The 72,089-nt window shown below is 29.8% G+C and overlaps 3 protein-coding genes across 3 annotated transcripts; 2 read left to right on the top strand and 1 right to left on the bottom strand.

Annotated features, from left to right (window-relative positions):
- The first annotated feature begins 2,516 nt into the window (after positions 1-2,516).
- LOC107437763 (uncharacterized) lies at positions 2,517-15,342 on the top strand. The gene is made up of 7 exons (XM_043045164.2): positions 2,517-2,740; positions 4,149-4,320; positions 7,563-7,748; positions 9,472-9,716; positions 11,143-11,349; positions 12,680-12,872; positions 15,141-15,342. The coding sequence occupies exons 1-7, from the start codon at positions 2,575-2,577 to the stop codon at positions 15,340-15,342; spliced, it is 1,371 nt and encodes a 456-aa protein (XP_042901098.2). The 5' UTR covers positions 2,517-2,574.
- Positions 15,343-29,941: 14,599 nt separating this feature from the next.
- LOC107437762 (uncharacterized) lies at positions 29,942-53,195 on the top strand. The gene is made up of 7 exons (XM_016049860.3): positions 29,942-30,116; positions 31,458-31,629; positions 34,867-35,052; positions 36,734-36,978; positions 39,941-40,147; positions 41,456-41,648; positions 52,946-53,195. The coding sequence occupies exons 1-7, from the start codon at positions 29,951-29,953 to the stop codon at positions 53,145-53,147; spliced, it is 1,371 nt and encodes a 456-aa protein (XP_015905346.3). The 5' UTR covers positions 29,942-29,950; the 3' UTR covers positions 53,148-53,195.
- A 16,802-nt stretch (positions 53,196-69,997) lies between these two features.
- On the bottom strand, positions 69,998-71,455 carry LOC107437761 (uncharacterized). Its single transcript, XM_016049859.2, has one exon. The coding sequence runs from the start codon at positions 71,453-71,455 to the stop codon at positions 69,998-70,000; it is 1,458 nt and encodes a 485-aa protein (XP_015905345.2).
- Between the last annotated feature and the right edge of the window lie 634 nt (positions 71,456-72,089).

The raw sequence follows: 72,089 nt of genomic DNA on the forward strand, positions 1-72,089 counted from the left end.
TTATGGCTATTTAAACTATTTGAACACATCTTGTCAAATAAATATTGTTGCATATTGATGTTTAAATAAGTACTAGGAGGCTCCGCCCCCTGCTCGCTTACGTTTGCCAACCCCCGAGAATTGCTACGCAATCCTATGTCGTTCACGCCGTGAACCATGGCTCGCTGCGCTCAATGCACACAATGTTCTAGCACAAAGACATAGTATTTTATCATCAAAGACATAGTATTGTACTCATGTAGAAGAATTCTATCACTGTTCTTATTGGCTTTTATTAAAAGTTAATTAGCTATTTTGATTGTACATGGTGAAAAAATTAAAGCATTAGCTAAATGAAAAACATATTAGCAAAATAAATTATCAAATATTGCAGTCACTCACCTAAATTCAACTAAATGTGTATAATAAATTAGTTAATGCTAGAAATTCTGAAAGTTTTAGAAAAAAATTTTATTATTTAAAAATATAAACTTTAAACCCTAACTTTTCCTTGTGAGATAATAACCCTCAAAAAGTCTTTCATTTTCAAGAACACAAAAATTTGTTTTATCGCCAAATGAAATATTTTTTGGTGATCAGCATTATTGAAATCAATTTCTATATTAATTAACATTTGTGATAAAGTACATAACATTTTAGAACAAAATAAGGATGTTTTACATACAATAAATTAAAATGCATGGCTGTTAGCATTACCCGAGAAATACCACGTGGAGGTCGCCATGCTGCATTTCTAATCGGGGAGTTTTGATTTTGGCAGTTCCCCTTGCCTACTGCCAATAGAAGTTTCAATTAAATTTTTTCCAAAAAACATTTTTTTCTGCAAAGCTCTAAGAAATTAACACTAAGCATTTAGAATTTCTTTGAAAACACAATTATAGATTTGGCATCTTGGAGCAATTACTGAAAGGCTGTCAAATGACTTAACTCTTGACAGGCCAACATAAAGTTGTCCATGACTAAAAACTTGTTTAGTCAATACTAAACTGATTTTCTCAAAAGTCTGACCTTGTGACTTATTTATAGTCATGGAGAAGGCCAGCCTAATTAATTCCTAATTGAGTTTAAATTAAATATTATCATGTTTTTAGGGCATGAATCTGAATTGAACAACCTGATAATGCTCACTCTGGTTATTGTTTCCGTTTTTAAAAGCGCTATATGTTGAGCCACCTCATGTGACATTTGCCATGTGACATTTTTAGCAGCAATCATTGGTCGATTTTCTAACGTTGCCATTCGGGGAGTTGTAATGAGGCTTTTTTTGGTGCCGTGTAAGAGAAATATATATATAGATTGTATAAGTTAAATATGTTAAAGTTGAAATAGTACCCTTGGAGTACCCTACAAATCTTCTGTTTCCCTATTAATTCTATCAGTCCATGCGATGAGCAGCCACATTTTTCACTTTCGTTTGTCATAAAAAGTGGCCACAAATATTTTTAATAAAAGTATTTTTACTTAATTTTACTCAAAACTACAATGTTCTCAAGGTTAAATGTGCTCATTCCTTATAAAGTAGTAACTAAATTAAGTACTGTATTTTATTTTCTGTTTGCAGCTATATGCATGCGAAAATACATATTATGCTAAAAAAATAGTCTTTTTAAGCATTATGTTATTCATTTTCAGTATAAATAAGAGTTAATAAAACTTTTAATTTTTCTAGTATTGACTTTTTGAGAATTTTAAGTTTAATTTTAATTATCTTCGTATTCTCCCGCAATTTGTTTGTCTATGTTTTTATCGAAAATAAGTGACAAGTGCCGCTTGCGTTTAAATTTTTTTTGATAAAGAATATCGATTTGTTATAACCATCAAATTAAGCATCAAATAATTTCGCTAGGATATTTTCAGATAGCTATATTACTTGCTTGAACGATAATTTTTTTGAAATTTATACATTCTTCAAAAACAAAAATCTTAACATAAGTCAAACTTTCTCTACTAATTAACTATTATTGGACAGTCCCATTAAAATAAGCTCGCGAATGGTTTTATTAACGAGGGCGGTTCGATTAAAATCTAAAGCATTGATTGTATAGTCAAGGAAGTGAAACATCACATAAGCTGCTATGAAACCTACATTTGAAGAAAAAAAAAACATTAATAAATAAATAAAATATTTAATTGAAATCTCTATGTTTATATCATCATACAGCATTGACTTGTCATCTCCCTTGTATACATTGTATATGCTTCAATATTATTTTTTCCAACTTTTTTGAGTGAACAGTATCCTTAATATTCTTCATAAATTGGATTACTATTTTAACCAAATCATTCTTTTTTATTCGGTGTGTATTTTTTGTATTATTTAATTTATAATAAAGAAAACTAATATGAGCTTCGTAGCTTTAATTTGGTCAACTAACCATAATTAAAATAAAAAAATGAATAAAAATTTTTGTCATCTTAGAACTTTACTTAAGTTTTTTTTTTTTTTTTTTTTTTGAAGGATTATTTTTCTTTCATTATTTTTATATTTATTTATTTATAATGTATTTTTCAGTATTGTGCATCATTATTTCCAGCACAACTCTATCCTACAATTATTTCAGAAGGTAAGCAAACATGATAGACCCGGCTGCTGCTGCTTCAGCTACATCTACTGCTAACAGGGTGGAGAAGAAATTAGGAGAAAGAGAGGGCTACTCATTTTGGATCGGAACATTCTTTATTGTGAGCAATATGGCAGGCAGTGGAGTACTTGTTTTACCTAGAGCTTTAGCAGATACCGGTAACGCTTTTATATCGCTTTTCTTCCATCATTTCAAATCCTGTATAATCATCTCAAATCTTTTAAAATGTTACAATGAACAATATACAGTATGAATCAGTATAACAGTTATAAACTTAGAGGAGAGGTAGAATATGAAAAAAGAAACAGATGCGAATACAACATAAAAACAAAAATCGCATAACAACCTATGACCGGATATGTTATCCTATATCAGTAGAGGCACTTCCTTATTATGCAGTATGACAGTTATAATCTACTTAACAGTTATAATTTTGTTAACAGTTATAATCTAAACTTAGAAGGGAGGTAGGGCACATAAAAAAGAACAAAAGTTGAACATCAACCTATGACAGGAAATGTCATCACGCAGCGCTAGGGGCTCTTCCTTATAATATATAGGCCGTTTTTGCTCATTTTTACCCGCATTCGTCTAAATTGTTTAAATTTTTTTAAAAATTCTATTGATAAATGATAAATGTTAAATATTGTGTTCAAGAGTAGCTCTAAAAATTGCCGTTTTTATGTATTATTCAATTTTGTGAACTAATTGGCGAACTTAGCACTTTAGTTGCCAAGTCAATAAATTCGAAATATCTTGTAAATAAAAAAACAAAATCTGGACTTTTTAAAGAACGTTTTTTTTAAAGTAATTAATTAAAAAATTAAATTAAAATAATTTAGATTAAGAAAAAGTTCTCTCTCTTCAAATGTGATTGAATAGTCTGTTCATAATAGGGCAGCAAATTTAGCGGTGCACTATGACATTTTTGGTCTGGGGTGGCTATATGATTTTTAATCCTTATGATGTACCATACCTTCTTTACGTTTTCAACCTCTGAATTGATAACCTTATTGTATAAGATGTTTATTAATTACCAGCAATTTTTAGAATGTCAAAAATGAAGTAAAAACAAACATATGCACATAAGGAATCACAAACTATTATTCCAGAAATGGAAGAATAAAAATGATATCGTAATATGTTAATTAATAGAGAGGCAGGCAGGAGTAGAGAAAAATAGTTTGTTTGCCTGATGAAACTTCGAGGTATCTTAGAATGAAATATTAATTATTCCAGGTTTTCTCTGGTGAACAAACAGATCTTGTTGTTCTTAGTTCTGCCTGCTTAGCATTTTGTCAGATTTCGATACTGTTTTTGTTTTTTCCTAGCTTAAATATTAATTTGTGACCCCTAATGTATATACACATTTTTTTGACTTAAATTTTAACAAGATTGCTAAAAAAAATTATATTAAAAGCAATTATCAATAAACATCCTATAGATAATTTTTTTTCTTCAATTTCGTTTATTAAAAAAAATTCAAATCACTTTACATTGTTGTATTTACATATATTCGCCTACATATAAGGTAGATAATGCATACGTTTAAAAATCATTTTATAGGTTGGGGTGGAATAGTGTTTATAATATTGTGCTGCTCAGCTTCATTGTATGCTGGATTATGTTTAGCTCGTTGTTGGAACATTCTTGAAGAAAGATATGTCGAATTCAGAAATGTTAGACACAGGAAGCCATATCCAGCCATTGCTGAAAAAGCATATGGAGTACACATGAGGTAAATATACTCATAAGAAAAATAATAAAACTCTTTTCCTATAAATGTCAAAACTGTGAAAATTATGGTAAGAGAAATGTTTTATTAATTCCCGAATTGTGGCTCAAAAACCATTAATAAACGTATATTATTTTACTTCCTAACTTATTTTTAACTGATTTCAAACTGTCTAATTCCAGAATAATTTAATAAAATTATGAAAAACGAAATTATTATAAGTTTGTTTTTTATGTTTTGCTTGAAATAATATTATGAATACGGAAATTTCTTTGTTTCGTATTTTTGTAGGTATTAAGTGATTTATATAAAAATGCGAGTTCGAATTCCAAAGTAACCTTAGATGTACAGTATGTAAAATAAAAAAAGTCAACACCTTGAGTAACTTTTGACCTGATGATCAGATTTTTGCTGAAAACCTACTTTCTCGGAATAAAAATGATTTTTCTTGTCGGACGCGGATTCTTGATTGTCATAACATTGATGTCAACCACAATCTGAGAGATAAGGTCTCACTAGTTAAAATAGAAGAGCAGTCAAATGCTTGGATCCCTTAATTTTAATTTAACGTTTTACGTATTTCGTTGTAATCCGAGAGAATTCGAAGCAGATTTTTCTTGCAGGTTTTTCTGCACTTAATGATGAAACTCATTCAACAAAAGTTAATTTCATGTAAAAAATAATTTTTAATAATTATTTATTATTTGTTTTATTAAATTATTTGATAACGGTAAAAAATGTTTTGAATTGTTAGGTAAGCGAGGAGGCTCCCCTCACGAGCCAACAAGTTGCTTCTCATTCATCTCCATTTTTTTTGTTCTTAAAAATCGGTAAGAGAATGTTTATAAAATATATAATTATTATATTTTTTATGTAAGCACATTTTGTTAATATGTTAATCATAACGAAATAAGGGATATATGAATTGACACTTAGGAATGTGTGACACAATAAGAAGAAATAAATTCGAAGTAATTTTAAATGTTAACAATATATAATAACCTTATATCATACAGCAGATCGAGTTGGAAGCATTTTTCAATTTGTTTTCAGTCTTTAATTTTAAAATATATCATTTTTAACTATGTTTATCTGGTATCCTCTTATCTTTCACTTTCTTATTTTTTAAATCTTCATTCACTTTTTAGTGATATTTCGCATTGAATCAAGTGCGAGTTTATGAAACAAAGATCGCTATAAATATCACTTTTTTAAAAAAAAATGAATATGTAGTTGCAATTTGGAACAATAAAAGTGAAAGAAAAGTCCCGAAAAAAAGCTCACAATTGCAATAATTTTCCAATAAAATGGAATTTAAAACAAATTCTCGCTTTAAGTTCATAAATGAAAATAGCCCTTAAACACGTCAAATTTCAACTCTGTAACTGCATTTCTACTGACTGTAGAGCGGTTCACAAGTTATTATTATATTTAAAATTTAACATTTAATATTTTGCTGAAAAAACTTATTATCGAATTTAAATTTTTTTGTTCCATTGTTTTTCTCATACATTTTTAAGACGACTTCGTAATTTCAAATTTATACGTTTTATAGTTTCTGCACAACCAAACAAAATGTTACGATAATTTCAAAAAAAGTGAAAAAAATCAGAAAGAAAGCATTTAAAATTGCAATAACTTTAAAACAAATTAGAATTAAAAGAAAAAGATCGTGTTAAGTTCATAAACAAATATTGCAGCAAGTCAAATTATTTTAATTGCATTTCTGAGAACTGCAGACTGGGACTCTTTGTTTTTTTTGCTGAAAGTCTAACATTTAATAATTCTCGAAGTACTTATCGAGTGTTAATTTTTTATGCCATTGTACTTTCTGTATATTTTCCTATTTTCCTGCGACTTTGTGTTTTCAAGTACTTAAGTCTTACAGTTTTTGTGCAGCAAAACAAATTGTAACATTCAAAACAACTGGAGTGGGACTTACAATTTTTTGATATAGAGAGATTTTAAAGTATGTAATTTTAAATGAGGAACTATGAAATTTAATTGAAATTTTAAAAATTATTGACGGGAAAACAAATTTTTTTAACGTAAATTTTAAAATTCAATAAATTTTTTAAAATTTACCTAGTTCCTACAAATTTTATATTATTCTATTTCAAATTTAATACTTTAAAATGAGGCAAAGATTTGTATACCTTGCAATTCAAAAATTTTTACATCATCAAATAAAATAATAAAAATAATAGACAATTTTTTATTATGATTTATCTATGGACAAATGAATTTTATAATTGTGTAACAAAAACTGAGAATTCGCTTAAAAAATCATCTAGTTATACCGAAATACACAAGTCTTAAAATAAACGTTAAGCATTCGACATTCAACACTCCAAAAATTTGACCGCACTTCCACCGATTGATTCCAATTGGGACTATATTTCCTAGAATTGCGGTTAATCCGCGTATTTTGAGTGTCAATAATTCAAATCAGTCAACAGAAAAAAGTTTGTTTATTCAGAGAAAATATGTTTTTGACTCAGATTTTCGTTAACTAATGCACGCCCTAATTAATTATCATATTTCAGATGGTGCCTTTTAAGTCTTAAAGTTTAGAGTTATAGTACAAAAAAATCCGATCCACAAGGGGTAGACACGGTATAACTTTATGCTCTTTTTATTTATTCAAAGCTACCTGCTTTTCTATTTATTTTATAAAATGGGTTTATGAGACGTTCTTTGTAATAAACACACACAAGCTCGTATAGTTCTGTAAATAAATGTAATGCGAAAATAAGAATGTAAGCAGAATTTTTCTCTCAATTTCTCTTAAATAGAAATTCAGTTCAACTGAATAATTAATTTCTTACGTTCCAGAAGCTTACAATGCAGCTTTGTGTTGCAAACCCAAATAACTTCACGCAAACCGAACTTAAAGAGAAATTTGAAAAGAATCTATTCAGTTTAATGATAGTGAAACTGCTAGAAAAAATTGAAGTCATTTTGTATTTTTTTAGTATCTCTTTGCCACGGCTGGAAAATATTAAGAGTATTTTTTTTTTAAATTTTAAAACACATGGAACCCTTTAAAATAATATTCAGTTCGAAAATAATTTAAAAGAAGTTCCTTACAATGGTCATTTTCAAACAAAGCTCTTCTCGAAACTGGATGAATGAGGTTTGATTCGTAGAATTTTCATTCGTATTTCTAGTTGAAAAAGTCTAAATCATACTTTTTAGTTAAATGCATAGCTTTTATTCAACAAAATAAATGCTTTCTCTTCCAGGAACTTCTTGTCTGTTGTTTTGGAGATCAATTTTTTAGGTATTTCAATAGTGTATCTGTTACTTCCAGCCGAAATGATAGCCAAATTGATTCCATCATCATGGGGAATACCTTTCTGTTATTGGATTCTTATTTTAGCAGCCGTAATATGTCCCATGATGTGGTTTGGGACACCAAAAGATTTCTGGTATAATAATATCGTATAAGCCTTTCACACTTGTTTTCGACGTTAAATATTACTAAGCGTGATTACCATTAATAAAAATTAGTACTTATGTAATGTTTTGAATAATCGGTCCTTCATTCTTCATGAAAAAGTTAAAATTCCTCTCCTTTTTCGATATTAATAAAATACCGTTAAAAAGTATATAATATTGCTTTCGATCTACAGAATAAATTATAAAATACTTAAATTTATAATGTTCTTAAAACATCTCAGCAATTCTGCATTCTTTTATTCGAAGTGAGTAAAATTTTCTATGTTGCCATGCTCATATATTTAATGGTAAGCAATAAATCGCCAAACTTTCATTGGATGAGGTTAAAATAATTGTAATAATTGGTATTTATAGTATTCTGGTAATAGGTATCTAATATAATATTGGTAGCTAAAATAGGTGTTGAAATAATAGGTACTTAATATACTAATATTAGAAGCTTATAAAGGTATTGTAGTAATAGGTTTTTTTACCACAGCTTGAAATTAGTAAATACCAAAAAATATCAGTTCTATAGATCTAGCTCATTTTATATTTTATTTTATAACCGGTATTAAACAGCCTACCCAATTCTGAGTTTATAACTATCAATATTCAACTCCTTAGCTTTGTAGTATGTAAACCCAGCCCCAGAAGACAAGGGAATTCATGAACCAAGTATTAGGGCATACTGGATTTCGCGCAGAACATTTTACTGGAACTAACCCGCATTTGCGTAACATGGAAAAAATCATTCACGGTTTTCCTGATGGCAAGGAGATTTAAACCCAAGATCGGTCATACACTGAGGATATTTTATGTCAGCACTGCTGTGTACTAGTGCGAGTCGGGAAAAGAATTCGTGTCAACCAAATCTGGTTTGAATCTGGATCATCTCATTGGAAGACGAAAAGCTTTTTAAGATGAATCACCACCAATTCATATACGTCAAAAGTGTGAATAAGCAGGTTCTAGCCTATTCACACTTTTGACGTATATGAATGATAGCTCATGATGATCACATCGTGTCAAGCATTGAGACAAACCAGCTCTCGTGGAGAACTTTTTAATGGAAGTAGCCCGTGGTTGCGCTGTATGCAGGGAGAAACTATGAAAATCTTCCATGGTTAGCCTGACGGTAATGGGATTCTACCAATTGATCCGTTTGTTACTAAATATATTTTACGTAAGCACTGCGGTCAGTGCGAGACAAGAGCAAAATTCCTATCAACCTACCCCGCTGGGATACGAACCTGGATTACCTCATTGGGAGACGAACGCTCTATCCCCTGAACCAGTGCAGCTCAAGTTTCAATTTATTTACATTTTTGACGCATATGAATGATACTTAATATGACTTGGTGTAAATTTATAGGTGGATGATGGGAGTGAGAAGGCTGAGTTAAATGAAATTGTCGATTGCTTCCCAAAAGTCCCATCTCCTTAAAAAAAAAGTACTTGAATGGTAATGGTAGGAACAAAATATAACTTTGATATAAATCAGCAAGTGAAAAATGTAATCAACACAACAAAAAACAGAAAAAAATGCAATTTTTCAAATGCAAGTGTTAACAGCTACAAAATGACATTCATAAATCATGGTACTTCAAAACCGTATCGTATAATAATATCAGGTTAGACTATTTTCATTTTTTATGACAGATTAACTTTAGTTCCTTATGATATGTTTAGGAAAAAACTTTCTTTCTTTAGGATAGCTGCTGTTTTGGCCCTTGTCACTATCATCGGATCTATCATTATGCTGCTTGTAGCTATTGCAAAACATGCCTCATCGACTAGTTTGAAAGTAACCCACAAAAATCCTACTTTTCTATCTTTTTTTTTGTCTATGGGATCAATATTCTTCTCATTTGGTGGGGCAGCTAGTTTTCCGACTTTTCAAAATGATATGAAGAACAAAGATGCATTTCCGAGGGCTGTCATAACAGGCTTTACTAGTACGTATATACCATATTTTCATATTTACGTATATTCTTTCTTATTACGAAAATGGAGACGAGAGTAGAATTTTAAAATACAGGATTCTGCAAAATTATTAAATTTCGCTGATCTTAGTGGGTAAAGATGCTAAGTGACAGCCTTTAAGTGATTTTGGAATGGGAGAGGGTTCTAAGTCTTGTCGGCAATAACCTAAGAAAGCATCTCTTTTCCGGCATTTAAAAAGGCCCAGAGTTCAAACAATAAGACGTGAACAATTTGATTGGTTACGTTTTACCAATGCGAAACTTTTGAACAAAAAAGAAAAGCTAGGCATGATCTTTATTTTCTCAAGTATTTTAAAAGATATAAAAATAAATCATTGCATTTTGCAGTTAATTTGCATTAAGTCACTAAAAGGCTTTTTCTCTACTCACTCGAATTGCTATCAGCAATCAACTAATGCACACGATGCATTATTTAAGGCAAAATATAGAAGTTAAGCCAAGGTTGAACTGAATCAGTAACTTCACTGTTACGTATTAGATTGTCTCATTATATTCAAGTAGGCAGATTACGTATGTGCTAAATATACAGTAAAAACTACGCTCTTCACAAAATTAAAATATCAATTAGCATATGGTTTGTTTTTGACGGCAAGATAATTAAAAGTGCTTTTCAGTGTCAAAATTTTATATGCATTGTAACTTAAGCAATTGGTTATATTGGTAGTTTCCTCTAGATTAACTGTTCTTCTGTGTATCGGGCAGTGGATCAAAAGGTACCGGGTCACTCAAGAGTCATTAAATTATATCCATTTTATTTACTGTGGTGTATTCTCTCGGGTTTGCGCGACTTTCAATGTACGAGAGTCTTACAGGGAACTGAAAGTCGTCACCAAAAGCCTCACAAATACGGCGCAAGTAGCTGCGTTTTATTTCGAAGGCATATTAACAATATTTATTAGAAGGCATGTTTATTAGAAGGTAGATATAAAAATCAAATTATTAAATCAAAGCGATCTTAAATATAAACAATCAGAGTTCACCAATTTCAGTTGGCTGCGGCGAAATTATGAAACGTTGACCGGTCTGTGGCAATAAAAAGTTTGGGGACACCACTAGATCACTGGTGTTGAGGTGTTACAATACATTAAATTTAGTTGAGCAAGTCTGCGTATACAGGCCGTTACAATGAAGTTCAGTTTTGAATAAGCATCACCATATGTTTGAATAAGCATCATCATATAAGCATCATCAACTAATTCTTAACAAAATGATATGTTCAAGCTGATGTCAGCTTGAACATCTCATTTGGTTAAGAATTAGTTTGCAACTAATTTATTAAGAAATTTTCTCCTGTTTTATGATACAAAATTATTTATTATTTTGAAATTTTAAAGTAAAAAAATTAATTGTCAATATTTTTCTAAACACATTTTTTTAGTCGTTTTCTTGATGTACATTCCGATAACAATATTTGGCTATCATGTGTATGGGGATACTGTACATATGGATATTACAGATTCTACACCACCCTCTGTATACAGAACCATAGTATTATTTTTCATGTCCTTTCGTTCTCTCTTTGTTTTCTTAATGGTAATCAACGCTACAAGTCAAGAATTTGAAGACATCTTAAATGTTCCCGATAGTGAGTCAACGTATTTACTTCTCATGTTACATTTACGACTGAATTTTTGAAGTTTTGAAAAATTTTGGATTATATTAAACTAAAATGCCCTAGTCCCTACTCGCTGCGTTCATTAACCCATGAAAATTTTTGCAAATCTTTTCACATGGCTTCCTAAGCCGATTTAATTTCGCTTACTCATTGGATACTAGACGATTTTAATCTAAGTATAATGCAGTAGTTTAACTAGGTATTATGCTCATTTTGCGGTTTCTCTACTCAAAATTAAGTTCTAAAATGTTAATAAAGCTGCAAATGTTCTAAAATGCAAAATTACCTTATGTGACACAGATATCCTCTGAAATCTTTGCTTAACATTTATTTTATTCAATTTACATACCTACATTCGAATGCTACTTTGAATACACAACCTACATTAGAATACTACATTAAAATATTGATATACCTACGTTTGAATACTACTACATTGAAAATATATTTATGACGAATTATTTATAGAATTTCCAAATATTTAAAATTCTAAATTACAAGTCAAAACAGTTTGAAATCATTTATTTCAGAAATATTATAAATTTTAAAATCCATAAAAACCAATGAAAAAGATGAAAAAAAAGGAATAAAAAAAAACATATAAATAAAGTAGGTGAAAAAGGAAGTAGTATTCCAAGGTTGAGAGAAAAAAGTAGATTGCGATAAATAACATACTTCTCTATAAGTAATATATAGATTTTTTTTTATCCCGTTTAGCTTTATTCCTTGAAACACCGCTATCTCAATCTGCGTGAATTATTAAGCATCATCAAAACTAAAATATGTATCTAAAATAATAGGTAGCTTACGTAAATTAAGAAACACGATTCAAGTAAAAATACAGTACAATTTCTTTGCTTAAATGAAAAGTATATTTTTTACACTTCCTCTCGGCCCAGCTTATAGCTCAGTCTCTTACAGCTCTTCGTTGCTAACGTGAGAAAGGATATTATATTGTTTTTGTGGCCGCATACATACGCGATCATTATAGTTTTATAGAACAAAGGCTAAAGTTTACAGGAAATTAATAACCTATTCTTAAGATAGCACGTATAAGGTTAATTTATCTTCAGAAAACACATTAAAGCTTTTTCTTCCCCCGAAAACTTAGACAAGAAGTGTATATAACTTCGAAAATATGAACTTAGAACTTAACCTGCACCCTAATATTTTTGTATTAGTTTTTATTACTGTAAGAATTATTAGATTTGAATTTACTTACGAGATATTTGTCGATAATGTTATTCGCTAAAATCTAATTATAAACTTCATACATTTGAGTTTCCTTTTTTTTTTACAGAATTTGGTTGGCAAAGAGTTCTGGTAAGAGTCACAATACTCCTTTTTGTCCTATTCGTAGCCCTGTCTATTCCCCGCTTTGGTAAAATACTTAATTTAGTGGGTGCATCAGCTATCGTATTATGCTCCACAGTGCTTCCTTGTTTATTTTATTACAAATTGTGCTCAGATGTTCTTCCTACTTGGCCCGACAGGTAACAGCTTTTTAATGCTTAATAATAATTTTAAGGGTAAATGCTTGATTTTTACGGTCAATGTTAGTGGAATTTTGCAATGACCAGTATGAATGATTCATCAAAAGCTGCTCTTTTCAGTAAAGTAATGATGACTCGATATTATTCTGAACTTGATAATATTCTTTTTAAAATTATATATCATCATTCGGATTTTTAATACCTGAGCCAAAATCTTCTTTTAACGGGACCTAACTATAACAACTGTATGCTTATAGCAATAAAAGCTTAAATAATTGACAGTGAAAGCATGCATCACATACCCATCTGATTAGTTTTCTGAAACCTTAACATATCGATAATGTGTTGTTCGGATGGGCATTAATCCTTTAAAATATCATTTTGCCTTTAAAATGACCATTTTCCCTCTTGATCTAATTGTATATGTGCATTTATAAATATTGCGTATGTAAATTGTAATATATATGTGCTGTGCTTACATCGTTTTAAGCTTATTATTAATGCAAAATGATCGGAATCTACTCTGAATCGGAGGTCCAACCTCCACCCTAGAAAGTGGCTTGCTACAAATGTGCATCTGGTGTTGCCTGTGGTATCAAATCATTCTGAATTGAAAAAAGAGAGAAAAGAAAACTCGGGTAGTCCATATTCTCACAAACTTGTCGAATTGCCGCGTGGTAATCCCTTTTTAGAAGGTGATTGAAGGTGATAGATTGGGGGTGATTGAACCTCTTATAAAAATGTCCTAGTTCTTATAATGCGTTCTCCAATTTTGCTTTATCCAGGAGAGATCTCGTTGTTTTCTGATGAATTGTAAATGGGAAACTTTCAAAGGAATTGCAATTGTTCAGCTGAATTAAGATATTTTTCAGCTGAATTACATTAAGAACTTACATTAAGAAATTTGTAAGCTGAAGACTTTCTCCAGGTTTACTAATTTGTCTTTTCATCTTTAAACATTTTCTACGATTGAGAATGAGTTATTTTGTGAAACAGGAAGTCCTTAGGTAACAAATTTAGAATTGTTTGGTCATTCAGAAAGTCGTGGAGATGGAAAGAGGACATCTAGTGCTGTTTTTTTAAAGTTATCTAGCAGTTTGCTGATTTAGTACCTGTATTGTAATAATAGTTGGTTTAATATTAGTCGAAACAGTAAAAGTAACGAAGGGCACCGGTGGGTCTTGAGGGGAAGAATCATGAACATCCTCAATCCTCATGGATAATGGATAGCGATTGCCAGAGTTAGCAGCTCTCTTTTTGTTCTTTTTAGGCTTGCTAGCAGGTTCATTTTCTGAGCAAACAATCGATTGATTTTGATCAGATTTATGCTGATAGTTCCGTAAATTAGCATAATTGTGGATGAATCGATTAAACCACGAAAGGAAGATCATAAATTTTTTCATATTTACGAATATTCAAGTTCAAGCTCTAAAGTAGTTGGAATTAGGAGCAGATTCTGGCGATTCAGTGCCGTTGACCAACGTGCACTACTGTGAATACATTTAGCAATTTTTCCACTGCGACATCACTTGAGTTGAGGTATGATCAGAGTAATAAAATCATAATAAGCTTATCGAACGAAATCATTTCTTAAAACTTATTATTATTAATGAGGGAAACTTTCTCAGAACATCTGATTCCATAACGTGATTTATACAGAAAAGGTATTATCTCAAGTTTATTAATTGCTCTGAAGATGAGTGCTTTAGTTCTCAGAAATTGTTTTTGGTCTGCATATTAATAGTACCTTCGTTTCTCATCCTTTTCTCGAGCTTGTTAATCAAGCTTCACTTAACCCATCCTTTTCGTTACGCTCGTATCTGGTTAATTAGCTCACAATCACAAAAAAGATTTGTTAGGTGCAATTCCTTCATCCAAAATATTTTTTGAATTGTCAGTACTTTGATTTTTCACATGTTTAACATTTATAATATGTCAGTCTATTTATGCCGTTTCCTCCATAAGTTTTAAATTATCATTTTGTTTTTATTTTGAATCGAATTGGAAAAGAGTTTAACACGATCTTTTGAGGATTCTACATCATTAAATCAAAGCCTGCTTCACAATGTTAGGCATATCAAGCTTTGGTGATAGATAACTATATGGTCTGGTATTGCCGTTTCAATTATCAATATGTAATAAATTAAATTTTCTACTTATTATAAATACACATCGTAGAAAAAATTTAAATTCTACTTATTTTTACTAAACATCTAATTAAAAATAGTGAGTACTGTTTATTAGTAATGTTTGTCCTTATCCTCATAGATCGCTTCCCACTTATAAGAAAATAATTCTAATCATTATTGGTGCCAGTGGAATTCTAGGTGGTGCCATCGCTACATATTCCTCATTCCTAGACATTGTGAGACTCGAAGAGTTTCATCCACCGTGCTATTTAAATATGAAAGGTAACTCAACATCTCCTAACGCGTCTATTGATGCATTGAGTTTGGAACATTATTTCTAGAATGTTCGTAAAAATTTCCCACTGTATATTAAAAATTGGTTTTTATGCAATGTGAAAAGTGTTTATTTTACAGAGATCAACACTGACAAATATGTAACCTGATGTATTACGAAGTATAAAGTAATATTATTGCTACTAATTTATATCAGACACTATTTTTGCCCCAGATTTAACAAGCGAATTTTATGCTGGGTGTTACGAAATTTGATCAACAAAATACGAAGAGTGACGAAAGGCAACAAGAGAGTGAAAACTGACCATAGATCATAGGGTCGAAACCCGTATTGAGAATATGAAGGGGAAAAAAAATCCCTGCGGGTTTTGAAGTCAAGCTGTAAAACGACTACAAAAGATTCTAGAATTTTGCTAACCACAAAAAAAAAAATTATATTATTAATTATCACAAAAAATGTGCAAAGTAACACCCGCTGTACAAATTTTGCACCGTCTGCACAGTGAACACTCCATTTCACAGTCTACCAAGACGTAAAATTGATTCTCTGACACGCTCGAAGTTGCTGGGTCGTTTTTCATATCAACCGAAGGGTCGACGATCCGAGTCATAAGATCCTCAGGTATGTCCAAAGATGTCTTATAAACTAGTCAAGTACTCACAGATTTCCAATTTTTTTTTTTTATCTAGAGCCAGAAAATGAGTGTGTTTTTCTCCATTTTCATCCTTTTAACGTGGTTCGCAATCACACATTCCATGGGAATGTCCATGTTCTGTACCTATCCCATATTCTATACTTCACTGAATTGGTTGGTGGAATTTAGGAACACACTGTATTTTACTCGTGGAAATTATGGTTTTTACGAAATGCTGGATAATTACTATTGAAGGGCCACACACGTTTAACGATCTTACCATCAAACGATTCATCAAATAATTTCTGAAGTAAATATTTTTATTAAAAAGGAAAAAAGAATTTTCGCTATAATGCTGTATGCTTTTACTGTATAAAAATTATTATGATTTTCAGAAGCAAAAGGATAAATAAGTATAAGAAATTTTAAAAAAATGTAAAAACTGCGTTACTGTGTAACTAACAGCATTTTTAAATTAATATATAAAAATGCGATAACATTATATTTGAAAATTCAAATGTTGTTTTTGATGTTTCGTTACATCTAGAATAAAATTTAAATAAATTAGATCACACTTGATCTATTTAATTATGTACCAATTTTTTTTTCTTAAGGAAGAGCGAGATTTTAAAAGATAAAAATCTGAATGAAAATAGTTGTATTGTATTTTAACAAATTATAATTTGGCTCAGAAAATTGTATTTCACTCTAGTAAAATGCTTTCTGAAAGTTCGAAAACTTATCCCTTAGGAGAACGAGAATATTGTTCTAATACTCTTGCACGTCTGTAATATCACGAAGATAAAAAAAAGAGATTGTTTAATAAAAATGCATACTTTCATAGTACATTTCACACACTGATAATTTAACGTAGCTATACATTTGGAATTATATTAATAAAATTTCGTTTTTCAGCATTTATTAGGCTGAACTTAATGCTTTGTGAATTAGAAGTATGGAATCATGTGTGACTCTCAGTTTTAATATTCAAAAGGATGATAAAATTTCAATATTGCAAAAATTAAATTTTAATCGTGTTTTTAAAACTAAGAATAAAAAATAAAATGAAAAAATAAATAAAAAATTACATGCAGATCTTCTTTGAGATGTGAACCTAAAAAAATTCTAATAAAAGAAATGCTACTTATACCACGAAAATAAAAACCGATAGTTAATTTTATAAAACACATTTATTATTATTTGAAACTAATGAGTAAGAATTTTTTTTAAGTTACGTTTTGAAATATTTTATTTAATTTCGTTTCATGTTCGTAACTTAGAAAAAAAAAACATTTTTTGATAAAGGAAACAGCAGAAGTAAGAAAATAAACCAAAGGAAAAGTTTTTTATACTAATTTTCCTTTTAGAGAAAAAAAAAATTCACAAGTAAGCGAGCATATTGTTCTATTTTTTTTCTAAGAAAGATTTAATAACGAAACTCTCCTTTTAACTTCACTAAATGAGAACAAATAAAATTCTTGCTTACGTTTTGTGCTTGCCTCGCTTCTGTTGCGCAGCATAAGGAAATAGGAAATGCGGATTGTTTTCCTAATTTAAGCTTTGAAGCGCAAATTTTCGTTCCTCGAACTAAAACTTTTTCTTACCGTAGTTAAGAATTTTTTCTAATGCATTTCTTATGGCATCCGCAAAGGTAAAAAAGAATAATAAAAAAATTAAATTGTAATAATAGCAAAGGAACAAAAAGTGGAAAAGGAAAAAGTAGTTCAATTAAATTTATACAGTGAAGGAATTCATGAGAACCTCCCCCTATTATTTTGAAATTCTAACAATTGGGAGATTATTTACTGCAGGTTTAAAAGAGAATATATATTTTGATTGTTCAAAAAAGGAGTGCAGATAATGTAGAAATAAACAAATCGAAAATAAACATCGAAAATTATTTGCATCGAAAATAAATAAATTGGTTGATATTCGGCTGTTTAATTCCTGATGTATATGCGTTAAAAAAACAAAGTAACCTATAAAAATTTGACTTGAGTTGAATAGTATTAGTGAAAAATAGTACAGTGAAATATAATTTTAATTTATTAATTTAATTTTATTTTATGAACGGCGTTGAACAGCCTAATTCTGAGTTTACAACTATCTATATTCAACTCCGTAGTCTTATAATTTTGAATCCAACACAGAAGACTTCCGTGTTGTTCTTTGGGACAAACTAAGATTCGTGGAGTACTTTCTTATGAAACTGACCCACATTTGCGTTACATGGAGAGGGAAACCACGAAAACCTTTCACCTTTAGCCGGACGAGATATGGACTCAAACCCATGATTCGTCTACTCCCGATGATATTTTACGTCAGCACAGTGGTCGGTTTAAGTCGGGAGCAGAATTCATTTCCACCAGCCACCGCTAGGATTCAAACCAGGGTAACCTCATTGGATTTTTTAAATTTGAAATTAGTTTAATTTTATGAGAAAAATAATGTAATTTTTATCTGGTTTTTGTTTATGAAAACCTTTTGCGCTTTTGGATAAACAAGTTATTAAAAGAATTCTAGAAGGTAAAGATGGCAGGCATGCTGACCATATTACCACCATCATGTCGTTGACCTCGAGATTGTGCAACTTTAGTCTCCGTAACTCTTCTCGCCGACCAACAAGCTGTTATGGGAGATCTTTACTTTATTAGAAAAGCATTTTCAGCCATTTCTTGTTAGTATTAAAAGCAAGACAATTATTGTTGTGCTTACCAGTGAAAGTAATTTTTTTGTTAATCCTTTTCATGTTTCTTCTCTAAGAGGCAAGATCAACTTAATGAACTTGCTTCTACTATTGAAGTGAAATAGAATTTTTATTTGTGCTAGTGGGCTGCGCCCCTTGCTCGCAATCTTATATGGTTTGCTTCGCAAGCCAAGCTCGCTTCGCTAGCTACTAACTTAGGTACATTGCAAATGCGTAAAATTCTAATAACTCAAAACAATCATTCAAATCCATATAAGGACTTTTTAAAAAATTCACAACTTTGTTAAAAACATAAGAATAAATCTTTGAACTTTGACATACATAAGAAAAACTTGCAGATACTAAACATTAATTTGCAATAAATACTAAATACGAACAAATACTGAGAAAGATTAAGGGCTTTGTTAATAACAAAAAATAATTACTATTAAAGATTAAGAACTTCCTTGAACACAAAATTACAAATTTCTGGACTTGGAGCTATCACTGTTAGCCTGTCAAATGATCTAACCCTAGAGAGGCCAACATAAAGTTGCCCATGACTAAAAGCTGGTTTAGTCTATATAAATTCGTGAATAAAAGCGTTTTCGACAAAATATTAAAATAGAGATCTATCGACAAAGACTACTCACTTATGCCTAGCTTAAGACTATGAGATTGCCGCAGCTGAATTAAACAACCTGCTGATGCTCTCTCTGGTTATTCCAGTTTCCGTCTTTAAAAGGGCTATATTTTGAGCCACCTGAGCTAGATTTGGCATGTGACATTTTTAGAGGCAATCATTGGTCGATTTTCTAGCGTTGCCATTCGGGGAGTTGTAATGAGGCCTTTTTTGTCGCCGTGTAAGAGAAATATGTGAATAGATGTTTTTTTCTTTATTTTAAATTTTATCTGATTTCATTTTTTTTATTTTTGCTAATATTGTTCAAGTAAGTTTTTGATAATATTTTTTAATTTTAGTACTTAAACTTCAGAAAAAAATACTGAATTATTTAAGTCATAAAAAAGAAAGAGCGAATTGTTTAGATTTTAAAATTATTCTGTTTTGTTTCAGTCATGTAAGGAAATGTATTGACGTTCCATAAAGCGAAGAATATTCAGCTAGTCGACTGTAAATTAATTAGATTCCCGTCAATTCTAAAATATGATCTGCTAGGTTCGGAAATTCCTGGCACAAGAAAAACGAAGATAAATTCCAATTTTCAATTCTTCTTATGATTGAATGCCTTTTTTCCGCTTTATTTTACTCGCATTGGTTGTTTAATCTTCTCAGGAATTTAACACGAACTACATTCCGAAAAATCGAAAGATTGGTATTTTCTTGAGTTTCATATTTCAAGTGAAAAGAACAGCGCTTTCGAAAAATCTTCGCCTTCACCCATTGCAGCCTTTAGGCTATCACAATGCTCATACGCCGTATCTTATTTACTTTTGACTTACATCTTAAAAGATACCCTTCCCTAAGGTACGACAGAAATATAATACTTGTTGTTTGAAAGGCTGAATCCAAGCAAAATGCTGAAAAGATGGGGAAAAATGTATTGGACCAATGTTTTATTTAAGTCAAAGATATTACCGTTTGGGATGTATTGAAAAATGTTAACGACGGGAAAATAGTGGTTTACTTTCAAGCTTTTATGTTAGGTGTTTTGAGACTTCCGTTTGTAATAATATTGCCTGAAAGATTTTCTTATAGCTTTCTGCGAAAATATTTTAAAAGCTTGCCAATAAGTTTGAATCGCGATTTTTAATGGTGAGTGTTGATGGTGAATGGTGATTCTTTAATCAAAGGAAATACTTTGCCAGCCATACAAAAAATTTGATTTCAGTTTATTGGAACGTTAGGTTGCATTGATTTTTAGTTTGTTTTGATTTCAGATTTAAGGTTGTTTAGATTTAGGAACAATGTTTTGGTTTAAGTTTGTTTAGATTTAAGGTTGTTTTGATTTTAGGTTGTTTTGATTTTAGGCTGTTTTGATTTTAGGTTGCTTTGATTTTAGGTTGTTTTGATTTTGAGTTGCTACGATATAAGTTTGCTTTGATTTAAGGTTGTTTTGATTTGAGGTTTTTTGATTTCAGGTTATTTTGATTTATTTAGTACTGAGAAAAGAAGCATGTTCGAAACTACTATGGTTAAACTTACCGTGTTTCTGACTCCAAGGAAATACCGAAATACTCCATTATTTTTAGTGAAGCTCTTTGATAATGATGAGGGTCAAATTAACCATAAAATATAGTGTTATAATAAGTGGTAAAATTTGGTAATTGTGGCAAGATTTGTTAATTTTTAAATGATTCTTTAGAATATGTCATGAAAACCATTAATTCGGTTAAATTTACTTTTCACTGTTTTATTTTTTACTAAATGTGTGGCAATAAAAACAATATATTAGAAAATCAGAATTTCCAATAAACCACAACCACATGAGTGGAAAAATTACAAAATGAATGTTTTATGAATACCATATATTTAAGTTTTATTTCTAGATTTATAGTTTTTTTTTACCAGAAATGTTATTACCCTTCAGTACGGAAATTTTACCAGAATTTTTCACCTTGAAAGTTTTATTGATTTAAGGTTGTCAGTTATAAAGTTTAATGCTTGATGCAATGCTTTTTTGCCGTAGAAAAACTCGGCAATAACACATTCTTTATGAATTACATTGAAATCAAGATTTCGCTGTAAGTTTCCTAAATTTTAAACCATGATTTAGCGGTATAAAGAAAATTGAATAATTTATTTACTTATATTTAAGGAATTAATATTTTTAATGAAATATATCAAAATTGAGTTTTTTTTAAAGTTTCATATATTTAGCATAATCAACAATGTAGTCTAAAAACAATGTGTTAATTATTATACATATACGATTTTCCTTATTATTTCTTTACGTTTTTATGGGAAAATACAATAAGAAAATAGCAAAATAGGATATTATAAATGAAGTAATCACAATATATAATATTAAGTTCGATTATTTTATAGGAATTAATTTCTAGATTATGATTTGATTTATTAGTTCAAAGCCTGTAAGAAAAACTAATTTCAATTCCGGTAAGTTTAACTGAATATTGTCACAAGATTATACAAATTATCAGAGACATATAAGGGGTGACATTTGGAGAGAACATGCTCGTTTCATTATCTTCAGAAATTCATTCTCTTTTTTCTATAGTTTTTTCAGCTTCTGCTTCAGAAGTATTCTAAGTAAAGTGCGAAAAAGAACTGAGGCCGTCATAATGAAATATTTTTACTGTTGCCTTTATTCTCACAGCAATTAAATAATAACGTAATTGGAAATAGAAATACATTTGGGATAAATTTAGTTGTATTAACTTCGAAAACTGTTTACTATGCATTTTATATTTGGAACCTACGCAGAGAAATGTTTCGTTTTCGAATGAAAAAACGGAAAACCTGTCTAGGCCTAGAGTTGACAGAAATTGTATTTTAGTTTATTTTCTACAAAACAATGAAAAAACACTATTCTCAAAAAGAAAAAAAAACAGACAATTTGCAATGAATAAATTTAAAAAGCTCTATGAACTGTACTGAATTACAAAAAAAAAATAATTTGTAAAATAGAATTGGATAAAAAATTTTAAGTTGCTATAAAAACGAAGACCTTTTTACAATTGTTTTCAAACTTAGTTTTATTCTATTTCTAAAACTCTTCGATGTTATTCAAAAGACATATATTTTCACTTTTTTATGTATTTCTTTGAGAAATGCTAAAAATGTTTCTATGTATTTAAGAATCACGTAAAATCAATCCTATTTAATAAAAATGTTTGCCTGCATATTATATCTAAACTAAAATCTTTTAATATAGTAAAGAGAAAAAATATTCAATTAGAAGTAATGTTTTTCTTCATGCATGAATTCTTTTACATTCTCATAGCGAACAAATTCTAAATAAAACTTTCTTATTGAAATAACTAATAAACTTTTTCGTATTGTTTAAATTTATAATGTCGAATGCGACAATCTGAAATGTATCAACATAGCTCAAGATGTTTTATTGAATTATACTAATTACATTACTTTGAGTAACACTTTGTGCCAATTGTAATAACTTATATCAACAACATATCACACACATCTTATTAGGCTGTTTAAGAATCAAATAATTTATTGCATTAGTCGGCTAAAGAGTTCGATGATATATTTTTACTTAAACAAAAATGACACCTTTATTTATCAGCATTTAAAATAAAGAAATGTTGCGTCAATAAAATATTGATTAGCAATAATAATTGATCTTTGAAAGATTTTAGTAAAAGCGAGAATCCATAAACTTCAAATAAGCACATTTTGGTTTTGGGCAGTTTTTGTTTCTGATTCAGTTTGAATGATCGGTTGGAGTTGTAGGGTGAACTTAGTGTAAGTTTATTTTGTGTACTGGAGATTATTTCGTGACCAGTTAATCTTCCATGATGAAATTGATATCGACAAAGTCTTAAATTCTTTTTACGAAGTTACCCGAAAAAAGTATTTTTTCTGAAACAGTTTTGGTAATAGAATTCAATTTATCAATCGAATGTGGGCAGTTCGATGGCAGTTTTTATTTTTAGCTGTTTTATATGAGTTTCTGTTCTTAAGAATAATATGAACATTAACTTGACAATGTAGAAATGAATGAATGAGAAATTATCACTATTTTGATAATGGGTATATTAATAGCGTAAATTAATTTAGGAATAAAGAAATTATAGTTTTGATTAAAAGTATATTTCGTCCTTTTTTTAATTAAAGCAACTTTCCACTATTTTCTTGTAAAAGCATGTAAAAAAATTCAAAACACATGCTTATAAAAAAAGTAATTGAATATTTGGGTATACATGATAGTTGTCTTATTTTTACTTTTATTATTAATTAAAAGAACTACGATGTGAAACTAAGATGTGTTGAGGTTGCCTTTTTGTACTCTGAGGTTGCCTTTCTGTACTCTGTAGAGTGATCCGCATGCTATTTTAACTCCAAATTTAATAGCTAATTATTCTCGAAATAATTATCAAATGTTAATTTTTCATTCTATCCCCTTTTCACCCCTGTTAGAACACCCCTTTCACTTTTCAACACACTTTCGTAATTTTAAGTCTAATAGTTTCTGCGGGTAGCAAATCAAAATAAAATTTTAAGTTAATAAGCACCCAAAACAGAAGTGGCGCTTTCATTTTTTTTTTATATAGAGGGAAATTGCCTTCAAAAATTTTGTTAAAATGAGTGTTCAGCAGTTAATTCTGAGCCCTTTTATTCAGAATGAGGCAAATTTATTTAAATGGAAACTTAATAAATTATCATATTTGCAGTGCAAACTGTTTGCTGATGCATCAATCAATGATGTAAATTTACGCTTCTCAAATAAAAATTTATGAGTTTATTAGATGTGTCATTGTTAGATGCTCCGAGAAAAAAGTCTTCAAAATTTTATTACATAATCTGTTTTATTATCATAATCTGTTACTGTTATTCAAGTTGATTTAAAATTCAGCGAAAACAACGCTTGAAATCACAAATGGTATAATTGTTATTGAATACCTTTATTTTTACTAAATAAACGTTATGAAATAATTTTTTTATTAAATTGGCTTAAGAGATTATTTATCACTTAAAGAGGCCTTAACTTGTCGCATAAAATCATCCTTTATCTTATTGAGAAAGGTGTACCATTGTGACTCCGAAAAGCGCAGTGAGATATCTAAGCTGAGATCACTTTACTTACTTGTCCACTAGTAAAAATCATCAATGAACAATTAGTAACAGATCACAACCAATAGGAATATGTTTCTATTGGGATTTGTATATGAATCGTCCAATAGGAATAGTGCAAATGACAATTTATTGTTTTATTCCACTCAAAGATCTTTGGCTTGGACATCCTTTGAGGTTTTTAATAAAATTTTTGCCATTTGCGATTTCAAACTTAGTTTTTAATGAATTTTAAATTTATCACAAAAAATTACTCTCGCAGTTTTATATCTAGTTTATTTGGTAACGATATTACTGATTACTTTAAAATCTGCAGTATAAGTAAATTTCATTAGCTGTCATAAGTATTAAATGACTTAAGATAGTCCTTAGTTTCTCTATGTTAAATCGATTAAGTTGTATTTGCATTGAGAATTTAAATATTTGTGATACTTTGTGTATTTTTTAAAGCTTACTAGAAAATAAGAGGTAAACTCTATTTTGAAGTTCTTTATTCAATAAAAGTAAAATTATATTTGAGTTCCTTTCTTTTAAATACATGTATATGCAATGTAAATAAAATGATTCTTAAAATAATTTCTGAAATAATAATTTTTACTAAAAAATAAATTAAGAGTTTACGCTATAATGCTGCATGCGTTTACTGTATAAAAATTATGATATTCAAAGGTAAGTAAAAGAAATTAACAAAAGGAAAAAACTGTGCAAACTATAATGTCATAGATTTTACTGAACAACGCGTTCCTAATTATATATTAACACGGTATTCTTTTCATAGAATATGATTATGCAACTCAAGATTATGGTTATTTAAACTAATTGAACACATCCTGTCAAATAAATATTGTTGCATATTGATGTTTAAATAAGTATTGTATAAAATAAATACTGAATACATTAATAAATGAACATGATTAAGCAGACAAGTACAAGTACTGTATTAAGTACTGTATTTTATTTTCTGTTTGCAGTTATATGTATGCGAAAATACATGTTATACTAAAAAATAGTCTTTTTAAACATTATGTTATTCATTTTCAGTATAAATAAAAGTTAATAAATTTTTAATTTTTTTAGTATTGACTTTTTGAGAATTTTAAGTCAAATTTTAATTATCTTCGTATTTTCCCGCAATTTGTTTGTTTACGTTATTTATCGAAAATAAGCTGCTTGCATTTAAATTTCTTTGCTAAAGAATATCGACTTGTTTTAACCATCAAATTAAGCATCAACTAATTTTGCTAGGATATTTTCAGATAGCTATGTTAATTACTTTAACGATAATTTTTTGAAAATTTATATATTCTTCGAAAACAAAATACTTAACATAAGTCAAACTTTCTCTTCTAGTCAACTATTATTGGACAGTCCCATTAAAAATACGCGCCAGAATGGTTTTATTAACCAGGACTGTTCGATTAAAATCTAAAGTATTGATTGTATGGTCAAAGAAGTGAAACATCACATAAGCTGCTATGGAACCTATATTTGAACAAAAACATTAATAAATAAATAAAATATTTAACCGAAATCTCTATGTTCATCATCATACAGCATTGACTTGTCTCCTTCCTTGTATACATTGTATATGCTTCAATATTATTTTTTCCAACTTTTTTGAGTGAACAGTATCCTTAATATTCTTCATAAATTGGATTACCANGTAATCATCGACTTCAATGTATATTTTTTAGAATATTTCTCTTACACGGCGACAAAAAAAGCCTCATTACAACTCCCCGAACGGCAACGCTAGAAAATCGACCAGTGATTGCAGCTGAAAATGTCACATGCCAAATCTAGCTGAGGTGGCTCATTATATGCGCTTTTAAAAACGGAAACTGAAATAACCTTAAGCTAGGCAGAAGTGAGTAGTCTTTGTCAATAGATCTTTATTTTAATATTTTGTCTAAAGCGCTTTTTTATTCACGAATTTATATATTACGAATTTATTTGACGATTTTTGATTTATATCACGAATTTATTTGTTATATTATTGTAATAGGTTTAACGAATTACATGTCATTTATTTGAATTCAAATTAATTTTAATGGTTTAGTATTTACTAAAAAGTTGTAATTCTTTTTAAAAAAAAGTTGTTATATGGATTTGAATGATTGTTTTGAATTCCTAAAATTTTGTGAATTTGCAATGTACCTAAGTTAGTAGCGAGTGAAGTTAGCTTGGTTTGCGAAGCAAACCATATAAGAATGCGTAGCAATTTTCGGGGGTTGGCGAGCGTTAGCGAGCCGTGGGCGCAGCCAACTAGTTCTTTTTTACTCGGTGTGTATTTTTTGTATTATTTAATTTATAATAAAAAAAACTAATATGAGCTTCGTAACTTTAATTTCGTCAACTAACCACAATTAAATTTAAAAAATGAATAAAAATGCTTGCCATCTAAGAAATTTTGAAAGAAATTTTTTCTTTAAGCGACCAAATTGTTCCTTTGGAGAAATTATTTCTTAGGTGTCAGACTTTTGCTCATACTTCTTCATTCCTATTTTTTACGACATGATCGCAATTAAATAGCATAGAAAATACTTCTATAAACTTTAAAAAAAAAAGCTCTTTCAGTGCAAAAAACAGATTGCAGCAAAGTATCCAGAATCCGGCTTGTTAAAATACCCCAGAAAGTTCTTTTTCATTATCAAAAAAATAATAATAAATAAGTAAATAAAAATAAACGAAATCGGTTTTATTTAAATCAAAATTTATTATTTAAATTACGAATTTTAGATTTTTAATTTCTCTGTTTAAAATAAATATATAACATATAATAAATATATTAAATAAATATATCAATATTGTGAAAAATAAATATAATATAAAATTAAGTCTATCCATTACTGATTAATTATTTATCTCTAGTTTTCAACCTTTCCTTTTCTGAAACACTAATTTACTGATGAGTTTTTTCACCCCTTAGAGAAAAACACTGTATAATTTTTAAAAATTGTATAAACATACGAAAAACAAACTCTAAAAGGAAAATATCGAGCACTTGGCATAACACTTTTCTAATATTGCAGCTTGAATAATAAAATTATTTACAAAACTTATTTTGCAAAACGTACAAAACTTATTTACTTATTTTGGATTGAAAAGGTACTATTCTGTTTTGGAGAGCCGTGAAAAGTTCCCCAAACTATTATTAACACCAATGATGTTTAAGTAGTTTTCTTTATGGATGCTACTTATATTGTGGTAATAATTACTTAAAATAAAAAAGTAGGTACTTCAGTAAAACAATTTTCATAGACCACGAAATGGAATAGTACGAATGAAAATTTACATCCAAGGAAAAAAATTACTTGTGTACAAAATAACGTGAGTTTAAAAAATATATAATAACTTTTTCATTTAATTTTATTTGACAAAATTAATAATGATAAGAAATCCTATTTCGAATTTCTTTCTAATTGAATTTGTCTTATAAATTTTAGCATTATATAAAGTCATTTCACATTTGCCTTCTGAATCCTGTAAAAAAATTATGCTGGAGGGATATCATACATTTAAATATAAAACTAAAAATAAAGTAATAACTGCACTTTTCATTTCATTAATAATTAGTATGACGTAATATAAAATAGAAATGATTACACTGTGACTGGTTTCTTTATTTTTTTACTTAGATGTAGATCTTTAAGCCTTCGTATTATGATTGAAATGTATATTTCAATTAATTGAAAAAGCACCATTTTGAGCGATTGTAAGAATAATTGCAAACCGGCTAAATGATAAATTCTAAATTCCTATGCTATTTTTTTAAAAAATGTGTTACTTTTAATGCGGAAACATTACAGCTTTGATTAAAATTTTGTTATTAGATTAATTTAAGAATAAATATGTGGGGCCACTAACGATGACAAAAGAAATTTCATTTTTCTAAACATCTTTTGAGATTTCATCACATCGTCAGTCCATATCTCGATTTTTTTATTGTTAGAAGAATCTCACTTTTAAGTCATTTTTCCTATTTTCTGAAAAAACTTAAAATGTCGTCAATCGGGCATCCAATTATAAATTTTTAAAGGCAAAGATTATAATGAAAATAAGTTGAGATTCAAAACTAAGAAGCGTTAAGATTAACATTTATAATGAGTTAAAATTTTTAATGAGTTAAGATTCTAATCAAATTTTAAACGTGCAAGTTTGGAAAAAAAAGGAAAATGCAAATAAAACTAAGTTTTTGACATTAGTTTTGCACGTCAATGTATACAGTGTCATGCAAACTTTACTTTAAATTGATTTTTGTATGCGTATTGGTATGCATATACCGATAGTATTATACTTGTTTAATATAAGTACGTTTTACTAAGACCTTTTGGTATCATTACTCTTCCTTTGCCTGTTTTTCTCTTTATATTAAAAAATCATGAGGCCTGCAGACGCAGCTATTTCGGATGTTTAACTTAACGTTATATTTTGTTTTGGTTCTCAAAATCTCCAAAAGTTAGAAACTTGAAATTATAAAGGTGAGAGGGAATATAATTGAATAAAGAAAATTGACGTTAGATAAATAGTTCGAGAATTGTTAACTGTTAAACTTGTTGGGAACAGAAAACATTATACGGGCCGCTCTGCAGGTCGCAGAAACACAGTTAGAGTTGAAATTAGGTATGCTAAAATGGCCATATTTGTTTATACACTTTACTCACAGAGTGCTTTTCATTTCATCAAGCGTTCATTTTTCCCTAATAAAATGTTCTTACATAAAGCTACAACAATTGTATATTTTGAATATAAAATGATCAGTGATTTTGAGGAAAATATTGACGTTAAAGGAAAAATAAAATAAGGATGAGTTAAGTAGTTATTATGGGTGTGAGTGAATGGAACGAGCAGGGGGTGAAGTTTCCCAGCATTTTAAAAATCTATTTTTTATTAATGTTTTATCAATACCTTCTTACTCATCAACTATTTGTACATTTAGAAAAAAGAAAAAAAATATATAACTCCAAATTACTTTTGTTCTAAGGATCGAGTTTTCACAAATAAAATGTCAATCTTAATTAATATTATTAAGAGGTGATATTAAATGTATTAATCAGTTAGTGCTAACTATTAAGTCACAAAATAAAATGCCAATCTTAACGTTATAAAAAGGTGACCTTAAATATATTAATCAGTTTGTTGTTAAGTCACAAAATAAAATACCTTTTTTAATATTATAAAAAGGTGATCTTAAATATATTAATTATTTAGAGCTAACTATTAAGTCAGAAAATAGAATGCCAATCTTAATGTTATGAAAAGGTGACTTTGTAAATATATTAATTAGTTAGTGCTAACTAATCAGTTACAAAATAAAAGTTCAGAAAAATCTTCTTTTCTGAAACTTTATTTCTCAGGAACTATTCAACTGATTTCATTTAAGTTTTTCTTTTTTCTTTTGAAGGATAATTTTTCTTTCATTACTTTATATTTATTTATTTATAATTTATTTATTTATTTATAATTTATTTATTTATTTATAATTTATTTATTTATTTATAAGATTTATAATTTAATTTTATAATATTTATAATTTATTATTGTACATCATTATTTCCTACACAATTCTATCCCACAATTATTTCAGAAGGTAAGCAAACATGATAGACCCAGCTGCTGCTGCTTCAGTTACACCTACTGCTAACAGAGTGGAGAAGAAATTAGGAGAAAGAGAGGGCTACTCATTTTGGATCGGAACATTCTTTATTGTGAGCAATATGGCGGGCAGTGGAGTACTTGTTTTGCCTAGGGCTTTAGCAGATACCGGTAACGCTTTTATTTCGCTTTTCTTCCATCATCTCAAATCCTATTTTAAAATTCTGGCACTTTAAAGTGTTACAATGAACAATATACAGGAACAGTATACAAAATAACAATGAACAATATACAGTATAACAGTTATAAACTTAGAGGAGAGGTAGAATATAAAATAAAATAAAAATATGAATACATCATAAAAACAAAAATCGCTCAGCAACCTATAACCGGAAATGTCAACGTGCATCAGTAGAGGCGCTTCCTCATTATGCAGTATAACAGTTATAATCGAAACTTAGAAAGGAGGTAGGGCACATAAAAAAGACCAAAAGTTGAACAGCAACCTATGACAGGAAATGTCATCACGCATTGCTAGGGGTTCTTCCTTATAATATATAGGCAGTTCCTGCTCATTTTTACCCGCATTCGTCTAAATTGTTTAAATTTTTTGAAAAATTCTATTGATAAATGATAAATGTTAAATATTGTGTTCAAGAGTATCTCTAAAAATTGCCGTTTTTACGTATTACTCAATTTTGTGAACTAATTGGCGAACTTAGCACTTTAGTTGCCAAGTCAATAAATTCGAAATATCTTGTAAATAAAAAAACAAAATCTGGACCTTATAAAGAACGTTTTATGAAAGTAATTAATTAAAAAAAATTAAATTAAAATAATTTAGAATAAGAAAAAGTTCTCGCTTCAAATGTGATTGAATAGTCTGTTCATAATAGGGCAGCAAATCCAGCGGTGCACTATGACATTTTTGGTCTGGGGTGGCTATATGATTTTTAATCCTTATGATGTACCATACCTTCTTTCCGTTTTCAACCTCTGAATTGATAACCTTATTGTATAAGATGTTTATTAATTACCAGCAATTTTTAGAATGTCAAAAATGAAGTAAAAAAAACATATGCACATAAGGAATCACAAACTATTATTCCAGCAATGGAAGAATAAAAATAATATCGTAATATGTTAATTAATAGAGGCACAGGCAGGAGTAGAGAAAACTAGTTTGTTTGCCTGATGAAACTTCAAGGTATCTAAACTTAGAAGTAATAATCAACTATTAATTATTCCAGGTTTTCTCCTGTAAATAAACACATCTTGTCGCTTAAATATTAATTTGAGACCCCCAATGTATATACACACTTTTTTGACTTAAATTTTAACAAGGGTGCTAAAAAAAATTAGATTTAAAGTAGTTATTAATGATCATCCTGTAGATAATTTTTTTTTCTATTTCTTTTATTAAAAAAATCACATCACTTTACATTGTTCTATTTACATATATTCGCCTACATATAAGATAGATAATGTATATGTTTAACAATCATTTTATAGGTTGGGGTGGAATAGTGTTTATAATATTGTGTTGCTCAGCTTCATTATATGCTGGATTATGTATAGCTCGTTGCTGGAACATTCTTGAAGAAAGATATGTAGAATTCAGAAATGTTAGACACAGGAAGCCATATCCAGCCATTGCTGAAAAAGCATATGGAGTACACATGAGGTAAATATACTCATAAGAAAAATAATAAAACTGTTTTCCTATAAATGTCTTAACTGTTATAATTATGGTATAAGAAATGTTTTACTAATTCCCGAATCGCGGCTTCAAAACCCTTAATAAATGTATATTATTTTACTTCCTAATTCATTTGCAACTGATTTTAAACTGTCTAATTTCAGAATATTTTAATAAAATTATGAAGCATGAAATAATTATAAGCTTTGTTTTTTATGTTTTGCTTGAAATAATATTATGAATAAGTAAATTTCATTCTTTCATATTTCTGTAGGTATTAAGTGATTTATGTAAAAAAGCGAGTTCGAATTCCAAAGTAACCTTAGATGTACAGCATGTATTGGGAGTACAAATTAGTTTGGTTCGTTTTCAAAAGATGACTCTGGCCGTTATGAATGTTTCATAGTGACAGCTGGTTTCGGTGGATTTAGAGAGATTAGACATCTGTCAATAATATTCAGTTTATATCGCCGTGAGTTTCATACAAATATCCTGTTTTTTACTTTGTTGAATATGACATATTTTGAGGTAACTGAGCAGCATTTGCGGGAGGTTTTATGTTTTTGCTTTAATTGCCAGAAAAGTGCAGCTGTAGCACACCGAATGCTTGTAGAAGGTTATGGTGACACTGCTCCAACTGATAAATCATGTAGGCAATGGTTTTGACGTTTCAAGAATGGTGAATAGTGTTGTATACTATGAGCTGCTACAACCTGGCGATTCCATTACGAGTGATCGGTATAGGCTACATTTGATTCGTTTGAGCCGTTCATTACGAGAAAAATGGCAGGAATTCGAGCAAAGACATGACAAAGTTATTCTTCTGCATGATAACGGTCGGCTCATGTCACTAAAATTTTAAAAAATTATTTCGAAACGCTCAAGTGGGCTATTTTACCGTACCAGCCATTTACACCCGACATTGCTCCTTCTGATTACTGCATTTTTGACCATATAAAACGGAACGAGCTAATTTGTGCTTCCAATAAAATAAAAAAGTCAACACCTTGAGTTACTTTTTATCTGATGATCCGAGTTTCGTTAAAAGCTTACTTTCTCTGAATAAAAAAAGATTTTTCTTGTCGGGCGCGGATTCTTGATCGTCATTACATGGTTGTCAATAGTAATCTGGAAGATATGGTCTCACTAGTTTAAACAGAAGAGCAGTCAAATGCTTGGATCCCTTAATTTTAATATAACGTTTTGCGTATTTCGTTGTAACCCGAGTAAACTTGAAGCGAATCGAAGATTTTTTGCACTTAATGACGAAACTCGTTCATCAAAAGTTAATTTCATGTAAATATCAATTTTTAATAATTATTTATTATTTTTCATTAAATTATTTAATAATAGTAAAATTTTTTTTGAATTGTTAGGGAAACGAGGAGGCTCCCCTCATGAACCACCAAGCTGCTTCTCATTCATTTACATTTTTTTGTTCCTAAAAATCGGTAGGAGAAAGATCATTTTGTTTATAAAATATCTAATTATTATATTTTTTACATAAGCACATTTTGTTAATATGTTAATCATAACGAAATAAAGGATACATTATTTTGTTATGATTAACGTATTAACATTATGATTATGAATTATTTATGGACAAATGAATTTTATAATTGTGTACAAAAATCTTTCGATTCGCTTAAAAAATCATCAAGGTATACCAAAATACACAAGACTTAAAATAAACGTTAAACATTCGACATTCAACATTCCAAAAATTTGACCGCTCTTCCAGCGACACAATTGGGACTAATTTCCTTGAATTGCGGTTAATCCGCTTATTTTGAGTTCAAGAATCCAAATCGGTCGACAAAAATTTTTTTTTGTTTATTCTGAGAAAAAATGTTTTTGACTCAAATTTTCGTCAAACTAATGTACTAATGCACACACTAACTAATTCAGGTGGTGCCTTCTAAAGACCTGGTTTCTTAGACAGGTCGGTGTTACAAAACGTCAGCCTGAAGCTTGCTCTAAACCCTGATTGGTCAATTTGTGAGTTAGACAGCATATGCCATCGAACTCTCAGATTGAACAACGACTGACGCCCGAATCAACTGCAGTTGGATTACAACGTAGCGTTAAGGCCAGAAGCAATGGCGGACAACAGCCAACAGAACATTGAAATCTGTCAAGTTTTTGACTTTAATATTTAACATAGCTTCTTCTTCCTCTTCAATTAGCTCAGCTATAATGTGTTTTTTCATGGACAAAATCATTATTTGTTCTCTGAAGCAGTGGTCGACAATAATAAAATCAATATAAATCCAAAATAAATATTAATATTAATTAATAAATGATTTGTTTACATTATTAGCGCATGCGCAATGCGACATAATGTCTGCGTTGGACCGACTGCTCACGCTGAGCTAACAAAACAGTATTTGTTTGGCATCGGCGGTACGTCAACTTCCCGCTGACGCCCAGATAAGGCGCTTGTCCTAAGAAATCAGGCCTTGAGCTAAAAATCCAGTATTTTGTTCGCGTCAGGGTAACGTCAACTTAACGCTGACGCCCAGATAAGGCGCTCGTCCTGAGAAACCAGGCCTTAAGTCGTAGAGTTTGGAGTCTTAGTACAAGAAAATCCGATCCTCAAGGTGTTGGCGCACTGTACCTTTATGCTCTTTTTATTTATTGAGTGCTATCTGCTTTTCTATTTATTTTATAAAATGGATTTATGACCCGTTCTTTGTAATAAACACGCAAGTCCGTAAACTTCTTTAAATAAATGTAATGCGAATGTAAGAATGTAAGCAAAATTTTTCTCTCAATTTCTCTTAGATGGAAATTCAGTTCGATTGAAAAATTAATTCGTTACATTCCAGAAGCTTACAATGTAGCTTTGTATTTTAAACCCAAGTAACTTTACGCAAACCGAACTTAAATAGAAATTTGAAAAAAATCTATTCAGTTTATTAATAGTGAAACTCCTAGGAAAAATTGAAGTTATTATGTATTTTTTTAGTATCTCATTGCCATAGCTGGAAAATATTAAGAGTCTTTTTATTTAATTTTAAAAAACACATGTAACCCTTTAATAAAATAATATTTAGTTTAAGAAATAATTTAAAAAAACACGATGTTCATTTTTAAACATCTTTTCGAAACTGAACGAATGAGGTTTGATTCGCTGAATTTTACTGGTTGATGAAGTCTAAATCTTACTTTTTCCTTAAATGCATAGTTTTTATTCAACAAAATAAATGTTTTCTCTTCCAGGAACATCTTGTCTGTTGTCTTGCAGATCAACTTTTTAGGTATTTCAATAGTGTACCTGTTACTTCCAGCAGAAATGATAGCCAAATTGATTCCATCATCATGGGGAATACCTTTCTGTTATTGGATTCTTATTTTAGCAGCCGTAATATGTCCCATGATGTGGTTTGGGACACCAAAAGATTTCTGGTATAATAATATAGTATAAGCCTTCTCATACTTGTTTTCAACGTTAAATATTACTAAGTGTTATTACCATTAATAAAGTTATAACCTATGTAATGCTTCGAATAATCGGTCCTTGAAACTTCATACTTCATGAAAAAGTTGAAATTCCACTCCTTCTTCGATATTAATAAAATAACGTATAAAATGTTTTCGATCTACAGAGTAAATCAAAAAATATTTAAAGTTATGATGTTCTTTAAACACCTCAGCAATTCTGCATTTTTTTAAATTCGAAATGAGTAAATTTATCTATGTTGCTATGCTCATATATTTAATGGTAATCAATAAATCGCCAAACTTTTATTGAATGAGGTTAAAATAATTGTAATAATTGGTATTTATGGTACTCTGGTAATAGGTACCTTATATAATAATGGTAGCTAAAATAGGTGATGAAATAATATTTAATTTTATATACTAATATTGGGAGCTAATAAAAGTAATAGGTTCTTTACGACAGCTTGAAATTAGTAAATACCGAAAAATATTAATTCTGTAGTTCTAGCTTATTTTATATTTAAATTTATAAACGGTATTAAACAGCCTATCCAATTCTGAGTTTATAGCTATCAATATTCAACTCCTTAGCTTTGTAATTTTTAAACCCAGCACTGGAGACAAGGGTATTCATGAACCAAGTATTAGGGCATACTGGATTTCGCGCAGAACATTTTGCTGGAACTTCCCCCTCATTTTCGTGACATGGAAATAAATAATTCACGGTTTTCCTGATGGCAAGGAGATTCAAACCCAAGATCCGTCAAAGACTGAGGATATTTTGCATCAGCACTGTGTACCTGTGCGAGTCGGGAGAAGAATTCATGTCAACCAAATCTGGTTCGAATCTGGATCACCTGGAATCACCGAATCTGGATCATTGGAAGACGAACGCTTTTTCCGATGAATCACCACCAATTCATATACGTCAAAACTGCGAATAAGCAGGTTCAAGCTTTGGCTTATATGAATGGTACCTCATGATGATCACATCGAGTCAAGTATTGGGAAAAACTAGCCTTCGTGAAGAACTTTTTGATGGAAGTAGCCCGCGATAGCGCTGCATAGAGAGAGAAACCATGGAAATCTTCCATAGTTAGCCCGACGGCAATGGGATTCTAACTATTGATCCGTTTATCACTAAGGAAATTTTACATGAGTACTGTGATCAGTGCGAGTCCGGAGCAAAATTCGTATCACTCTATCCTCTGAACCGGGTGCAGCTCAAGTTCTAGCTTATTCACATTTTTGACGCATATGAATGATACTTCATCAGGACATGGCGTAAATTTGCAGTTGGATGATGGGAGTGAGATACTAGTTATGAGTTAAATGAAATTGTCGATTGCCTCCTAAAAGTCACAACTCCTTAAAAAATATAAGAAAGGTAATGGCAGGAATAAAATATAATTTTGATATAAATCAGCAAGTGAAAAATGTAATTAACACAACAAAAAGCAGGAAAAAAATGTAATTTTTCAAATGCAAATCTTAACAGCTACCAATGACATTCGTAAATCATAGTACTTTACCGTATCGTATAATATCAGATTAGACTTTATGTATTATTTTTATTTTCATTTTTTATTACAAATTAACTTTAGTTCCTTATAATATGTTTGGGAAAAAAACTTTCCTTCTTTAGGATAGCTGCTGTTTTGGCCCTTGTCACTATCATCGGATCTATCATTATGCTGCTTGTAGCTATTGCAAAACATGCCTCATCGATTAGTTTGAAAGTAACCCACAAAAATCCTACTTTTCTATCTTTTTTCTTGTCTATGGGATCAATATTCTTCTCATTTGGTGGGGCATCTAGTTTTCCGACTTTTCAAAATGATATGAAGAACAAAGATGCATTTCCGAGGGCTGTCATAACAGGCTTTGCTAGTACGTATATACCATATTTTCATACTTACGCATATTCTTTCTTATTACGAAATAGGACACGTAAGTAGAATTTTAAATTACAGGATTCTACAAAATTATTAAACTTCACAGATCTTAGTGGGTAAAGATGGTAAGTGACAGGCTTTAAGTGCTTTTGAAATGGGAGAGGCTTCTAAGTCTTGTCGGCAACAACATAAGAAAGCATATCCTTTCCAGCATTTAAAAAGGCCCAGAGTCCAAACAATAAGATGTGGACTGTTTGATTGGTTACGTTTTGCCAATGCGAAACTTTTGAACCAAAAAGAAAAGTTAGGCATAATCTCTATTTCTCAAGTATTTTTAAATATATAAAATAAATATTCGCATTTTCTAGTTAATTTGCATTATTCCCTAAAATATCTCTTAGGACTCCACACAATGCTTTAAATGTGATGGGGCATTATAAAACAGCATTCTTGATATATACGTTGAAATTTACGAATTTCTTATTCTCAATTGGTAATGCTATTGTCACGTAGAAAGAATGGAATTTATGCTAGCATGTAAAACATAATTATTAACAAACATCTAAAATTCAAAGAACATGGTAACTGCCATTTCCAATTGAAATGCATGAATTTATATGCAGTGTAAGGAAACGGAAATGACGTAAGGGAATATTCCACAGACTTCTAGAACATTCCATGAATAATAACTAAAATCAAAAAGTTTTAATATGCACATTTAAATACTAACGCTGTCCTGAAAATTTGAGAGAACTTGGAGAATCGAACTCAAGATTTCCGATTTGCCAAGTGCTTGTCTTCAGCCGCTAAGCCAAGACGACACGCTTTTTGTGGCTTTTATGAGAGAAGTGGAAATATATTAGTTTATCAGTATATCAGTTTTATATCAGTATATCAGTTTTATTGAAATACAAATTTCAAATTTTTATTTCAATAAGAAGAATTAAGAACAAAAAACAAGTGGATATATATTTGTAAAAATAATGACATTAAACGTCAGTCCGAACCTAAATATGTTTTTTAATTGGTTGTGCAGAATTTTTAGCTTCCTTAATAAACTATTATTGGAAAATACCCGTATTAGATTTTATTTATTAATTTGTGATCTATATTCCAGTAATTATAGCAAAAATAAGGGTGTTTCTTAGGAAAAATGAATACAATAAATGCTTTTTGACAAAAGCTTTGTTATGTTTATGTAAATAATTGCAGAAAACAAGTGCAGGCTTCCCTCTTTGTTTAGGGAAATTGAAGCAATATGAAGGAGGGAATTAAACTTATTCGAAACAGGCACGTGAAAAATTGTTTCCGATTCATATTTTTACACGAGACTATCAGATTGATAGTTTAAAAGTTACAAGGGTGTTACGTAGAAAAAGTACAAATTTGAACTGGTATCTCTTTATGAATCTAAATTTTTATCTAAGCAAGTGAGACATTGTTTCCAATGCATTTTATACGCTAAATTTAATGAGCTTAAACATGAGTTAATCAAACGAATAGTTCAAAAGTTGTGAGCACTTTTACGCACAAAAAGTACTAATTTTTTACACAGCTTATGTACAATTTTTGCGAGTTGTACGAGTTGACTGGACTAATAGTTTTGAAATAAGGGTTTTCTTAAAAAGAACTTCATTAAAAAATAGTATTTTTATACTAAAATCCTTTTTTACTCCTAAAATATTAGTCCGTTTCATGTTTGGTCTCGCACGATTGAGCGACAGAAATACAGATGAAATAATATCTCTATTTCCTGTATAGCAATGTTAGATGCGTAAATAAACACAAGTACAAAATTGTTCTTTTTGTAAACGAAACTATTATAACTTCTGAACTAATTATCTTACTAATTATCTAATCAATTTCTGTTTTTTACCATTCAACGCAGCATAAAAAACTTTATCGGAGAATAGAATTTACATGCTCAGAGAGTCCGAAGACAGCAATGCAAAGTTTGTACTTATAGACATGCCAAAAGAAATACTTTTTATGCATATAAATGTTTGTAACTTTTGAACTATTTGTTCCATTATCTTGTGCATTGTCTTATGCAATTCTGCTTACCAAAATACTTAGGAAAAATTCTTCATTCACTTAGATAGTAAATTCAGATGAGTAAACAGGTATACGTACAAAAGTTAAGCGCGTAAAACGTTAATTAGTCCGATCATCCGGAATCGGTTTCATTCAATTCAAAGGGGGGTGGGACATTGGAAAAAATCCTTCTCTTGCTCGTCAAGAACAATTTCAATTCTTATCCATAAACCACCCTTATTTCCCTTAAAAGAGGCGAAAGCGTACAAAAGAGAAAAGGGGAGTTTTCCCATATCATTAATAATAAAGTAACAATTCTTTTTAGAAAAAATAAAAAATCTTTTGTACTAGTTCTCCCGATGAAGAAGTCTAATTTTAGAGTAATCTTTTCTGTAAAATGTCTGGGAAACTAGCGGGCTGGTTCTTAAACTAAATATCATATATAAACTAAGCAAAGACAAAACAGAAGTATTGCCAATGCATGTGAAGACAGAAGTCCAACTTATGAGGGTGGACTAGATACTTACGTTTCAGCATTCCATCAAATCATCAGCAATCTAAAATATAAACAATCAACGTCCACCACCTCCAGTGGGCGGCGGCGAAATTATAAGACGTTGACCGGTGCGTGACGATAAAAAAGGTTGGGGACACCACTAGATCACTGGCGTTGAGGTGTTACAATACATTAAATTCAGTTGAGCAAGCCTGTATATACAGGCGGTTACAGTGAAGTTCAGTTTTGAATAAGCATCATCATATGATGTCAGCTTGAACATCTCATTTGGTAAGGAATTAGTTTGCAACTAATTTTTTAAGAATTTTTCTCCTGTTTTAGATTACAAAATTATTTATTATTTTGAAATTTTAAAGTAAAAAAAATTAGTTGTCAGTACTTTTCTAAATGCAAACACATTTTTTAGTCGTTTTCTTGATGTACCTTCCGGTAGCAGTATTTGGCTATCATGTGTATGGGGATACTGTACATATGGATATTACAGATTCTACACCACCCTCTGTATACAGAACCATAGTATTATTTTTCATGTCCTTTCGTTCTCTCTTTGTTTTCTTAATGGTAATCAACGCTACAAGTCAAGAATTTGAAGACATCTTAAATGTTCCCGACAGTGAGTCAATGTATTAACTTCTCATGTTAAATTTACGTTTGAATTTTTGAATTTTTTAAAAATTGGGGATTATATTAAACTACTCGCTGCGTTCATTAACCCCTGAAGTTTTTCGCAAATCTTTTCACATGGCTTCCTAAGCCGATTTAATTTCGCTTACTCATTGGATACTAGCCGATTTTAGTGTAAGTATAATGCAGTAGTTTATATATGTATTATGCTTATTTTGGGGTTTCTCTTTTAAAAATTAAGTTCTAAAAAGTTAATAAAGCTGTAACTGTTCTAAAATGCTAAATAAGCTTATGTGACACATATATCCTCTGAAATCTTCGCATAACACTTATTTTTTTTAAATTTACAGACCAACATTTGAATGCTACTTTGAATACGCAACCTGCATCAGAATACTACGTTGAAATATTGATATACCTACATTTAAATACTACTTTGGAAATATATTTATAACAAATAATTTATAGAATTTCCAAATCTTTAGAATTCTAAATTACGAGTCAAAACAGTTTGAAATCATTTATTCTGGAAATATTATAAATTTTAAAAGCTGTAAATACCAATGAAAAAGATTTAAAAAAGGAAAAAAAAAGAACATATAAATAAAGTAGGTGAAAATGGAAGTAGTATATTAAGGTTAAAAGAAAAAAATATATTACTATAAACAACATACTTCTCTATAAGTAGTATATCGATTTCTGTTGATCCAGCTAGCTTTATTCCTTGAAACACCGCTATCTCGATCTGCTTAAATTATTAAGCATCATCAAAACTAAAATATATATCTAAAATAACAATTAGCTTTCGTAAATTAAGAAACATGATTGAAGCAAAAATACACTACAATTTCTTTGCTTAAATGAAAAGTTTATTTTTAACATCTCCTCTCGGCCCAGCTTATACCTCAGTCTCTTACAACTCTTCTTTGCTAACTTGAGAAATGATATTTTATTATTTTTGTGGCCGCATACAGACGCAAGCATTAACGTTTTATATAATAAAGGCTAATGTTTACAGGAAATTAATAAATAACCTATTTTTAAGATAGCACGTATAAGGTCAATTTATCTTCAGAAAACACATTAAAGCTTTTTTCTTCCCCTAGAAAACTTTGAAAAGAAGTGTATGTAAGTTTGAAAATCTAGACTTAGAACTTAACCTAATATTTTTGTATTAGTTTTTTATTGCTGTAAGGATTTTTTGATTTGAATTTACTTACGAGATGTTTGTCGATAACGTTATTCGTTAAAATCTAATTATAAACTTTATACATTTAAGTTTAATTTTTTTTTACAGAATTTGGTTGGCAAAGAGTTCTGGTTAGAGTCACAATACTCCTTTTTGTCTTATTCGTAGCCCTGTCTATTCCCCGCTTTGGCAAAATACTTAACTTAGTGGGTGCGTCAACTATCACATTATGCTGCACAGTGTTTCCTTGCCTATTTTATTACAAATTGTGCTCAGATGTTCTTCCTACTTGGCCCGACAGGTAACAGCTTTTTAATGTTTAATAATACTTTTAAGGGGACACTTCACGATGGAAAACCCAAAAATCGACCAAATTATACTTTTTTCAATTTTTGTTTCAAAAAATAATACTTATATCTAGCTACAATTTAAAAGAAAAATTTTTCAATTTCATTCATTTTTTGCAAAGTTATAAGCATTTCAAGATTTGTAAACAAGGTTATGTAAACTGTCTGTTTTTATAGTTAAACTGTTTTTTCTCAATGTTGTTTTTTACGATAATATTCAAACTTCGAAAAGTTCCTTGCGCATGAGTTTTGAATAAATCTTTATTTTTTTCTCATATATATGATTGGTCTAATGTTCCGTAACCAATGTGATATAAATAAAAGCTGAATACTCACTGAATATTTTTTAAATTACTTTAAATTGTTATTTAAATTTCAATTTTTAAAAATTATATAAAGACTATGATATTTTGATTTTTTATTTGTTTAAAATTAAGTGCTAAGTTGTTCAAACATATCCAATTTTATTTATACTTATTCAAACTGTAATATAAATGAGTTTCATACAGCTACGATAAAAACTCATGCGCAGGAAACATTTTGAAATATTGGAACATTTAGTAATTTAACTTGCGGATAAATTATTAAAAAAATTATAACTTTTCAACAAATTAATATTTTTGCTTCAAATTTTGGGAATATCTTTCTAAATGCTTTATTCACAATCTATGAAATTTTCATTAAAATTGGTTGATATTTAAAAAAAATCATTTTGAACCTGAAGTGTCCCCTTAAGGGTAAATGCTTAATTTTTAAGGTCAATGCTAGTTAAATTTCGCAATGACCAGTCTGAATGATTCATCAAAAGCTGCTCTTTTCAGTAAAGTAATGATGACTCGATATTGTTCTGAACTTGATAATATTCTTTTTATAATTATATATCATCATTCACATTTTTAATACGTGAGCCAAAATCTTCATTTAACGGGACCTTACTATAACAACTGTAGGCTAATAGCAATAAAAGCTTAAATAATTAAGTATGCTTAAAGCATGCATCGCCTACCAATCTGATTATTTTTTTTTTTGAAACCTTAACATGTCGATAATGTGTTGCTCGAATGGACATTAATCATTTAAAATATCATTCTGCCTTTAAAATGATCGTAACATTTGCCCTTTTCCTCTTGATCTAATTGTATATGTGTATTTATAAATATTGTGTGGGTAAATTATAATATGTATATATATGCTGTACTTACATTGTTTAAGCTTTTAATGTAAAATGATCGAAATCTACTCTGAATCGAAGTTCCAACCTCCATCCTGGAAAGTTGGTTGTTACAAATATCATCTGGTGTTGCCTATGGAATCAAATTATTCTGAGCTGAAAAAAAGGAGAAAGGGAGAAGGAAAATAAAACTTGGGTATTCCTTATTCTCTCTATATATTAGTCCATATTCTGAGGGGAACTTCCTTAGAATATCTGATTCCATAACTTGATTTATGCTGAAAAGGTATTAACTCAATTAATTGCTCTGAAGATGAGTTAATTAGTTCTCAGAAATTGTTTTTTGTTTACATATTAATAGTACCTTCGTTTTTCATCCTTTTCGTGAGTTTGTTAATCAAGTTCCAATTAACTCATCATTTTCGTTACACCCGTATCTGGTATTAGCTCACAATTATAAAAAATACTTGTTAGGTGCAATTCCTCCATCCGAATTGTTTTTTGAATTGTCATTATTTTGATTTTTTGCACGTTCAACGTTTATAGTAAGTCAGTCTATTTACGCCGTTTCCTCCATAAGTTTTAAATTATCATTTTGTTTTTATTTTGAATCGAACTAGTACAGAGTTTAACACAATCCTTTGAGGATTCTGCATCATTAAATCAAAGCCTGCTTCACAATGTTAGGCATATCAAATTTTCATGATAGATAACTATCGGGTTGGTAACCTCGTCACACTGTGGTAGTGATGTCGGGTCGGTATCCTCGTCATAATGTACTCTTCATACAAAAACAAGAAGCGCTACCGAAACAACTTCTACTTACACTTCAGCCGGGGATTCCCCGTAATATGTAAACACTCAAGTGAGCGATTTAACTGTTAGAAATAAAGATGTAAATACTTGTTGTCTCTTGTTTTTTTTCAGTTTTTAAACAATAATATTACATTAAATATTGTAAACCGCTACATTCTGGTGATCCGGAATTATTAACGAAAATGACGGACTCAGAACCATCGGCAACAAAAGATGAAATATAGCACGAGTAAGTGTTAAAGTACCTCCGTTTTGGGCGGAAAAGCCCGAAATATGGTTTTACCAAGTGGAAGCACAGTTTTCGATTTGTGGAATAAGTGCAGAGGAAACTAAATTTAATTACTTAGTTTTCCAATTTAAACCAAAATTTTTTGAAAGTTTGTGGGACATTATAAGTGACGATAGCAAAATGAAATATACAGCTGCCAAAGAAAATCTTCTGATATTTTTTTAAAGAGAGTGAAAATAAGCATCTAAGTAGGGGAAAAAAGGGGGTTCAGCCGCAGCAGGAGGGGTACAACTCAACATTTCAGATTCGACTACTGCCGCAGCAGGAGAAATACAACTCAACGAACTATGACGTCAGAGGTTTTTCAGAGATTGTGAGATCCCTACTTTAGATAAGTTTTTATCAGATGGTTTATTTTTATCTCTTCTTTAGAAAGGGAAAGAATTATTTTTATTTTCGGGACTTAGAAATTTTTCGCAAGTGGAGTGTAGCGATCGATGACTTCTCGTTTATAGGATAACCGGTAAACTCCACTTCCCCTGTATAGATAAGAGTTCAACCCCACTGATTAGGTCTTAGTAGCTCTTAGAATATTTTAAATACAAAAACAATTTGAAAATAATTCAAAGTACAATCAACTTCAGACTTTTTAAAAGTAGTATCAACAGCATCAGAATTTTTTTAAGTACAAACAGTTTAAAACAGTTAAGTCTAAAAAAATTTAAAAAAAAAAAACATTTGAACTTCAATCTTCTGTAAATCATTATGTATACGTTTATTTTTTTAAAAAAAGAACTTCAAAAATTCCTTAGGTACAAACGACTTTAGAATCGTTTTGGGAATAAAGTACTAAAATTTTTTTAATCAAAACAAACTAAAGACAATTTTAGATGTAAACAACTTTGGAATTTTTCTAAATGCCTGCAGCTTCATAATTTTTCAAAGTACATATATTTCGAAGTTTCTAAAAAAAAATTAAAACAGTTTGAAAATATTTCCTAGACCAAACATCTATGAGTCGTTATATGCTCATTTTTTCCAACTGCAAAAATTGCGTATGGTCAAACAATTTCAGAATATTTCAAAGAACAAAAAATTTCAAAGTTTTTCTAAGTCAAAACAATTTGAAATTATTCTCAGTACAAACAACTTCAGAAATTTTCTAAGTATCAACAACATCAGAATTTTTTTTTCTAGTACGAACACTTTGAAAATTGTTTAAAGTCAAAATAACTTTAAAATATTTCTGCGACTTCTTATATACCCATTTTCCCCAACAAAAATAATTTTCTATATGTTCAAGGAATTTCTGAGTGTCAAGTAAGTAACAAGTCCTAATAAGTTAAGCCTTTTTTAACTAAATTTCAGTTGCTCTTTATACACTGTTTTTCTTGCATCAAAAATTTTCACGTTCAAACAACTTCATAATCGTTTTAGGTAAAGAAAGTTTCTTTAATTTTTCAAATCTAAGCAATTTTAAAATTTCTTTAAGTACCGACCACTTAAGAATTTTTCCAAGCCTAAATAATTTTAAAATTATTCAATGTCGTTCCAAGACCAAACTTCTGCTACTTGTTATATAACTGTTTCTTTCCGACATTTCTGTGTATAAACATTTTCAAAATATTTCTAAGTACAAATGGTTTGAAAACGTTTTTAAAATCAAAACAATGTGAAAATTATTCAAGAGCTACAGTCCGCTTCCCTTGTAGGGTTGAGAGTTCAACCCCACTGATTAGGTATTACTGATTACTCTTAGTATATAGCCATTTTATACTCAAGGAATATCAGAATATTTTAAAGTCCAAACAGTTCGAAAATTTTTTTTATGTTCGAACATCTTAAGATTTGATTCTAAGTATTAGCAGTTTAAAAATTTTTAAATCTTAAAACAATTTGAAAATTATTTAAAGTACAAACAACTTCAGAATTTTTAAAAACAGCAACAACATTAAAAGCATCAACAAAAAATTAAATCGAAACAAATTTAAAAAAATTTTAGGCACAAATAACCTCAGAATTTTTCAAACTACCGTCAGTTTCATAATTTCTCAAAGTACATACAATTCAAAAAATTTTCTAAAATTCCAACAATTTGAAAATGTTTCCTAGAGCAAACATCTATGACTCGATATATACCCATTTTTCCAACTTCAAAAATTGTGTTATATTCAAACAATTTTAGAATATTTCTGAGAAAGAAATATTTTAAAGGTTTTCGAAGTCAAAGCAATTTGAAATTATAATAAAGTACAAACAACTTCGTTATAACTTTAGGTGTAGAAAATTTTTAAATGTTTTAACTTAAAACAATTTAAAAAATTTTTCAAGTACCAACAACTTTAAAATTTTTCTAAGTTCAAATAATTTGAAAAATATTCAAAGCCGAAACATATTGAAGTTTTTCCAAGATCAAACTTCTGTTAGGCGTAATAAAGCTGCTTTTTCCGGCATAAATAAATTTCTACGTTTAAACATTTGCAAAATATGTTTAAGCAGAAGCTGTTTGAAACTTTTTCAAAGCCAAAAGAATTTGAAAATTATTCAAAGTTAAAACATTTTCAGAATTTTTCTAAGTAATAAAAATATTCGAGTTTTTCTAATTACAAAACATTTGAAATTTTTTCCGAAAACAAACTGTTGCTATACGTTAAATATCCGTTTTTCTCACTTTCAAAAAATTTTCTATACTCAAACAACATCAGAATTTTTCTAAAACCGATTAAGAATTGTTCAAAGTATAAAGAATGCGTAAATTTATCAAAGTCGAAACATGTTAAAAATATTTCTTACTTTAAAATTCCTTTTCTTCTTCCCAACTTCAGACATTTTCAAATTCACATATCTTCAGAATATTTCGAAGTACAAAAAAAAAATTATTCAAAGTATAAACAACTTCAAATACCAAAAAACATCAGAATGATATAAAGAGTTTGAAACTTTTTCTAACTTCCAACTTCTGCGACTCCTTACTTAGGTACCTGATTTTTAAGAACTTCAGAATTTTCCTGATTCTAAACGTCTTTAGAGTTTTTCTAAATTCTACAGTTTCAGAATTTATCAAAGCACGAAAAATTTGTCAACTTTTAAAAGTCGAAACAGTTCAAACATTTTTCCTCGTCCAAACACATGCTGCACCTTATAAATCCGTTTTTTTTTTCCAACTTAAAAAAAAGCTCGATATTTAAACAACTTACGAATATTTTTAAGTACAAAAATTTGAAACCTTTTCTAGACTTCACTCAACTTTAGAATTCTTCCTAAGTGTAAACAATTTGAAAAATTTTCACAACCTAAGCAATTTGAATAATTTTCTGACTTCAAACTTTTGCGACTCTGTAGATATATCTGTTTTTTTTTTCAACTAAAAAAAGTTTTCTATGTTCAAAAAATTTCAGAATATTTCTAAAACGAACAGATTAAGAATTTTTCAGAGTATAAATAATTTGAAAATTTTTCGAAATCAAAACATTTTGAAAAATACTTCTGCGACTTCTTATATACCCGTTTTCCCCAACTAAAATAATTTTCTATGTTCAAAGAATTTTGAAACAATTCTATGTACAAAACAAGAAGAATTCAGACTTTTCAAGAAATCAGAAATTTCAATCAAAATTTTTCAAAGTCAAGACAATTTGAAAATTATTCTAAGAACAAGCAACTTGAAAAATTTTCTAAGTTCCAACAACAACAAGAATTTTTCAAAGTACAAACAGTTTGTACAAACCGTACAACAGTATTACTTACACCATCTGCAATTCTTAATATACCCGTTTTTTAAAAACTTCAGAAATTTTAAAAGTACCAACAACTTCAGAATTTTCCTAATTCTGGATATTTTCAGAATTTTTTAAAAACCAACAAATTAAAAATTTTCCAAATTACAAAAAATTTGAACATTTTTCAAAGTTGAAAACAGTTTCAAAACTTTTCCACGACCAAACATCTGTTACTTGATATATACTCATTTTTTTCCTACTAAAAACAATTCTATGTACATACAACTCCAGAATATTTCTAACGCAAACAGATTCAAAATTTTTTCAAAGTATAAGTAATTTAAAAATTTTCAAAATCAAAACAATTTGGAAAAAAAAATTCTGTTACATCTTGTATACTTGTTTTTGCCGACTAAAACAATTTTCTATGTTCAAACAACTTCGGAATTTTTTCTAAGTGCTCATTACTTGAAAAATTTTTAAAGTCGAAACAAATCTAAAATTTTTCTATCACCAAACTTCTGTAACTCCTTAAACATTTTCATTTTTTCCCAACTACCAAAATTTTCTAATTTGCAAAGCTTTAAAATATTTCTAAGTAGAACAATTCAGAAAATTTTTCAAAGTCGGAACAATTTCAAAGCTACACAAAGTACAAATAAATTAAGAAATTTTATAAGTACCAATAGCATCAGAAATGTTTTAAGTACAAACAGTTTTAAAATACATATTTCTAACTTCGAACTTCTGCGGACTGCTTACAGGTATTGATTTTGGAGATATAAAACCTAGTCAGCTTTTGCAAAAAATGCGAAATTTTGCTACTGATGGTATTTCGGATGAAGTACTTTAAACCCTATTTCTGCAAAAGATGCCGGATTCTGTACGCAATATTTTAGTTGTTAGCGATGAAGACATTGAAAAGCTGGCACTAATGGCCGATCGTATTGTTGAAATGCAACCAAAACAAGACCTATACAGCGCAAGTAGTATCGTTTCTCCAGGAGCAGATGCTATTACTGAATTAAGACAACAAATTGCAGCTTTGGATTATTAACTGGAAAAACTGAGAGTCACTCGGAACTCTCATTCTCCATCAAAAAATGCGTACCGATCTTCTTCTAATCGCAGTAAGTCTAGCAAACGTTATAATCCAGGTGGCAAATACTGCTGTTACCACTTTCGGTATCGTGAAAAATGCTTTCCTGATAAATGCAAAGGCCCTTGTGCATGGAAAAACAATCAATCGGAAATCCAAAACCAGCAGTAGAATTATCGGCAAGCTCTGCTGCGGTAAATAAAGAAAATTGTCGTAGATTCCGCTTATTTGTCACGGACAAAAAAACGGGTTTACATTTTCTGGTAGACAGTGGAGCTGACGTAAGCCTTATTCCTTATACTTCCAAACACAAACTTATTTTATTTTATTTTATAACCGTCGTTGAACAGCCGACCCAATTTCATGGGTTTACGACTACTTACGTTCAACTCCGTAGCCTTGTAAATTTGAACCAATCCAGAAGACAAGGAAACTCCTGGATCAGTACCCCCAGAGGTATTGACTTGTTGTGGGAACATGGAGGACTTTGAGACTCGACAGATTTAACGTGCATCAGTAACCATTTACTACACGGGGAGTCTTCGGCCGGCGAGGATCGAACCCACGACCTCTTGGATATGGGCCCAGCGCCCTACCGACCAGGCTATCCCGGCCCAAACACAAACTTATTAGTGACTATAAATTATATGCAGCAAATAATACCGAAATCGATACTTTTGGTACAGAAATTTTGATTCTTGATCTTGGTTTGCGCTGCGATTTTCAATTCCCATTTGTTGTCGCAAAAATAAGTAAAGCTATATTGGGAGCAGATTTTTTGAACAAGTTCAATTTATTGATTGATATAAAGCATAGAAGGTTAATTAATGGTGTAACTAGCCTTGCAGTATATGGTGACATTGCATCCATCTCTATAAATGAAAGTGTAAATACAACAAACAGCTTGAGTACATATAATGATGCGTTTTCGATGTATTCCAGTATAACAAAACCGAATATTCATATTTCTACCTTAAAACATAATGTAAAGCATCATATAGTAACTAAAGGACAACCTGTAAATTGTAAAGCTAGACAATTAGACCCTAAACGGTTGGAAATAGGAAAAAAGAGAATTCAAATATATTCTAGACAATAACATCATTAGTCCCTCTTGTTCAGAATGGGCAAGTCCATTACATATAGTGACAAAGAAAGACTGTTCCTTCCGCCCATGTGGCGATTATAGAAGGCTAAATGATTTAACTGTACCTGATCGTTATCCCATACCTCGAATACAAAATTTTCAACATTTTTTAACTCATGAAACTATATTCTCTAAAATTGACCTTTTTAAGGCTTATTTCCATATTCCTGTAGCGGACGAAGATAAAGAAAAAACTGCCATCATCACACCTTTTGGACTTTACCAATTTAATGTTATGAATTTTGAACTAAAAATTGTCAAGGTAACCTTTCAGAGATTTATCAATGAAGTTTACTATGGCTTAGACTTTGTGTTTCCGTATTTAGATGATCGCTTCTTCTTGCGAGGAAGAACAGCGTTCACATCTTGAAACAGTTTTTCAACGTTTAGATATATATGGTCTTCGAATTAATATTAGTAAATCAGTTTTGAGAGTGCCTGAGATAGACTTTTTAGGTTATCAGATATCTGCTGAGGGGTCAAAACCTCTACCTGAAGAAATTAAAGCTATTGTAGAATATCCCTTGTCCGAAACTATACATGAACTTCATTCCTTCTTAGGAATGGTTAATTTCTATCGAAATTACATAAAGAATGCCGAAAAAACTTAAGCTCCTCTGCATGAACTTTTGAAAGGATCTACAAAAAAGGATCTACGCAAACTACCGTGGACTGATGCAACCAAAAAAAGTTTTGAAAAATGTAAACAGGATATTGCTCAAGTAGCGTTAATGGCATATCCCAATTCGGATTACCCTCTGGTACTTCTCACAGATGCTTTTGATTGGGCAATTGGATCAGTAATTCAACAAAAAGAGCTTAATGGTTGGAAACCTATTGCATTTTTTTCAAAAAAGCTTAATGATGCCCAGAAAAATTATAGCGTTTACGATAGCGAACTTTTGAGTATATACTTATCTATTAAACATTTCAAGCACTTACTTGAAGGTCGTGATTTTATAATATATACCGACCACAAACCTTTAATATTCGCATTTAAACAAAAGAATACTAACGCCTCTCCAAGACAGCTAAGACATTTGTAAAATATCTCACAGTTCTCTACTAACCAATGTCATACAAGTTGTCAAAACAATGTGGTTGCAGACAGGCTTTCTAGAATAGAAGACATCGATTAACCTGTTATTGATTTTGAAATGCTAGCAGATGCACAAATTAATAATGATGAGCTGCAACAGTTGAAATTACATTCCAAATCATTAAAATTTAAACAACACCAGCTACCATCAGGAAAACTCTTGTATTGCGATATTTCTACTTCAAATATCAGACCATTCATACCTAAAAACTTTCGGAGGAGAATGTTTAGTGCAATTCATGGTTTAGTTCACCCTGGAATCCGCAGTACTGTAAAAGAAATGATAAAAAATTCATTTGGCCAGAAATAAAAAAAGATGTTAAACAGTGGGCTCAAACATGCATTGACTGTCGGAAAAATAAAATCACTAAACATACAAAATCAGAATATGCACAATTTCAAGCACTGGATGAAAGATTTAGTGCAATGCACATTGACTTAATTGGCCCTTATTCACCTTCTAACGGATATACCTACTGTTTTACCTGTATTGATCGGTTTACCTCTTGGATGGAAGTGGTATCGCTATCAAATATCACTGCTGAAAGTATCGCAAGAGCATTTTATGAAAATTGGCTTGCCCGATTTGGTGTTCCTTTTCGCATTATTACCTACAAAGGAACTCAGTTCATTTCAGAACTATTTCGAAATTTGGCCTCGTTATGTGGTGTAAAGATAAACTATACAGCTTCTTACCATCCTCAAAGTAACGGAAAAATTGAGCGCTTACACCGCACATTAAAAACAGCTATTAGGTATCATAACTGTCTCCTCTGGGCAGAAACATTGCCAACAATTCTAATGGGTTTGTGAGCAGCAATGCACGATGACTGTAAGTATACATTAGCTGAAATGGCTTATGGCAAAACTATTAAGTTACCTGGCGAATTTTTTGAAGAATTTGAATTGCCAATATCTAATGATAATTTTGTTAATAATCTTCGAAATCAGACGGCACTCTTGAAGCCCTATTAATCAAAATTAAAATGTAAACAAAAACTTTTCATCCCGAAAGATTTGCATACATGTTCGCATGTGTTTCTCCGGATCCACAAAGTAAAAAAACCACTTGAACCTCCATATGAAGGACCCTTTTTGGTATTACAAGGAAGCACAAAATATTTTCTACTTTCAATTAAAAACAAGCAAGTTAATGTCTCCATAGATAGACTAAAACCTGCGTATGTGATGCAACCTGATGAAACTTTGCCTCCAACTTCAGAAAATGATCTTGCATCCGTTCCAGTGCCAAGTAAAGAAAAACAAGTAGAACAACAACCTGAGAAAAGAACACGTTGTGGAAGACGAGTTACGATTTAAAGATTTTACTGACTCTCATTGAAATGTTTACTTAAAAGTTATGTTTAGTTCTTCATATTTTCCCCTTTGTTTACATAATTTGTATTTATATATAAATATAGTTGTATTAATATGTATTCTACTCCTACCATATTTTCAAAGTAACGCAACTTCGTTACTGGTAGGGGAATGATGTCAGGATTTTAACCTCGTCATACTGTGGTAGTGACACCTACTGGTATAAACAAGAAGCGCTACCGAAACAACTTCTACTTACACTTCAACCGGGGATTCCCCGTAATATGTAAACACTGAAGTGAGCGATTTAACTGGGAGAAATAAAGATACAAATACAAAAAGTTGTATCTTGTTTTTTGCAGTTTTTAAACGATAATATTACATTAAATATTGTAAACCGCTACAAACACAATTCTTTGAGGATTCTGCATCATTAAATCAAAGTCTGCTTCACAATGTTAGGCATATCAAGCTTTCGTGATAGATAACTATATGGTTTGGTATTGTCGTTTCAATTATAAATTTGTAATAAATTAAATTTTCTATTTATTATAAATACACATCGTAGAAAAAATTTAAATTCTACTTATTTTTACTAAACATCTAATTAAAATAGGGAGCACTGTTTATTAATGTTTGTCTTTATCCTCATAGATCGCTTCCCACTTATAAGAAAATAATTCTAATCATTATTGGTGCCAGTGGAATTCTAGGAGGTGCCATCGCTACATATTCCTCATTTCTAGACATTGTGAAACTCGAAGAGTTTCATCCACCCTGCTATCTAAATATGAAAGGTAACTCTACATCTTCTAACGCGTCTATTGATGCATTGAGTTTGGAACATTATTTCTAGTATGTTCGTAAAAATTTGTCACTGTATTAAAAATTGTTTTTTATGCAATGTGAAAAGTGTTTATTTTACGGAGATCAACACTGACAAATATGTAATCTGATGTATTACAAAGTATAAGGTAATATTATTGCTACTAATTTATATCAGACACTATTTTTGCTCCAGATTTCACAAGCGAATTTTATGCTGGGTGTTACGAAATTCGATCAACAAAATACGAAGAGTGATGAAAGGCAACAAGAGAGTGAGAACTGATCATAGATCATAGGGTCGAAACCCACATTGAGAGTACGAAAATAAACTTTAAAAAAATAAGAAAATTCCTACAGGTTCTGACGTCAAGCTGCAAAACGACTACAAAAGAGTCAAGAATTTTCCTAACCACAAAAACGATTTATATGCTTAATTATCACAAAAATATCACAAAAATATTGTGCAAAGTTACACCAGCTGTACAAATTTTGCACCGTCCACACAGTGAACACTCCATTTCACAGTCTACCAGGACGTAATATTGATTCTCCAACACGTTCGAAGTAGCTGGGTCGTTTTTGATATCAGCCGAAGCGTCGACAATCCGAGTCATAGGATCCTCAGGTATGTCCAAAGATGTCGTATAAACTAGTCAAGTACTCACAGATCTCCACTATTCGTTTCATCTACAGCCAGAAAATATGTTTTTCTCTATTTTCATCCCTTTAATATGGTTCGCAATCACATAATCCAAAGGAATTTAAATGTTCTATACCCATCCCATGTTCTATACTTCTCTGAATTGGGTGGATATATATATATATATATATATATATAGATGGCGGGTTAAACTTCTCTTACGTTTATANATATATATAAGTCAGTTCAAAATGAAGATAAAACAAAGAAGAATTATAGACATATGAAAAAAAGGGGGGGGGAATAATAAGTAAAATAATAACAAACAACAGTTTAAAAAAAAAGGATAAAATTTTATTTAAAATAACCGGGAAAAAAATATAATCTTTACATCAGCCCACACGATTATATCCGCAAAGCAGAGTGCTTTCTAATATTGTATCAATAAAGCCGAAGCAAAATATACTAATACAATATTGTGAGGAGCACTCAAAAAAAATATTTTTTTTTGCAAAAATTGCAACAAATAAAATAGAACACAAAAATAACATAATAACATAAAAGAAAAAGCAGTATAAAAAATGGACTATAAAGCGAGTAGCGAAATCAGATCTACTTGTATTTCTCGCATTTATTTATTTATTATATCTATATATATATTCGATAACGATCCTTCAATATAACGATAATATAACGATTCTTCAAATAATTTCTGATATAAATATTTTTATTCAAAAAGACAAAAAAAATTCGCTATAATGATATATACTTTTACTCTATAAATATTATTATGATTTTCAAAAGTCAAGTAATGCGGTCACATTATATTTGAAAATTCAAATGTTATTTTTGATGCTTTGCTACATCTAGAGTAAAATTTAAAAGAATTTAATCACATTTGATCTTCTTAATTACGTAAAAAAAAATTTTTTTTTTAAAGAAGAAGGAGATTTTTAAACATAAAAATCTGTATGAAAATAGTTGCATTGCATTCGAACAAATTATAATTTTTCTAAGAAAATTATCTTTCACGTTAGCAAAATACTTTCTGAAAGCTCAAAAACTAATCCCTTAAGAACATAAGAATATTGTTCTAACACTCTTTTATGTCTGTAATATCACGAGGACAAAAAAAAAGAGGCTGTTTAATAAAAATACATACTTTTATAGTACATTTTTCACTACGATAATTTAACGTAGCTATACATTTTAAATTATGTTAATAAAAATTCGTTTTTTAACATTTATTAGGCTAAACTTAATGCTTTGTGAATTAGAAGTATTAAATCATGTGTTACTCTTAGTTTTAATCTTAAAAAGCTTGGCAAAATTTCAAGGAAGCAAAAATTAAATTTTAATTGTGTTTTTGAAACCAAGAACAAAGAAATAAAAAAGAAAATGAAAAAACAAATAAAAAATAAGATGAAGGGCTTTATTGAGATGTGAACCTAAAAAAATTCTAATAAAAGAAATGCTACTTATACCGCGTAAATAAAAACTGATAGTTAATTTTATAAAACACATTTATTATTATTTGAAACTAATGAGGAGGAATTTTTTTAAGTTACGTTTTGAAATATTTTATTTAATTTCGTTTCATGTTCGTAACTTAGAAAAAAAAAACATTTTTTGATAAAGGAAACAGCAGAAGTAAGAGAATAAACCAAAGGAAAAGTTTTTTACCCTAATTTTCCTTTTAGAGAAAAAAAATTCGCAAGTAAGCGAGCATATTTTTCTATTTTTTTTCTAAGAAAGATTTAATAACGAAACTCTCTTTTTAACTTCACTAAATGAGAACAAATAAAATTCTTGCTTACGTTTTTAGCTTGCCTCGCTTCTGTTGCGCAGCATAAGGAAATAGGAAATGCGGGTTGTTTTCCTAATTTAAGCTTTGAAGCGCAAATTTTCGTTCCTCGAACTAAAACTTTTTCTTCCCGTAGTTAAGAATTTTTTCTAATGCATTTCTCATGGCATCCGCAAAGGTAAAAAAATAATAAAAATATTAAATTGTAATAATAGAAAAGGAACAAAAAGTGGAAAAGGAAAAAGTAGTTCAATTAAATTTATACAGTGAAAGAATTCATGAAAACCTTCCCCCATTATTTTGAAATTCTAACAATCGGGCGATTATTTACTGCAGGTTGAAGAGAAAATATATATCTTGGTTGTCCAAAAAGGGAGTGCAGATAATGTAGAAATAAACAAATCGAAAATAAACATCGAAAATAAACAAATTGGTTGACTTTCGGCTGTTTAATTCCTGATGTATATGCGTTAAAAAAACAAAGTAACCTATAAAAATTAGACTTAAGTTGAAAAATATTAGTGAGAAATAGTATAGTGAAATATAAGTTTTATATATTAATTTTATTTTATTTCATAACCGGTGTTGAACAGCCGACCTAATTCTAAGTTTACAACTATCTATATTCAACTTTTTATTTCTTATAATTTTGAATCCAACCCAGTTGACTTCCGTACTGATATTTGGGACAAACTAAGCTTCGTAGAGTACTTTCTTATGAAACTAACCTATATTTGCGTTACATGGAGAGAGAAACCACGAAAACCTCCCACCTTTAGGCGGACGAGAAAGGGACTCAAACCCATGATCCGTCTACTCCCGATGATATTTTACGTCAGCACAGTGGTCGGTTTAAGACGGGAAAAATTATTTTCAACCAGCCACCGCTAGGTTTCTAACCTGGGTTAGAAACCTAGGGGGATTTTCTAAATTTGAAATTAGTTTAATTTTTTAATAAAAAGAATGTAATTTTTGTCTGTTTTTTTGCTAATGAAAACCTTTCGCGATTTTGAATAAACAAGTTACTAAAAGAATTCCAGAAGGTAAAGGCAGCAGGCACTAATGCTGACCATATTGCCACCATCATGTCGTTGACCTCGAGATTGTGCAACTTTAGCCTCCGTAACTCTTCTCGCGGACCAACAAGCTGTTATGGGAGATCTTTACTTTATTAGAAAAGCAATTGCAACCTATATGCAACCGTTTCCCGTAAGACAATTTCTGTTATGCTTACCAGGGAACTCAATTTTTTTGCTAATCCTTTTCATATTTTTTCTCCAAGAGGCAAGGTCAACTTAATGAACTTGCTTCTACTATTGAAGTGAAATCGAATTTTTATTTGTATGTTTTTTTCTTTATTTGTATGTTTTTTCTTTATTTTAAATTTTTTCTGAACTTAATTTTTTTTATTTTTGTTTAGATTGTTCAAATAAGTTTTTTAATAATATTTTTTAATTTTAATACTTAAACTTAAGAAAAAAAAACCGAATTATTTACGTCATAAGAAAAAAAGAGAGAATTGTTTAGATTTTAAAGATATTCTGTTTTCTTTTAGTCATGTAAGGAAATGTAATGACGTTCCATTAAGCGAAGAATATTCAGCTAGTCGACTGTAAATTAATTAGATTCCCGTCAATTCTAAAATATGATCTGCTAGGTTCGGAAATTCCTGGCACAAGAAAAACGAAGATAAATTCCAATTTTCAATTCTTCTTATGATTGAATGCCTTTTTTCCGCTTTATTTTACTCGCATTGGTTGTTTAATCTTCTCAGGAATTTAACACGAACTACATTCCGAAAAATCGAAAGATTGGTATTTTCTTGAGTTTCATATTTCAAGTGAAAAGAACAGCGCTTTCGAAAAATCTTCGCCTTCACCCATTGCAGCCTTTAGGCTATCACAATGCTCATACGCCGTATCTTATTTACTTTTGACTTACATCTTAAAAGATACCCTTCCCTAAGGTACGACAGAAATATAATACTTGTTGTTTGAAAGGCTGAATCCAAGCAAAATGCTGAAAAGATGGAAGAAAATGTATTGGACCAAGGTTTTATATAAGTCAAAGATATTACCGTTTGGGCTGTATTGAAAAATGTTAACGATGGGAAAATAGTGGTTTACTTTCAAGTCTTTATGTTAGGTGTTTTGAGATTTCCTTTTGTAATAATATTGCCAGAAAGATTTTTTATAGCTTTCTGCGGAAATATTTTAAAATCTTGCCGATAAGTTTGAATCGAGATTTTTTAGGTGAGTGTTGATGGTGAATGGTGATTCTTTAATCAAAGGCGATACTTAGCCAGCCTTACAAAAATTTTATTTCAGTTTATTTAAACGTTAGGTTGCTTTGATGTTTAGTTTGTTTTGATTTAAAGTTGTTTTGATTTCAGATTTAAGGTTGTTTAGATGTAAGAAGAATATTTTTGTTTAAGTTTGTTTAGATTTAAGGTTGTTTTGATTTAAAGTTGTATTGATTTTAGGTCGTTCTGATTTGAGGTTGTTTTGATTTAAGGTTGTTTCAATTTGAGATTGCTTTGATTTGAGGTTGTTTTGATTTAAAATTGCTTTCATTTAGTACTGAGAGAAGAAGCATGGTCAAAACTACTATGGTTAAACTTACCGTGTTTCTGACTCTATGGAAATACCTAAATGCTCCATTATTTTTAGTGAAGCTCTTTGATAATGATGTAGGTCAAATTAACCATAAAATATAGTGTTATAATAAGTGGTAAAATTTGGTAAATGTGGCAAGATTTGTTAATTTTTAAATGATTCCTTAGAATATGTCATAAAAACCATTGACTCTTTTAAATTTACTTTTCACTGTTTTATTTTTTACTAAATATGTGGCAATAGAAACAGTATTTTTGAAAACCAGGAATTTCCAACAACATGAGCGGAAAAATTGCAAAATGAATGTTTTACAAATACCATATATTTTAGTTTTATTACCAGATTTATAGTTTTTTTTAACCAGAAATGTTATTACCCTTTAGTATGGAAATTTTAACAAATTTTTTTTCGCCTTGAAAGTTTATTGATTTAAGGTTGTCAGTAATAAAGTTTAATGTTTGATGCAATGATTTTTTGCCCGTAGAAAAACACGGCAATAACACATTCTTTATGAATTACATTAAAATCAAGATTTCGCTATAATTTTCTTAAATTTTAAACCATGATGAAGCGGCATAAAGTAAAATGAATGATTTATTTACTTATATTTAAGGAATCAATATTTTAAATGAAGTATATCAAAATTGAGTTTTTTAAAGTTTCCTATATTCTTAGCCTTTCCTATTTAAAGCATAATCAACAATGTAGTCTAAAAAACTTGTGTTAATTATTATACATATACGATTATACATATACGATTATACATATACGATTTTCCTTATTATTTCTTTACTCTCAGAGAAAATTTCAAATGGGGCGACATTTGGAGCGAACATGTTCGTTTCACTATCATCAGAAATTCATTCTCTTCTTTCTATAGTTTTTTCAGTTTTTGTTTCAGAAGTATTCTAAGTAAAGTGTGAAAAAGAACTGAAGCAGTCATAATGAAATATTTTTACTGCTGACATATACTCTCACAGCTATTAAATAATAATGTAATTGGAAATAGAAATACTTTTGGGTTAAATTTATTTGTATTAACTTCGAAAACCGCTTACTATATATTTTAAATTTGGAACTTACGTGGAGAAATGTTTTGTTATCGAATGAAAAAACGGAAAACCTGTCTAGGCATAGAGTTGACAGAAATTGTATTTTAGTTTATTTCCTACAAAACAATGAAAAAGCACTATTCTGCAAAAGAAAAAAAAACAGAAAATTTGCAATAAATAAATTTAAAAAGCTCTATGAACTGTAGTAAATTGCAAAAAGAAAAATAATTTGTAAAATAGAATTGGATAAAAAAATTTTAAAATCTATGAAAGACTTTTTTACAATTGTTTTACTTTTTACAATACAAAGTTTTATTCTATTTCTAAAACTCTTGGATGTTATTCAAAAGATATATATTTTCACTTTTTTATGTATTTCTTTGAGAAATGTTAAAAATGTTTCTATGTATTTAAAAATCACGTAAAATCAATCCTATTTAATAAAAATGTTTGCCTGCATATTATATCTAAACTAAAATCTTTTAATATAGTAAAGAGAAAAAATATTCAATCAGAAGTAAAGTTTTTCTTCTTACATGAATTCTTTTACATTCTCATAGCGAACAAACTCTAAATAAAACTTTCTTATTGAAATGACTAATAAACTTTTTCGTGAAGTATTGTTTAAATTTATAATGTCAAATGCGATAATCACAAATGTATCAACATAGCGCAAGATGTGTTATTGAATTATACTAATTACATTATTTGGAGTAGCACTTTGTGTCAATTGTAAAAACTTATATCAACAACATATCACACATATCTTATAAGGCTGTTTAAGAATCAAATAATTTATTGCATTAGTCGGCTAAAGAGTTCGATGATAATTCTTTACTTAAACAAAAATGACACCTTTATGTATCAACATTTTAAATAAAGAAATGTTGCGTCAAGAAAATATTGATTAGCAATAATAATTAATCTTTGGAAGATTTTAGTAAAAGCGGGAATCCATAAACTTCATATGAGCACATTTTGGTTTTGGGCAGTTTTTGTTTCTGATACAATTTGAATGATCGCTTGGAGTTGTAGGGTGAACTTAGTGTAAGTTTATTTTGTGTACTGGAGATTATTTCGTGACCAGTTAATCTTCCATGATGAAATTGATATCGACAAAGTCTTAAATTCTTTTTACGAAGTTATCCGAAAAAAGTATTTTTTCTGAAACAGTTTTGGTAATAGAATTCAATTTATCAATCGAATGTGGGCAGTTCGATGGCAGTTTTTATTTTCAGGTGTTTTATATGAGTTTCTGTTTTTAAGAATAAAATGAACATTCATTTGAGAATGTAGAATGAATGAATGAATGAGAAATTATCATTAATTTGATAATGGGAATATTACTAGCGTAAATTAATTTTGGAATAAAGAAATTATGGTCTTGATTAAAAGTATTTTTCAACCTTTTCATACTTAAAATAACTTTCCTCTTTTTTTAAAAAAGACTCAAAACGCATGTTTATAAAAAAGTAATTAAATATTTGGGTATACATGATAGTTTTCTTATTTGTACTTTCATTAGTAATTAAAAGAACTACGCTGTAAAATTGTGGTGTAATGCCTATCGGAATTTGGTGTTCGAAAACATTAAAATCTGTGTGAATAATTACTTTATTTCAAGTTAATACCAAATTAATCATTCTTACCCACTTCAAAAGGTGTAGCTTAAACTTAACACCAATAATTGATAAAGCTTACACCACTCTAGCAGCTCTTGGGTGAAAAAGGTGACTTTCTCTGATCTGTAAATTTGGGCGAGTGATTAGTGTATATTTAAACTATTTGATTAAACTCTTGTGTGAAATTATGGAAGGGCATGCTTCATATAATGAATTCTTTTAGGGCATTATTAGATGTTTAAAGGCGAATAACTGTGCAATTTCAAAATATTTACAATATGGCTGCAAAGATGGCATTTTGTTCACTAAAAAAGTATGTCTTGTCCGATATTATTAACAAACTAGTTCCAATCTTCTTTACTGGTAAATAAGAAATATTGATTGTGGATGATAATTTGCCATGCTGCATCAGTAAATCTTCTTGACAAATTTATTTCACTAACTACTCAGATAAACAGTTATAAAATGTATGTATGTTTCAAGTTTTAGTCTCCTAAGACTTACAGAAATCTGTAAATTGTATAAAATAATTTTATAACATTCAACTTTATGCACTTTGATTCTTATTTCATTTTGTACCATAAATGTAATTTTACCAATTTTTATGTATATTATATCTTACTGTAGTCATAAATTTAGTATTCCTGAATAACAAACATGGCGGCTGCTACTTTTTCCTTACATCAGGAACTATGCTTGGTTTTGGAAGAAGAACACTTAGTGAAACACCACTTGGTGTAAAGTAGTTGCCGAAGTTTTGGTATTCAGATACATAAATGTTTTTTACAGTGCACTGATTATTTGTACTTTCATTACTAGTCTAAAAAATTATTAGCTACTTGTATATTCATTATTAGGTTAAAGTACTACTAGTTAAGTACTTTTGTTAAGTAACTAAGTACTAATTTGTTTTGTTTGGTTAAAGTACCTTTATTATTGATTTACTCGTAATGAGTAAGAAATGCTTGGAGGTTTAAAAAAATCTTCTGTTCAAAGTTTTTCTAAAATGAAAATTTTAAAAATTAATGTATTTCTTACTTTAACTTTGATGGAAACAGTGGTTTTTTAACCAAATATTTTTTGTTACATATAGTGTGTTTCGGGATAACCGTGTTTAATTTATATAAATTCGAAGTAAGAAAATATACATATGAAGTAAGAAATATACATATGAAATACAAATGAAGTAAGAAAATATACATATAAAGGGTCTCAAATTCATGTTTAATCTGGGATATAATAAGTAATTATGAAAATGTAAAACATGTAATCTTAGAGGAAGGTGAGATTATAAACTTCAAAATCTGTTTGGTTCTTGGTGAAAACTGTGATGTAATAGACGATTTTCTGCATCTAGTGATTTTGACTTGGTTTCGATGTTTTTCCGCATTTTTAACAAATTTCGTCAAATTTTGAATAAATTTTTGGTTTTTCCTTACTTAATATTAATTTTAAATTTCCAAAATCTATGTATGGGTGATTTTTTTCAAAAATGACAATTCGGACCAAAAAATTTCCTTAAATTTGAAGTCTTCAAAATAATCTAAAATTTATTTGTATACTTCTTTAGTTACACTTATTAATATCTTATAGACAGCAGTGTAGTTTATTGATATTTGTTCGAGAGAAAAAATAAAATAGAAATTCACCAAATCTTGAATGCCAGGAAAATGACACATTAGCTTAGAAGTTTAAAAAACAGTCATTTTAAGTCAATAGTGAGTAACTTAACTTAAGCCTTTACGTTAGATGGGCCATAAATTGCTCAAATTAACTATTTTTATCCACTGTAGAAAGAATCAAAAAATGCTTTGTTGCTGATATGTACAGAATAAAATTTTGTATAATAATCAATCATTAAATAAATAAATAACTTTGATTACATCCAAGCATCTTACAATCATATATAAACTTGGTATTAGGTTAATATTTTCTTTTCCTCCTTACAGTATTAGCAGTTTAAAAAAATTTCTAGTAACACTTCAATGTCCTGGCATTCATAAGCCAGGAAAATGACAGCCAGGATAATGACAAATTTGCCATTTTATAGAATATAACTTTACTTTTAGTTAAATATTTTGGCCTAAGACGTTTATATTCTGCAGAAAGCAACAGGATTTCTTAAAATAACTCAGATAAATCTATGCGGTTTATGTTATTATGATTTCAAGAAGCCAGGAAAATGACAACACAAAAACCTACTCACCTTGAAAAATTTTTTGAAATAGATTTTGAACCAGAAAATTGGTTCTTTCCTCATGCAACAAGACATGTTCATATAGGAGGGTATCTAAACAATCTATTAACATAAGATATTGATTGCTGGCTCTATCTATTTTGGTTATATACCACTAAATAAAAGTAGCCAGGAAAATAACAGATTTTCTTGGGACAAACAAATTTTTGACAGAAAAAATTAATTTGAACGAAGTTTTTATAAATAATACCCTCTGCGTATATTCTAAAAATGCTTACACAGGTTGAGATAAAAAAAATTAGATATTGAAAAATTTATGGGAAGTTTTGAAGCTAGTTATTACTGGAAACATTGTTTAGGACATGCCAGGAAAATAACATTTTGATATTCAATTAATTTTTTTAACTATACAAAGCAGTCAATGCTAGTGCAAAGTCATTTTAAAATGCTAACAGCAATGCTATTTATTATTTTTTTAAAAAGCAAAGTTATTTTAGTATTATAGTATTAGATTTTGGAGCAAGTGACAGTGAATTGTCATATTTCGTGAGAATCACCCATATACTTTTCGAATTATAAATTTTACAAATATTCCATAAATTTATAATAAGGGTGGTGATTACAGAAAATCTTACATATCTACCCTATATAAAGTTTTTTTAACTCAAATACTTTTTCACTTTTTAATCGTTTTATTTTTGTGTTTAACTGATATGCATTGCGTTTCGAAATCGTTTTAATAAATTTGTCGTATAAGTGGCATAATATTATAACCCTTCAACTCGGAATTTACATTATGCGAATTTTTCACTATTTTGCATTAATGTAGGTCAAAGTAAATCAAAAATATTATATATAGCATTTTAATAAATTACAGCATGATACGGTTATGAAATACAGCATTAAACACCGGTATCTTTTTCTGTGTTAAACGTAAAATGTTCCAAACACGGCTCCCTTCCAAACAATATTTTTTTTAAATTGGCACTTATTTTTAGTTCAAATCTAAAAGAAACAGTTATTCATCATTAAAATTTCCATTGTTTACAAAATCAATTATTGATAAATTTTTGGAAATGAATGAAAAAAATCAAACTACTTTTTTTGAATTTTATATTTCAATAACTTTGATAAACCTACACATTTTTTTTGTAATTCTAAGACTATTCTTTTTATAATTAAAAAATACCAAAATATATTTTTGCCTGTAATTTGACGTCAAAAGATGTATAAGAGAGGGGTGCCCCATCTACTATAAAGGCTTAACACGATGGCAAATACAGTAAATTAGTAGTTATTGATCAGAAAAGCTTTAATCATTATCGAGATTTGGACGCATAATTGTAGTCAGAAGTAAACTCGGCTTGAGGTTTAAGACAAGGGTGGATTGATGGACTGACAAGCTCATAACAATGCGTAAATCAGTTAAAACTTAGGTTTAAACAAAATTGATTTTTTATGTTTACTATTTAGTAAAAACTATTAATACTTTTCATGTTGAGATTTTGATTCAAGTATACTATTAAAATATTATTTTTAAATCAATACTTGCATACTGTAAAAAATGAATACTCAAATATCACGAAACTTTTATCGTTTATACGAAACAGTTAACTAGTTTATGCTCCGAGTATATGAATAAGATTTCACCAAAGTGACGCTATCTTTTCTTCAAGGAAACGAATTTCGTCAAAACGTTAATTTTTTTTTTCATTTGTCTTATTTTTCTTAAAAAATAAATAATAATTTTGCAGTTTCTAACATTAACTTTTCAAATAATCTTTTAACATGGACACTATATATGGGGATCAATGTGATTGCAACAACACAAGAAGACACAATTATAAAAGCCGTTTATCCAATGATAATTCCATGCAAAAATATAACTTTCAGTAAATATTTATTATTTTTTATTATTTTATCTAACAGTGGTTAAAAAATTTTGAATTGTAAGGTATAAAATTTTTAGCACCATTTCAAAGAACATAATTTTATAAGGCAAAATGGAAAATTTGAGCAGAATCGATCGAATAGCTCCTGAGAAATCAAATTTTAAATATTAAAGTTCAGTATCTCTCGAACTAGTCAATCGATTTTCCTCAAATTTTGTATTTTGAATTGTAAAATTATGTACTTTGAAATGATTCAAAAATTTGTATGCCTTACAATTCAAATTTTTTTTCAACCATTATTAAATAAAATTATAAAAAAAATAATAAATATTTACTAAAATTTATTTTTTCATCGAAATTATCTTGGAAAGTCTCAAGATTTAGCGAAATACTTAAAAGTAAAATTTACGTTAAGTTGTCCAAACTTTGGATCGCTCTCCTGACCAAACTATGAGGACCATATTTCGCAGATTGCGGCTACGTCCTATATTTTTTAAGGGACACTTCACGATGAAAAACCCAAAAATCGACCAAATTATACTTTTTTAAATTTTTGTTTAAAAAAATAATAGTTATATCTAGCTACAATTTAAAAAAAAAATTTCAATTTCTGTCATTTTTTGCAAAGTTATAAGCATTTCAAGATTTGTTAACAAGGTTTTGTAAACTGTCTGTTTTTATTGTTAAACTGTTTTTCTCAATGTTGTTTTTTACGATAATATTCAAAATTCGAAAAGTTCCTTGCGCATGAGTTTTGAATAAATCTTTATTTTTTCTTCATATATATGATTGATCTAATGTTCCGTAACCAATGTGATATAAATAAAAGCTGAATACTTACTAAATATTTTTTAAATTACTTTAAATTGTTATTTAAATTTCAATTTTTAAAAATTATATAAAGACTATGATATTTTGATTTTTTATTTGTTTAAAATTGAGTGCTATGTTGTTCAAACATATCCAATTTTATTTATACTTATTTAAACTGTAATATAAATGAGTTTCATACAGCTACGATAAAAACTCATGCGCAAGAAACATTTTGAAATATTAGAACATTTAGTAATTTAACTTGCGGATAAATTATTAAAAAATTTTAGCTTTTCAACAAATTAATATTTTTGCTTCAAATTTTTGAATATCTTTCTAAATGCTTTATTAACAATCTATGAAATTTTCATTAAAATTGGTTGATATTTAAAAAAAATTATTTTGAACCTGAAGTGTCCCCTTAAGTCAGAACCCCGAATCCGTCTGAAAAAAGGTATGTTTATTCAGAGAAAGTACGCTTTTTTGTCTGATTTCGTAACTTAAAATATCCTCTTCACTTATAAATTAGCATCTTTCAGGTAATCCCTTCGAGCCATTTAGGATTGAGTCCTAGAATGTGAAAATCCGATCATTAAATCGAAAGTTATTCAGGGTGGATCGTTTTTTTGGCCCTTTGTACTGATCCGATAATATACAAAGCTCTCCCTCCAAAAAATCACACTTTACAGGAATTAAGTGAAAGCACATTTCTCCAAATGAATCAAATAAGGATTAGAGCTAATATAAGTTTCAATATTGTATTTTTGAACTTTATTTTTTTTATTTTTACAAACTAAACCAATTTTTTAGGAAAAGAAAAACAAAAAAATAGTGCGTGGAGTCCCTCCGCGCGGAAGAAGTTAAACTTCGCAACCTGCGACGTTAATTGTAGAAGAATCAGCAGTCGTAGAAGGATCACTAGTTCTATTCAACGACTCTTTTTCCTGCTCCGCTCGCTTCCGTGCTCTGTAATCACGGTAATATTGTGCATTTTTCCCTCGTGGACCTCTTGAACCAGTGGAAGTGCTTGTGGTTGCCTCATCGTCTCGCCCTGGAAAATGTATTTGTATTAATAATGTATGTGAATGCGTCATAATGTAATTTCAGAAGAGAAAACCTAACAATCAATTGATATTCACAAGAGACGTACCTTGACATAACCTTAAATCCGTCGCATTGTCCGTGGGATTGTTTTCACTCATTTTTTACAATTGTTATCCACTAAATTTGAAAATAAAAAATACTACCCTATTAAATTATATGTGTATCAAAACAAACTAAAAAAATATTTATAGAAAAACAATACTTTTATTATTTTAATGCTAGTGAGAACCAGAACAATTTGGAAATGAATGAGGGAAAACTGGATCCTACCACGTGATTTCCCGGCCAATAAAATTTTAGCGTTAAACGTTTAACGCAACCTTGTTGGAAGTCGCATAAGAAGTATAGCTTGAATACTTACAAAACATTAAAATAATTCAAAAATATAAAACAGCACTTATGAATTCATCACAGATTTACATTCTTGTAGGTTGGATATTTTCCTAAAATAGTTGTATTTGTAATTGTATTTGTATAGTTGTAATTGGGGATAAAAGTCACGGTAGACTGAAACAAACACAACAGTTCCCCAAAATTATGACAGTAAAGCTTGTAAAAACATGTTTTCTTATACAAAAAGTAATTGTTTTATTTTTGCTTAGATAATTAACAGTGTAAACAATACATAGCTAGTTCATAATTTTCCAAACTATCCAATTAGAAGTTTGTAAGTTCACTTTTTTATTTCATGCATGATTATTTGTCAAAGACCTAAATTTTTCTCGCTCATCAGCACATGACGTAATACTAATACTAATAAATGAAAACATTTATCAAAACAAGTTAACTCCATTAGAAGGTCTCAATTTCATTGTTCGCTTATTGGTGCAAATTGCCTTTTTATTAGCCAATGAAATACCGTAACATCTAAAAAGATTATCTAACTATTATTCAAAATCTTTTTATCCCTCCAAATTATCCAAATGCACGAATAAGCCTATCTAAACAACGTTTCGTAACTCAGTGTGGTAATTCCACCAAAGAAAATAAAAAAGAGCCATTTTGCACAAAGCAAGTAAAGAGCTTTCAAGCCCTTAAACGAGTTTAGGACATTTACTAATTAGGAAGTCTGTGAACAGCATACAATCTCAAGAAGTATTAAAAAATTCCAGCCTTTCGAAACTGTTCCCTGATTGCAGGTATATGCATGAATAAACAGTCGCAGCTTAACTTTCAAAGTAAACCTTTAAAAGCTTTGTAAAATAACAGTTAAAGCAGCACAGGATATTTTTTGCTGAAGAGTTTCTTTTAATCTACATATGAGTTGCGGACTGAGGGTTTATAAAAATTAAAAGATAAATTCCTAATTCAACGGACTTAAGCTATTTTTTCCTTTCTTGGATGTTTAACTGTGTGTAGATTAACATAAGATAATGACTAGATTCTTCAAAGCGAGATGGTTAGTTTATTTAATCATTAAATAAAATAACGAATGATATCCCATATAAAATTTTTTCGATGCTTTAGATTATAAGAATCAAATGAAAGGTTGTTCAGCCATGAAAGAACAAGCATGAGTTTCTTACTAACTTAACTAACTCAAATTACATTACATAAAAACATTAATGTGTATTTAATGCGTGTATTCTAAACCGAGGAAATTTCGGTTCCCGCATTGGAAGCAAAAAGCTGAAACAAGATGGGTAAAAAAAGCTCAGAAAAATTAAAAGTAAAAATCGAGCAGTTCTTATCAACAAATTGTTCCATATTTTTGTTGCAATTAGTTTATTAATTTTCGCAGGTAACATAAAAATTTAGAGATATTTTACTTATTTTTAATGTGATGCTTATTAATACATTATATCTACTATCTCTCTACTATCTCTGTCAAAAAATACAAAGTACTTACTGACCTCAAATAAAACTCAAAGGACTTCGAATCAAATAACTAAAACTCTACTATTACGTTTAATATAAAAGGAAGATTTATTAACTAAACAATAAAATTACAGCATCGCAGTTCCACAAAAAACAAATCTCTTACTCAAAAAAAAAACAATATTTACATTCTAAACTTACCATGGCAACCACAAAAACTCTTCTCGTTGCCATCTTCAAACTGATATATAATAAGTAAATTATTTAACAAAAAATACGATGCGCATAAGCACATAATATTTCACATCCTTCCACCTAAGTTAACAACATTAACAAAGCTAACTTACATAGCCTAAAGATATATTATGTTAAAATGACACTTTACAAGAATTTGAAATAAAAATTAAAGTTCTAAATCACTATGGAGTTCTTATAAATATAGTTTGTCAAGCCCTTTTAACAGCTTGTCCACTCCCTGTAAAATAAACGGCACAGGTAAAAATACATATCCAGCCCTTTGAATTGTCTTTCAAAATCACAGGACCAGCAAAGTCCACACCCGTTACTTGGAAAACCTCTGCATCTTAAGCTCTCTCACTTGGTGGAGATGCAGTTGGTGGGTCTACAGGTTTGACAGAAAAACGCTTGCATACTACACAAGATCCACACCCATTACTTTACCCAAAGTCCACACCCGTTACTTGGAAAATAGCTGCATCTTGAGCTCTCTCACTTGGTGAAGATGCAGTTGGTGGGTCTACCGGTTTGGCAGAAAAACGCTTGCATACAACACAAGATCTTGATACAGATTTTACTTTTCCTCTACCACACAGCAGCCAAAATCATTCTCTAAGAGAATTCAATATGTATGAAACACCAGCATGTCCCCTTTTCTTATGTTCAGACAGTTCTAAACGTTTTACTATAGGATGCTCTCCTGGTAAAACAGCAGGTGTTCTAAACTCTTCAAAATCATCTCTCTTATATACAGTTGAATTTAATCTATAGATTCTTTTCTTATCAGTAATTATATCTAGAGTTTTAAGGCTTTTATCTGAAACTCTTGTAAATGACTCCTGTTGTATCAAGTATACAGTGGTTTTCTCAGCTTCCTCTAATTCCTTTACAAAAAGAACTTTTTTTTTCTTCATTTTTGAAATTAAAAAGGAATCTCGTCACCTACGCCATAGTATGTACAATTTTTCGATTATCAGAAATATTAGAACTCAAAAGTTTAGTCACTTCAAAATTTATCATTGAGGTTGTGACACCTTTTCTCCCAGTTCACTTCCTCCTCATTAACGACATCTTCAGACGAAGTCTACAATTCTTGAGGTAAATATATGGAACACTTCTTGGATCCACTTAGTCCAAAATACCTTGGAATATTAATTTTCTTAATGTACAGTACACCTTCTATCCATTTTAAAAATTCTCTTCTGGTGTTTTCATCAACATCATCATCCCAATTCAGTTTCAACTTCCAAATGCTCTGAAGAAGCAATTTTGGGATCAACGTTACAGGACAGATCATACCCAAGGGGTCAAAAAGTCTATGTGCAGCTGACAGGATGGTTATCTTCGTTACTTTCTCAATGTTAAGCTCTTTAATGCAACCTGTATTCACTTGAAGAGTATCATATTTCTTATCCCAGCTCATACCAAGAACATTTGTAGGTGGTTGTGAATTTTCCTCGGTTAAGTCGGTGTACTCCCACCCTCTAAGATCGAATTTTCTACTTGCCATTATTTCAGTAGCAACTCTTTCAAACATATTCAATTCTCCTGTATTCTTAACACTCGTCACACAATTGTCCACATAAAAACTTTTCATTAGTTTTTGTACAACATATTCAGGATAAGTAGCTTTTTGTTCGCTTATTTCCTTCAAAACATTCATCAGAAGGTATTTGACAGTTGAAGACAGCAAAAATGGGTTACAGGTTACTCCAAGTACTACCCTGCAATGCCTGTAAAACTTCAAGCCTGTATCACTAAGCCATAAAAATCTTAAGTAATTCTTATCAGTTTCAGTAAGTCCGATTTGTAAGAAGGCTTTACGTATGTCTGAAACAACACCAATTCTCTCAGTCCAAAACCGCATCAAAATACTTGGTATCAATTCAATAAGATTTTCACCCTTCTCTAAGCAATCATTTAAACTTGGAAAAAATTTGACCTTAGCTGAAGCATCAAACACGGGTCTAATTTTGGTAGTGCTATTTGGTTTTTCTATTATTCCTTCCTCCATCCATTCATTAAAAACTTGCTCATACTCTTTATAAATCGACTGCGATTCAAGCCGGTTGACAGTCGAATTCAATCTTTTATACGCCAGGTCATAGTTGTCTGGCAATGGAGGATGATCTTCCAGCCAAGGCATGCTAACCACAAAACGGTTTTCTGCATCCAGTCTGATTGCTTTCAAAAAGTACTTTTGAGTAGCTCTTTGCAACTCTGCCTGCACTTTCTTAGGAGATGGATAAGTGATTCCCAAAACATCCAATGACCACAGTTGATTCACAGATGCTTCAGTTAAAAGCAATGAAAGAGAAGAATTTGTCGTCACAGCAATATCATTTATAGGTATCTTCCACATAAGAGTCCACCCTAGATGTGACTCAACGGCAACAAAACCTTCAATCAAACATTTTACATTGCCTGTGAAAAGCTTGCCGGCCACATCAGCTCCAAGTAATAATTTGACGTCATTTGATACTCCTAGAGAACTGTACTCTGTATCATTCACACATATTCCATAGTCATTCAACTCCTTCATCCATGGACCATTAGGGATGCGTTTGACATAATCATAACATAATCATAATCATAACATAATTTGAATACATAACATAATTGCCAACGACACTTTCGGTTGCTTTACTCTCTGGATTTTGAACTTCATTACTGGCAGCAACTCCTCTGCAAAAAAGTATGTTGTGCCTTTTACCACAATTAAAGCATGGTTTCCGTCTGCAATTTATTACTCTGTGGCCTGGTCATAAGCATAAGAAACAACAAAGTGATCTAGCAACAGAAGTTTCTCTATCATTTAAACTCCTATTTTTTGCATATTCACAATCCCAAGAATTGTGCTGGTTTTCACAAAAAAGGCATTTTTTCCTTTCATGTGGTGATGTAAGCAATTCAGAAGTGGAAAGTACTTGTGCTGATTTACCAAATTTTTGTTTCAACTGGAATCTACCGTTCGTAGGAATTCTTCGCTTCTCACTATCATCTGTACCTCTCACGAAGGATTGAGATGCCATGTTCACTCTCTCTTCAGCCTCTACTTCTCCCTCTAAGAACTCTAGCAAAGTATCCAAGTCAGTCTTGATAGTTGGTTCAGCTCCTTCAACATTTGGAACAACATGAACAACTGACTGCTTATTTATTGTTCGATATCTTTCCCA

This window comes from Parasteatoda tepidariorum, chromosome 2, assembly GCF_043381705.1.
Source record: "Parasteatoda tepidariorum isolate YZ-2023 chromosome 2, CAS_Ptep_4.0, whole genome shotgun sequence".
NCBI classification, from domain to species: domain Eukaryota; kingdom Metazoa; phylum Arthropoda; class Arachnida; order Araneae; family Theridiidae; genus Parasteatoda; species Parasteatoda tepidariorum.

What these genes read in the sequence shown, in the direction of transcription:
- LOC107437763 (XM_043045164.2), top strand. Translation starts at nt 2,575, where the DNA reads ATGATAGACCCGGCTGCTGCTGCTTCAGCTACATCTACTGCTAACAGG. An exon ending in GCATATGGAGTACACATGAG is followed by an intron (nt 4,321 to 7,562) that starts GTAAATATACTC and finishes TTTCTCTTCCAG; the next exon opens with GAACTTCTTGTCTGTTGTTT. An exon ending in CTTCCTACTTGGCCCGACAG is followed by an intron (nt 12,873 to 15,140) that starts GTAACAGCTTTT and finishes TTATCCTCATAG; the next exon opens with ATCGCTTCCCACTTATAAGA.
- LOC107437762 (XM_016049860.3), top strand. Translation starts at nt 29,951, where the DNA reads ATGATAGACCCAGCTGCTGCTGCTTCAGTTACACCTACTGCTAACAGA. An exon ending in GCATATGGAGTACACATGAG is followed by an intron (nt 31,630 to 34,866) that starts GTAAATATACTC and finishes TTTCTCTTCCAG; the next exon opens with GAACATCTTGTCTGTTGTCT. An exon ending in CATCTTAAATGTTCCCGACA is followed by an intron (nt 40,148 to 41,455) that starts GTGAGTCAATGT and finishes TTTTTTTTACAG; the next exon opens with AATTTGGTTGGCAAAGAGTT.
- LOC107437761 (XM_016049859.2), bottom strand. Translation starts at nt 71,455, where the DNA reads ATGAAGGAGTTGAATGACTATGGAATATGTGTGAATGATACAGAGTAC.